This window comes from Oncorhynchus masou, chromosome 12 (assembly GCF_036934945.1).
Source record: "Oncorhynchus masou masou isolate Uvic2021 chromosome 12, UVic_Omas_1.1, whole genome shotgun sequence".
Taxonomy (NCBI): domain Eukaryota; kingdom Metazoa; phylum Chordata; class Actinopteri; order Salmoniformes; family Salmonidae; genus Oncorhynchus; species Oncorhynchus masou.
The window spans coordinates 92,478,182-92,550,270 of NC_088223.1; the positions used below are offsets into that span (position 1 = coordinate 92,478,182).

The following is a 72,089-nucleotide window of genomic DNA, read 5'->3' on the forward strand; positions in this document are numbered from 1 at the left end:
ATAATGACATCATAATACCACATAATGACATCCCAATACCACATAATGACATCCAATACCACATAATGACATCACAATACCACATAATGACATCCCAATACCACATAATGACATCACAATACCACATAATGACATCCCAATACCACATAATGACATCCCAATACCACATAATGACATCCCAATACCACATAATGACATCACAATACCACATAATGACATCCCAATACCACATAATGACATCCCAATACCACATAATGACATGCAATACCACATAATGACATCACAATACCACATAATGACATCCCAATACCACATAATGACATCACAATACCACATAATGACATCCCAATACCACATAATGACATCCCAATACCACATAATGACATCACAATACCACATAATGACATCCCAATACCACATAATGACATCCCTATACCACATAATGACATCCCTATACCACATAATGACATCACAATACCACATAATGACATCCCAATACCACATAATGACATCACAATACCACATAATGACATCCCAATACCACATAATGACATCCCAATACCACATAACGACATCACAATACCACATAATGACATAACAATACCACATAATGACAAAGCAAAAACAGGTATTTAGACATTTTTTCAAATGTATGAAAAAAAAACCTGAAAAATCAAATTTACATAAGTATTCAGACCCTTTACTCAGTCCTTTGTTGAAGCACCTTTGGCTACAAGCTTGGCACACCTGTATTTGTGGAGTTTCTCCCATTCTTCTCTGCAGATCCTCTCATGCTCTGTCAGGTTGGATGGGGAGCATCGCTGCACAGCTATTTTCAAGTCTCTCCAGAGATGTTCTGTCGGGTTCAAGTCCGGCCTCAAACAAAGCATTTGTTTTTAATGAGTCTGCCAGATCAGAGGCAGTAGGGATGACCAGGGAGGTTCTGTGTTTAGTGAGTCCTCCAGATCAGAGGCAGTAGGGATGACCAGGGAGGTTCTCTGTTTAGTGAGTCCTCCAGATCAGAGGCAGTAGGGATGACAAGGGAGGTTCTCTGTTTAGTGAGTCCTCCAGATCAGAGGCAGTAGGGATGACCAGGGAGGTTCTCTGTTTAGTGAGTCCTCCAGATCAGAGGCTAGTAGGGATGACCAGGGATGTTCTCTGTTTAGTGAGTCCACCATATCAGGGGCAGTAGGGATGACCAGGGAGGTTCTCTGTTTAGTGAGTCCTCCAGATCAAAGGCTAGTAGGGATGACCAGGGATGTTCTCTGTTTAGTGAGTCCTCCAGATCAGGGGCAGTAGGGATGACCAGGGATGTGCTCTTGATAAGTGAGTCCTCCAGATCAGAGGCAGTAGGGACAACCAGGGAGGTTCACTGTTTAGTGAGTCCTCCAGATCAGAGGCAGTAGAGATGACCAGGGATGTTCTCTGTTTAGTGAGTCCACCAGATCAGAGGCTAGTAGGGATGACCAGGGGTGTTCTCTGTTTAGTGAGTCCACCAGATCAGAGGCAGTAGGGATGACCAGGGATGTGCTCTTGATAAGTGAGTCCTCCAGATCAGAGGCAGTAGGGACAACCAGGGAGGTTCTCTGTTTAGTGAGTCCTCCAGATCAGAGGCAGTAGGGATGACCAGGGAGGTTCTCTGTTTAGTGAGTCCACCAGATCAGAGGCAGTAGAGATGACCAGGGAGGTTCTCTGTTTAGTGAGTCCACCAGATCAGGGGCAGTAGTATTTTTACTGAAGTAGTACTTTAAAGTCTTTTTACTGAAGTAGTACTTTAAAGTATTTTTACTTAAGTACTTTACACCACTGAACATCGGTAACATCCACAATGACACCCGATCCACTCATTGCAGACACAAACATTTATTTTGCACTGTATGTATATTTCACTGTGACATTATTTTGTACTTTTATTTTTTATTGATTTGAATCAATGATTATTTTATGTCCTGTTCATTTTTACCCGTTTAAACAATCAATCGGGTGCAGGTGGAAAAGGTTCAACAATAATGTCCTGAGAGATATGAGGAAACAAAAGGGTTAATATCAGAGCGGTGAAGATTACCCTGGATGGTTGGTTGGATGGTAACATTCCATGCCCATAATTAGGAATATAGATAATGAAATCTGATCTCAGATCTGTCATTGAAGGCAACATTTGGGGCGGCAGGGTAGCCAAGTGGTTAGAGCGTTGGACTCGTAAGCGAAAAGTTGCAAGTTTGAATCCCCGAGCTGACAAGGTACAAATCTGTTGTTCTGCCCCTGAACAGGCAGTTAAACCACTATTCCTAGGCTATCATTGAAAATAAGAATTTGTTCTTAACTGACTTGCCTAGTTAAATAAAGGTTAAATTAAAAGTGCCTCAAAGGGAGAGATGGAGGACAATGTTCATAGCAGCTCGCTGCCTCCATCTAGTGGATGGACACTGTTATTTAATGATTGTTTATCAAAAGGCAAACACACATAGAGAGAGAGAGAGAGAGAGAGAGAGAGAGAGAAAAAAAAAAAAGTATCTAATGCTTATGCATAATATCAAATCAATGTACAATTCGTGAACAAACACTCGGACGTGACTTTTCCCCGTATTAGCGCCGACTTTGCTGATAGCTACTTTGAGGAAAAATGTTTTTACTGCGACGGATATGTTTGTTCCAACTAGCTATCGTTACATGAATGCACTAACTATACGACGCCATAGATAACAGCATCTACTAAATGACTAAAATGTAACAATGGGTAGGAACAAGGTTCGGGAAATCTGATCCTAGATCTGTGGATAGGTTAGTATCTAATCGCTAGTGACATCGCGACAGATACAATACAGACAGTTCAATCGAGACCACTTGACTAAAGCTGGCATCGAGACCGCTGGACTGAAGCTGGCATCGAGTCCACTGGACTGAAGCTGGCATCGAGACCACTTGACTGAAGTTGGCATCGAGACCGCTGGACTGAAGCAGGCATCGAGACTGCTGAACTGAAGCTGGCATCGAGACAGCTGAACTGAAGCTGGCTGGCATCGAGACCGCTTGACTGAAGCTGGCATCCAGACCACTTAACTGAAGCTTGCATCGAGACCACTTAACTGAAGCTGGCATCGAGACCGCTGATCTGAAGCTGGCATCGAGCCCACTGGACTGAAGCTGGCATCGAGTCCACTGGACTGAAGCTGGCATCGAGACCGCTGAACTGAAGCTGGCATCGAGACCGCTGAACTGAAGCTGGCATCGAGACCGCTTAACTGAAGCTGGAATCGAGTCCACTGGACTGAAGCTGGCATCGAGATCGCTGGACTGAAGCTGGCATCGAGTCCACTGGACTGAAGCTGGCATCGAGTCCACTGGACAGAAGCTGGCATCGAGTCCACTGGACTGAAGCTGGCATCGAGACCGCTGGACTGAAGCTGGCACCGAGACCGCTGGACTGAAGCTGGCATCGAGACCACTGAACTGAAGCTGGCATCGAGAACGCTTAACTGAAGCTGGCATCGAGACAGCTGAAGTGAAGCTGGCTTGCATCGAGAACGCTGGACTGAAGCTGGCATCCAGACCGCTTAACTGAAGCTAGCATCGAGACCTCTTAACTGAAGCTGGCATCGAGACCGCTGGACTGAAGCTGGCATCGAGACCGCTGAACTGAAGCTGGCATCGAGACCACTGAACTGAAGCTGGCATCGAGAACGCTTAACTGAAGCTTGCATCGAGACAGCTGAACTGAAGCTGACATCGAGACAGCTGAACTGAAGCTGGCTGGCATCGAGACCGCTAGACTGAAGCTGGCATCAAGACAGCTGAACTGAAGCTTGCATCGAGACCACTGGACTGAAGCTAGCATCCAGACCGCTGATCTGAAGCTGGAATCGAGTCCACTGGACTGAAGCTGGCATTGAGTCCACTCGACTGAAGCTGGCATCGAGACCGCTGAACTGAAGCTGGCATCGAGTCCACTGGACTGAAACTGGCATCGAGACCGCTGAACTGAAGCTGGCATCGAGTCCACTCGACTGAAGCTGGCATCGAGACCGCTAAACTGAAGCTGGCATCGAGACCGCTGAACTGAAGATGGCTTGCATCGAGAATGCTGGACTGAAGCTGGCATCCAGACCGCTTAACTGAAGCTTGCATCGATACCTCTTAACTGAAGCTGGCATCGAGACCGCTGGACTGAAGCTGGCATCAAGACCGCTGGACTGAAGCTGGCATCGAGACCGCTGAACTGAAGATGGCTTGCATCAAGACCGCTGGACTGAAGCTGGCATTGAGACCGCTGAACTGAAGCTGGCATCGAGACTGCTTAACTGAAGCTGGCATCGAGACAACTTAACTGAAGCTGGCATCGAGACCGCTGGACTGAAGCTGGCATCGAGACTGTTGAACTGAAGATGGCTTGCATAGAGACCGCTGAACTGAAGCTGGCATCCAGACCGCTTAACTGAAGCTTGCATCGAGACCGCTGGACTGAAGCTGGCATCAAGACCGCTGGACTAAAGCTGGCATCGAGACCGCTGGGCTGAAGCTGGCATCGAGACCGCTGAACTGAAGCTGGCATCGAGACCACTTAACTGAAGCTGGCATCGAGACCGCTGGACTGAAGCTGGCATCAAGACTGCTGGACTGAAGCTGGCATCGAGACCGCTGAACTGAAGCTGGCATCGACACCACTTAACTGAAGCTGGCATCGAGACCGCTGAACTGAAGCTGGCTGGCATCGAGACCGCTGGACTGAAGCTGGCATCGAGACTTCTGGACTGAAGCTGGCATCGAGACCACTAAACTGAAGCTGGCATCCAGACTGCTTAAGTGAAGCTGGCATCGAAACCGCTTTGTCCTAAAAATGCTTTCCAGTTTCACTGACGCGCAGCTAACTCGCTTGTGACGGCTGATGCGCCAAAAGCCTCCCTCTCTTGTTTCACTTTGTAAAACAATGGATTGTAGCCCAATAACATGGAACAGCGTTCCCGACCTAAGGCTGTTCCTTGTTAATGGGATACAATTCACAGCTACGCTATTTAAAAAAAAAGGCCTTATCGTGGTGTAGGCTATTCTGAATTATTTCTGAACAGACAGCTGTAATTATATAACGTTGGCAAATGTATTTACATTTATCAGTGGTGATGCAGAACCCTCAGAACCCTTCTCGCGGTTCTATTAGGAAATACGTGACGAAGTGCAACGCTGGAGAGATGAGAGTTGCAAGCTGATGTCTATCAGAGCAGAGAGAGGGAGAGAGATCATAGAAAGTGGAACTCATTTTTGTTATGCAAGATATACTGGCGCACTTCTCACACAGCCAAGCGTTGGCCTCACATATAAGTTACAATGTTGCTCAAACCAAATAGGCTCCGGAACAAAACAGTCCAAAACGGAGAAGATCCGGCTCAAATTAAGCACTGATGACGAGCCTTCAGATGGTGATGGTGGGGAGATTTTTAGTCTTCGGCAACTGTTGCTGTACCACAGCAAGTGAGCGAATGAGGGGTAAGTTGAAATATTTACATTTCAAGATGTATACCCATTGTTATAAAGATAAGAAATAGATTATTGCACAGAGTAATCGCTGCATTGTTTGAACTTGATCGGTAACCGAAAAGTTGCCGGATCGAATCCTCGATCTGACAAAGTAAACATCTGTCGTCCTGTCCCACTGTTCACAATTTCCGTTTTATGGCTTTTATGTCATGTATTCAAGTCTCTGATACCCTGATGAAGACAGCTTGGCTGTCAAAACGTTGGTAATTACTTTTTTTGCATCTGAGCTCCTAGAGTGTGCGGCTCTCTTTTATTTTCAAGTTTTCTACTCCGCTAGCCAGCACCTCGCCTAAATAGGTGTGCGTTTCTTTTTCTTCCAGATGTATTAAAGTCTCACCTTGGTTAAATGACCACATTTGGGCTTTTAAAAGTGAACTTATGAAAGGCTGAACGTAAACGGAAGGCCTGCAAACGTCAATTATTCTATGAGGATATGATGAGAAATCACAACGTTGCGGACTACGCCTCTACCTTGATCCCAGAAAACGGACACAACTTGAACATTCTGTTTTAAAACAATTGATCGTGTTGTTGGTGCCCCTCTAATAGTGATATTATCGATCCGCAGATCCATTTGAACAGTTTTCACGATTCTTTACAGAAAATATAGACATATTGAATCCCAGATTGACAGTAGCCAACCCACAGCAGTATTTCTGGTCAGCGGGCACTTCAAGGCAACTATTCTGAGACCGTCTACTGCTTCCTATTGCTCATTTGAGTCTCTCCTTGATACTGTAGCTCACCATGAAGACCTGCCCCTTAGACGTGGTCCCAACTAGACTACTCAGAGGTCTACTGTTGGCCCCAACATTGTGTCTATTGTTAAAGTCTCCCTGACGTCTGGTCCCTTTCCAGACTATTTTAAAACTGCTCTGCTCCAACATCTTCTTAAAAAGCATAGACCCCCCCCCCCCTCCTTACTCACTGAATAATTGACAAACCAAACTCTAAACTTCTTAGTATCAACAACTTATTTTTCAAATTGTTGGGCTTCCGCTTACTTCACAGCACACAAACTGCGTCATTAACAGGCAGTAATGACTGCTAATGCCATTGAATGCTCTATCCTAGTTCTCTATCTCCTAGTTCTCTATCTCCTAGTTCTCCATCTCCTAGTTCTCTCTATCCTAGTTCTCTCTATCCTAGTTCTCTCTATCCTAGTTCTCTCTATCTCCTAGTTCTCTCTATCTCCTAGTTCTCTCTATCTCCTAGTTCTCTCTATCTCCTAGTTCTCTCTATCCTAGTTCTCTCTATCCTAGTTCTCTATGTATCCCTGTGTATGTTTCCCCTTGGTGACATCATCCTCAGTTATGATTCCGTTTCACTGCTATGTGGATGACAAGCAGCTTTCTTTACCAATCAGACCCAGTGATCAAGCAAATTAAATCACATTTTATTGGTCACAGTCATGTGGTTAGCAGATGTTAATGCGAGTGTAGCGAAATGCTTGTTCTTCTAGTTCTGACAGTGCAGTAATATCTAACAAGTAATCTAACAATTCCACAACAACTACCTAATACACACAAATCTGAAGGGATGGAATAAGAATATGTACATATAAATATAAATGGATGAGCGATGACCGAACTGCATAGGCAAGATGCAGTAGATGGTATAAAATACAGTGTACATATGATATGACTAATGTAAGATATGTAAACATTATTAAAGTGGCATTATTTAGAGTGGCATTGTTTAAAGTGACTAGTGATCCATTTATTAAAATCTAAAGGGGTGAATGAGAATATGGATGAGCGATGGCCGAGCGGCATAGGCAAGATGCAATACATGGTATAAAATACAGTATATACATATGAGATGAGTAATGTAAGATATGTAAACATTATTAAAGTGACTAGTAATCCCTTTATTAAAGTGGTCAATGATTTTGAGGCTGTATGTAGGCAGCAGCCTCTCTGTGTTAGTGGTGGCTGTTTAACAGTCTGATGGCCTTGAGATATGAGCTGTTTTTCAGTCTTTTGGTCCCAGCTTTGTTGCACCTGTGCTGACTTCGCCTTCTGGATGGTAGCGGGGTGAATGATCTTGGCCTTCCTTTTTGGCCTTCCTGTGACATCGGTGCTGTAGGTGTCCTGAAGGGAAGGTAGTTTGCCCCCGTTGATGTGTTGTGCAGATCACACCACCCTCTGGAGAGCCTTACAGTTGTGGGCGGTACAGTTGCCATACCAGGCAGTGATACAGCCCGACAGGATGCTCTCAATTGTGCACCTGTAAAAGTTTGTGAGGGTTTTAGGTGACAGCCAAATTTCTTCAGCCTTCTCTGTGATGTTTACGCCGAGGAGCTTAAAACTTTCCACCTTCTCAACTGCTGTCCCCTTCGATGTGGATAAGGGGATGCTCCTGCTTCCTGGAGTCCACGATAATCTCCTTTGTTTTGTTGACGTTGAGTGGGAGGTTGTTTTCCAAACATCACATTCCGAGTAAAATAAAATGGTGATCCTAACTGACCTAAAACAGGGGATTTTTTACAAGGGTTAAATGTCAGGAATAGTGAAAACTGAGTTTAAATGTATTTGGCTAAGGTGTATGTAAACTTCCGACTTCAACTGTAAGTATTCAGACCCTTTACTTTGAGACTTAAAATTGAGCTCAGGTGCATCCTGTTTCCATTGATAATCCTTGAGATGTTTCTACAACTTGATTGGAGTCCACTTGAGGTAAATGCAAATGCTTGGACATGATTTGGCAAGCACACACCTGTCTATATATGGTCCCACAGTTGACAGTTTATGTCAGAGCAAAAACCAAGCCATGAGGTCAAAGGAATTGTCCGTAGAGGTCCGAGACAGGATTGTGTCAAGGCACAGATATACAGAAGGGTACCAAAACATTTCTGCAGCATTGAAGGTCCCCAAGAACACACTGGCCTCCATCATTCTTAAATGGAAGAAGTTTGGAGCCACCAAGACTCTTCCTAGAGCTGGTTGTCTAAACTGAGCAATCAGGGGGAGAAGGGCCCTGGTCAGGGAGGTGACCAAGAACCCGATGATCACTCTGACAGAGCTCTAGAGTTCCTCTGTGGAGATGGGAGAACCTTCCAGAAGGACAACCATCTCTACAGCACTCCACCAATCAGGCCTTCATGGTAGAGCAGCTCGCGGGAAGCTGAGGGAAAGATTTATCTCTGACATCTGTGGTCGTCGTGTCTGACATAAAGAATGTATCACTGTGTCGTTCTCAGTAAACCTAGTCCTGAACTAAAGAGCCTGGTTCCTCTTTAGGTTTCTTCCTAGATTCCCGGCCTTTCTAGGGAGTTTTTCCTTAGCCACCGTGCTTCCACTTCTGCATTGCTTGCTGTTTGGGGTTTTAGGCTGGGTTTCTGTACAGCACTTTGATATATCAGCTGATGTAAGAAGGGCTATATAAATTCATTTGATTGAGTTCAGTCGAGAATCTCTATGGATAATGATTTTTAACCCTGGACTAGGTTTAATCTGTGTCTGGGAAACCGGCCCTCTAGCGGTATAACTGTATCAGTACACACGTAGCACTTTTCTTTCTATCTAGAACCAAAAAGGGTTCTTCAGCTGTCCCCATATGAGAACCCTTTTGAAGAAACACTTTTGGGTCCATGTAGAACCATTTTCGCAGAGAGTTCTACATGGAACCCAAAAGAGTTTAACCTGGAACCCCCCCCCCCCCAAAAAAAAAGAAAAAAGGGTTCACCTGTTTATACAGCCGCAGAATACTTTTGAAACCCTTTTTTGTTTTAAGTGTGGAGGACAGAGTTCGGGAGTGCAGTTCACACAGACAGACAGCAGGGGGAGACAATGCCCTGCTCTATTGGACGGAACACTGCAGGTTTATGTTCCAGTCCAGCACGAACAAATTTGATGCTAACATAACTAACTAATCTGTGGGGGTTAATAGAAGAACTAGGCTACGTACACTCCCTCGGACTGGTGTGAGGAATATGGGGGAGGGTGTGTTAGAAGTTAGTATGGGACTAGGATGGAACCTCCCTCCAGCCATGCTTGTGCCAATCCGATACTTTATGCCTTCTTGAGTAGAGTGAACGAGTGTATACTTCTGGAGAGAGGGAAGCTCAATGGAAACATTTATTTGTACAGTGACGGGTGTAGGCCACTACTGTAGATTATACTGTACATTCAACTGGGACAAGGTGATTTTCAGGGACATCAGTCAAAATGCCTATAAGTGAGTACAATTTAAAAATCAAGTCAATAAAAAAAAGCACTTAGATGTCATTGGGCCATGTCATGTCAAGTGATATGATTTAGTAGATAAAATGGTTAAGGTTTGTTTAACGAGTTGGCGTTTTTGTGTTAAAATATAATCTATAAATGTAATTTTATTTTGACGAAGCGAACTCACTCCCGTCTCGAACGAGCATTATTTAATTCCCCTTATAAATGGCTTGGCGCGTTCATGTTCCCCCCTATATGCAGTATTTAATTTCTACAAAATGTTTATCTTGTTGTTTTAACTCGTTCGCAAATATCGTCAGTGTTTACTGTGAGCAAGGCTAATCATGTATGGAGGAAATGTTTGGTCCAGTCGCTCTATGGTTCAATTCTTCTTGATTAACGGATACACATGTTGGTTTCAGCACTCTGAGATTACGACAAGCTTTTGAAATCTTTTCATTTTTTTGCAATTACTGTTTGCGTATTGAACCAGCATCTGGAAAAACACAGGTTGCTCTGCTATGCTTAGACCGTCGCATCACTCAGGCGCTGTATAACGTGACTGGTCGGGAGTAACAGAGCAAAATAAAATAATAAAAACCTAACAACAGTTTTAGTAAGTAATACTGAAATTTCTATTTTGGTTTATGTCGCCCATTTATTGTCAGTTAGAGACACAGTAGGACCCAAAAGCAAAAGCAGTGCTCTAACTCCTCCTTGCACTGGTCTGGAGCAAAGAAGTGGTGACACAGGGTACTGTACTAAACCACAAATGACCTCTAAGTACCGCAGCATAATCGCAAAACTTTTTTTGTGGCGCAACCACTGTTGTGTCATCGGCAAACTTAATGACGGTGTTGGAGTCGTGCTTGGACATGCAGCACAGGAGGGGACTGCGCAAGCATTCCTGAGGTGCCCACCGTGTTGAGGATCAGTGTGACAGATGTGTTGTTACCTATCCTTAACATCTGGGGGTGGCCCATCAGGAAGTCCAGGATCCAGTTGCAGAGGGAGGTGTTTAGTCCCAGGGTCCTTAGCTTAGTGACGATCTTTGAGGGCGCTATGGTGTTGAACGCTGAGCTGTAGTCAATGAATAGCATTCTCATGTAGGTGTTCTTTTTGTCCAGGTGGGAAAGGGCAGGGTGGAGTGCAATAGAGATTGCATCATCTGTGGATCTGTTTGGGTAGTTGGACAGGGTCTGTTGGGGTAGTTGGACTGGGTCTGTTGGGGTAGTTGGACTGGGTCTGTTGGGGTAGTTGGACTGGGTCTGTTGGGGTAGTTGGACTGGGTCAGTTGGGGTAGTTGGACTGGGTCTGTTGGGGTAGTTGGACTGGGTCTGTTGGGGTAGTTGGACTGGGTCTGTTGGGGTAGTTGGACTGGGTCTGTTGGGGTAGTTGGACTGGGTCAGTTGGGGTAGTTGGACTGGGTCTGTTGGGGTAGTTGGACAGGGTCAGTTGGGGTAGTTGGACTGGATCTGTTGGGGTAGTTGGACTGGGTCTGTTGGGGTAGTTGGACTGGGTCTGTTGGGGTAGTTGGACTGGGTCAGTTGGGGTAGTTGGACTGGGTCAGTTGGGGTAGTTGGACTGGGTCTGTTGGGGTAGTTGGACTGGGTCTGTTGGGGTAGTTGGACAGGGTCTGTTGGGGTAGTTGGACTGGGTCTGTTGGGGTAGTTGGACTGGGTCTGTTGGGGTAGTTGGACTGGGTCTGTTGGGGTAGTTGGACTGGGTCAGTTGGGGTAGTTGGACTGGGTCAGTTGGGGTAGTTGGACTGGGTCTGTTGGGGTAGTTGGACTGGGTCTGTTGGGGTAGTTGGACTGGGTCTGTTGGGGTAGTTGGACTGGGTCTAGGGCCCAGACTTTAGTTACATTTTATATAAATACTTTTCCACCTTGTTCCTTACGAGGTCTACCCCCCCGCCAATATTTAATGTATCCTCGTTGATTGGATGATTGGCACTGCATGCTGTCCGCTAGCTTAGCGTGGTCTGGCTTGTAGCCACTGATCGCTAGCCTCAAGCAGGCGTCCAGGTGATCATCTGTTAGAGTGGACTGGTATTTTGACTTGATGATCTTCATGTCTGACTCACAAAGGTAGCTGTCAAGTAGATGGCAACTTTTTTGGATATTTGTCCTCCACGACAAGGTTCCAAAAGTGTTCACCTGAACCCCCCCCCCCCCGATTCGATTTGGAGGTCACTTTTGCCAGAGTCAAAATGTAACGATTGACGGCTGATGTCTCCCTGTGAAACAATGACGCAATGTTTTGTTAGAATTTTGTCAACATCAACTTCCACACCAAACAGAAAGAACATAAATGTTCCCACAGGTCTTATAAGCGTCATTCTGCGATAATGTTGTTCAACGTATCGTATTGTTCACCTGTTCAATGCATCGCCCACAGTCACAAAGTGCAGGTGCTTTTCCCTGACCATTGAGCAATTTACATTTTTGTTTAAAAACTATTAATTTCAACAATATATTTGTCTTTTCCTTGCAACTCTAAATTGATTCAGCCAAACAGTTACCCCCCCCCCCCCCCCAAAAAAAAAAAGCTCAATCTAACTGCTCGGATTCAGCATCTTTTGAAACTCCTTGATTTCAAATAACATATTAAATCTCTCCAGGAATGTAACTCTGCTAAGCCACACATCTATATCTATAATGTACCTCTGCTAAGCCACACATCTATATCTATAATGTACTTCTGCTAAGCCACACATCTATATCTATAATGTACCTCTGCTAAGCCACACATCTATATCTATAATGTACTTCTGCTAAGCCACACATCTATATCTATAATGTACCTCTGCTAAGCCACACATCTATATCTATAATGTAACTCTGCTAAGCCACACATCTATATCTATAATGTAACTCTGCTAAGCCACACATCTATATCTATAATGTAACTCTGCTAAGCCACACCTCAAAGGGCAATAAACCCATTGCTGCGGTCAATAATGGCTGATGCTTCAACTGTAGTTATGGGCCACAAGTTTGTAAATGGGTAACCGAGTGCTATTAATGAAGTCATTGAATGCCACAAAAAATGTCCTCCCCTCGAGTTTTTCTTTCAAGGATATGATTGTGAGCAGTTCCTCTTTGGCAGTCATATCATCAAACACCATTCTGATGAAAATTGCACAACTGAGATCACGTCTGTCGCCTCATCAAATTGAAGTGAAAAGAACACGCTCTCATTTGTCCTCATCCATCATGGTTTTAGCGTGTAACAGTATTTCTTGATAGCTGAATTTCTTTAATAGTGGAAATTATTTCTTATTTATTTTTTGAAATCATCAAACAGTTATTCTGCTCCTTTTGTGACCATTTCTCCACTCTGGAACGGTTTCTTGTGCTTTGCTAGCATGTAGTATCTAGTACAACTCATAATGGGGCGGCAAGGTAGCCTAGTGGTTAGAGTGGAGGGGCGGTAGGTAGCCTAGTGGTTAGAGTGGAGGGGCGGTAGGTAGCCTAGTGGTTAGAGTGTAGGGGGGGGGCAGGTAGCCTAGTGGTTAGAGTGTAGGGGGGGGGGGCAGGTAGCCTAGTGGTTATAGTGTAGGGGAGGCAGGTAGCCTAGTGGTTAGAGTGTATGGGCAGCAAGGTAGCCTAGTGGTTAGAGTGTAGGGGTGGCAGGTAGCCTAGTGGTTAGAGTGTAGGGGAGGCAGGTAGCCTAGTGGTTAGAGTGTAGGGGTGGCAGGTAGCCTAGTGGTTAGAGTGTAGGGGAGGCAGGTAGCCTAGTGGTTAGAGTGTAGGGGCGGTAGGTAGTCTAGTGGTTAGAGTGTAGGGGTGGCAGGTAGCCTAGTGGTTAGAGTGTAGGAGTGGCAGGTAGCCTAGTGGTTAGAGTGTAGGGGTGGCAGGTAGCCTAGTGGTTAGAGTGTAGGGGTGGCAGGTAGCCTAGTGGTTAGAGTGTATGGGCGGCAGGTAGCCTAGTGGTTAGAGCGTTGGACTAGTAACCGGGAAGGTTGCAAGTTAAAATCCCCGAGCTGACAAGGTACAAATCTGTCGTTGTGCCCCTGAACAGGCAGTTAACCCACTGTTCCTAGGCTGTCATTGAAAATAAGAATTTGTTCTTAACTGACTTGTCTAGTTAAATAAAGGTAAAATGAAATCCCCCGGAATGATTTTGAGCTGAGCCTTGTAAAGGTACAATTGTTAGGCAGCTAGTTGAGACTTCAACTCTTTTTACTTTTAGCTGGAAAGACACTTCCATAATTCTTGTGAACAGTTCTGAATGTCTCTCGACATTTTCCTATCTTTAGTAAGAGTTTGTTTGAATGGCAGATCGGACACACATTTTTGATAATAATCCTCCTTCAATGTGAAAGTGGTAGATGTTTTGTTGTTTTCTTGCTTCTTGGTCATATTAAAAACCCCAACTTCATAGAAAAAAACCACCACCACTGGAACAACAAAAAATATTATGTTACAGGAAACGGAAACGTACTGCAGATGGTTGCTAAGGTAGTGACCGTTTGGAAAACAAATGTAGCAACTATAGTGCCGCGGGTCGGTCCAATTTCATGTCAATTAAAGCAGTGTGAAAAAAGTATTTTGGCAGTGCAGTAATATTCGAGAAAGGCGCTAACCTGTAAGCATAAGGTGCTTCAGAGCTGTGGACCTCCATTATTATTAATCAGACTCCATGGTAACGCTGTGAAAATTTATTCACTACCGTTCAAAAGTTTTGTGGTCACTTAGAAATGTCCTTGTTTTTTGAAAGAAAAGCATGTTAAAACAACCCTGAAATTGAAGAGGTGACTCTGGGATGTTGGTCTTCTAGGCAGAGTTGGATTGAAAAAGCCATATCTCTGTCCAGTGTCTGTGTTCTTTGGCCCGTCTTAATCTTTTCTTTCTTGGCCAGTCTGAGATATGGCTTTTTCTTTGAAGGCACAGTCAACTTTAGTGTATGTAAACTTCTGACCCACTGGAATTGTGATACAGTGAAATAATCTGTCTGTAAACAGATGGTGACATGTGTCCTGCACAAAGTAGATGTCCTAACCGACTTGCCACAACTATAGTTTGTTAACAAGAAATGTGTGGAGTGGTTGAGAAACAAGTTTTAATGACTCCAACCTCAGTGGATGTAAACTAGTTTTAATGACTCCAACCTCAGTGGATGTAAACTAGTTTTAATGACTCCAACCTCAGTGGATGTAAACTAGTTTTAATGACTCCAACCTCAGTGGATGTAAACTAGTTTTAATGACTCCAACCTCAGTGGATGTAAACTAGTTTTAATGACTCCAACCTCAGTGGATGTAAACTTCAGACTTCAACTCTAAATAATTGTATTTATTTAAGAAATATGACAAAATTGGCCTTTCTGTATCATGAACACAGTCACAGGGTTTATATTATATTGCTTGTTTGGCCGGATGCGATTGTGGAGTTGTGCTTTTAAATTAAATTATTAAACTGTTACCAACATATTAAAAATAACAATGAATTATATATTTTAATTAAAATTGTATTTTGATAATTAAATTCATAAAAGGTCATTCTTCCACCAAAAGATATAGGACTCTAAAATCAAGTTGTTCTTTTTGGTCATGTTGCTACAGTCGTTCATTTAATTTTGCATAGTTTCTGGTCGTCTGTTTTTAAATAAATAGGTTACTATGCAGGTTAACTTCCGTTAACTCACGTCAAACATTGAACCTGGAATGACCTAACTAATTAACTAACTAACTAACTAACTAATGACTAACTGCATATTTGTTTCCTTTTTTGTGTGTTTTTGTGTTGTAGTTTTTTTCCTGGCTCAGAAAACGTTGCCTGGGCAACATTCACTCTATGTATGGTACAGAGATCAAAATTCAAAAAGTGAAACCTTTTTTTCAGAGGTTGGACACAGCGAGGCTTCCACACAGTACACCAAACATTAGGAACTCTACAAGGTGTCGAAAGCGTTCCATGGGCTACTAACAGCTTACTACTCAACATACACTTCGTATTCATTTCTTAGCTCCAGTATACACATCTCCCTGGCATATTACACCATTTATGCAGCAGCATAGAATACATTTTTTGACTCACCTTGTTGTGCTGTTCTCACTTGAACAGGAAGGTGGCGCGGCGGACCTTCTTGGGAATATGTTGTCATCAAAGTCTGGCATTCTCTGGACTTATGGTGCTTTCAAGACAACTGGGATCTCGGGGGGGGGGGACAAGGTCGAATCATGATGACATCAGAGATCTTCAGGTCGTAGCCCTAGAAAGAGGCCTGAGTTCCTGACTTGGAATTCTGAGTTGAATGACCGTTCAAAATGTAGATTCCCAGTCCGAGCTAGTATTTTTTTCTTCTTCTGAATGTCCAGTTTTGATCTCACAGAAGTATAGCTTTTCCAGTTGTTTTGAACTCTGCAGAGGTCACGCTGGACAGCCAATGTGTTCATCCTTTTCTGGCCCATGGTGTTGCGTGTGAATGTTTATCCTTTTAAAATGGGGAAGAGAGACCCTTAAACCCAGACTTGGACCACACACCCTCTCCACTGAATAGAAGGCGATTGCTTTGAATAGAAGGCTTCGAAATGCTTGCAGTTTGTCACTGATTCCTTTACAAACCTTGTTGAATTTGCGATTTTCAACTTGTTGTGTAATGTTTATGCCCAATGGCCGATGAGCACCGATGCGTTTTTATCTATAGTTTCTCTTCATAAGGGTTGAAAAGGATTTGTCAGTAGATTGTTTAATTTATTCATGACGATGACTGCTTGTCTAGCTCTGATATTGACATCGTCCCATCAAATCAGTCCAATCAAAGATACTGTAGATATAACGTGATGCGACGTCATTATTTTTGCCAATGACCTTGAGCCTTCTTGGATGGGCACTTCTAATGTAACTCTATGACATCAATTTGGTTGATTATTGTGCAGTGGAGAACACAAATACCCATATGCCTATGGATGTGTAGCTAGCTATCTAGCTGACCCAAATGTTGGTTTGGTATCAATATTAGTTCAGAACTTAGTTAGTTCTAGTTAGTTAGTTAGTTATTAGTTATGAACCTCAGCTTTCATAGCTGACTGTATCCACTTCAAAACCGTCTGAATGGCATTAATGAAGCCAATGGATGGAGTAGAATATAATGTAACTTTATTGTGCTAAGGATGGAAGTCATATAGTCTTTGAACGATGCTCTGTCTGCATGTATGTATTACAATTATCCACTTCAACAGTGTTGACCAATCCTGGTCCATCTATGGTTACACATTGTAACTGTGCAATAGACTAGACACATGATTTAACTAGTTAAAGACGGATTTGTAATTCACACACATATATATATATATATATATAAACAGAATTTAAAAAGAAAGGTACCCTATACTTTCTATGTATCATGTAAATACTTGAATAAACAGTTCATCTCAATCATCTAATTTCCTTCATCTGCACTGATCTGAGGACACAGGATAGGTGTAAGTATTTCATCAAATCAGAGATTTTATTTCAACCAGTAGAGAATGTGAAATTATTTGAAAAAAGTTCAAGTGTTATAAATACATTATATATTACAATTATAATAAATGCATTATGATTAAAAGTTTTGTACTTCATTGCACATCTGGTGTGCATTATAAAAACAGGAAGAAAGAGGAAGTGGGGAGAGAGGTGTGAGAGTGTGAAAGGGAAAGAGGTAAGAACAGAGGAGCAGGGAAGGCAGCATATGATTAATGAATTACAATGCTACTAAACTTAATATTCTCTCAGTTCATCACAGTTACATAACAGGAAGAAAGAGGAAGTGGGGAGAGAGGTGTGAGATACATGTAAATACTCATCAATATCTAATTTCCTTCATCTGATCTGATAGACAGGACCGGATTAGTACTTCATCAAATGAGAGACTTAATTTCAACCAGTGGAGAATGTGAAACGCTTTATTGAAAGAAGTTCATTATCCAAGTGTTTATAAATAGATAATACATGCATTATACATATTATAATTGTAATATTATCAATACAAGTTAAATATGTACTTCATTGCACATATGGTGTGCATGATAAAAACAGGAAGAAAGAGGTGGGGAGAGGTGGGAGAGTGTAAAAGGGAGAGAGGTGGGGAGAGAAGAGTGAGAGTGTAAAAGACAGATAGAGGTGGGGAGAGAGGAAGAGGAGAGGAGTGAGAGTGTAAAAGACAGATAGAGGAGAGGAGTGAGTGTAAAAGACAGATAGAGGTGAGGAGAGAGGAGTGAGAGTGTAAAAGACAGATAAGAGGTGGGGAGAGAGGAGTGAGAGTGTAAAAGACAGAGGTGGGGAGTGAGAGTGTAAAAGACAGATAAGAGGTGGGGAGAGTGTAAAAGACAGAGGTGGGGAGAGAGGAGTGAGAGTGTAAAAGACAGTGAGAGTGTAATAGACAGATAGAGGTGGAGAGTGTAAAGGGAGAGAGGTGGAGAGAGAGGAGTGAGAGTGTAATAGACAGAAAGTGGTAAGAACAGAGGAGCAGGGAAGGCAGCATATGATTAATGAATTACAATGCTACTAAACTTAATATTCTCTCAGTTCATCACAGTTACATAATAGTGTCTCTAGTGGTGTCTCCTAACCAGCCTTGGGCTCCCTGTCGACCTGAAGGTTATCTTAAGAGCGGGTGATGTGGCGATGACGGGACTGGGGGTGGCATCCTCTCTCACATCAAAACAAAGCTGCAGATGAGAGACAGATGGAGAAGATTCATGCTAGGAGAGACCATGTGAGGTTATGACAGAGCCAAGTGCCGTTGTTGACTTTGTAGGCTAGCTGGCAGTGGCTGCGTTGTTGACACTACACTAATCAAGTCGTTCCGTTGAGTGTAATAATTTCTACAGTGCTGCTATTCGGGGGCTAGCTGGCTAGCTAGCAATGTTGATTACGTTACGTTACGTTAAAAGAACGACAATAGCTGGCTAGCTAGTTTCATACTCTACAACATCCGCAGAGTACGACCCTGCCTCACACAGGAAGCGGCGCAGGTCCTAATCCAGGCACTTGTCATCTCCCGTCTGGATTACTGCAACTCGCTGTTGGCTGGGCTCCCTGCCTGTGCCATTAAACCCCTACAACTCATCCAGAACGCCGCAGCCCGTCTGGTGTTCAACCTTCCCAAGTTCTCTCACGTCACCCCGCTCCTCCGCTCTCTCCACTGGCTTCCAGTTGAAGCTCGCATCCGCTACAAGACCATGGTGCTTGCCTACGGAGCTGTGAGGGGAACGGCACCGCAGTACCTCCAGGCTCTGATCAGGCCCTACACCCAAACAAGGGCACTGCGTTCATCCACCTCTGGCCTGCTCGCCTCCCTACCACTGAGGAAGTACAGTTCCCGCTCAGCCCAGTCAAAACTGTTCGCTGCTCTGGCCCCCCAATGGTGGAACAAACTCCCTCACGACGCCAGGACAGCGGAGTCAATCACCACCTTCCGGAGACACCTGAAACCCCACCTCTTTAAGGAATACCTAGGATAGGATAAAGTAATCCTTCTCACCCCCCCCCTTAAATGATTTAGATGCACTATTGTAAAGTGGCTGTTCCACTGGATGTCATAAGGTGAATTCACCAATTTGTAAGTCGCTCTGGATAAGAGCGTCTGCCAAATGACTTAAATGTAAATGTAGAAGAGAGATATCATGATTAAGCCTTGTATTTATTAATTCTAACACGGTCAGTCATCATAACCATCAGGAGGTGAAATGCAAAAATTACCAAGGATCATTAACTCTGGAACTCCTACATCGCTATCTGTATTTCAAAGCATCTCTTCAATAATAGTTCCTGTTGACCCGATCACGTGACCTCTCACCTCTGATCATGCTGTGACCTCTGTGTATTGCAGTCCCCTCTGGTGGTAGGCTTCTCTGAAAGCGGAGCAGTCCACCACAAGGATGGCAGCTGATGTCCGATTGGTGATCGCCATTGCGGTCCCTTCTGGTGATGTACCTTGGTAGGTTCCCTGGAAGCTGCAAAGTACCCCAGGAAGGACCAGGGGATGTCCTGGTTGGTGATCGCTGGTGCGCCCCCCCCCCTGGTGGTTTACCTTGGTAGGCTCCCTGAAAGCGGGGCATGCCGCCACAAGGATGGGCCACGGGTGTCCGGATAGGGACCCCCCCCCCCGGTGGTTTACCTTGGTAGGCTCCCTGAAAGCGGGGCCACGGGTGTCCGGATTTGGGGTCCCCGTTCCGGACCCATCGTCTGGTCGTCCAGACTGTAAGATCTGGGCAGTAACTTAGGCAGATGTTAACAACAACACACACACGCATGAAATATATATAATTACATTCATTCCCCAATGAGCGGCGTTGTGGCACTAAGTGATGGTTGTATGGGGACTTTGTTTATGGCTCTATCACTTCCTAAGTGTCAAACTGTGTCGAAGATGTCTGATCCTAACTGGGCTCAGGGGCGGTCCAGGATGTCTGACCCTAACTGGGCTCAGGGGCGGTCCAGGATGTCTGATCCTAACTGGGCTCAGGGGCGGTCCAGGATGTCTGACCCTAACTGGGCTCAGGGGCGGTCCAGGATGTCTGACCCTAACTGGGCTCAGGGGCGGTCCAGGATGTCTGACCCTAACTGGGCTCAGGGGCGGTCCAGGATGTCTGACCCTAACTGGGCTCAGGGGCGGTCCAGGATGTCTGACCCTAACTGGGCTCAGGGGCGGTCCAGGATGTCTGACCCTAACTGGGCTCAGGGGGGTCCAGGATGTCTGACCCTAACTGGGCTCAGGGGCGGTCCAGGATGTCTGACCCTAACTGGGCTCAGGGGCGGTCCAGGATGTCTGATCCTAACTGGGCTCAGGGGCGGTCCAGGATGTCTGATCCTAACTGGGCTCAGGGGCGGTCCAGGATGTCTGACCCTAACTGGGCTCAGGGGCGGTCCAGGATGTCTGACCCTAACTGGGCTCAGGGGCGGTCCAGGATGTCTGACCCGAACTGGGCTCAGGGGCGGTCCAGGATGTCTGACCCTAACTGGGCTCAGGGGCGGTCCAGGATGTCTGACCCTAACTGGGCTCAGGGGCGGTCCAGGATGTCTGACCCTAACTGGGCTCAGGGGCGGTCCAGGATGTCTGACCCTAACTGGGCTCAGGGGCGGTCCTCTGATTTAGTTCAAATCCAATTCCCTTTTTAAGTTTTCCTTCATTAAACAGTCCAAAATCACATTGTAAAATTGTGTAAACAGTATCATACTCACTCATTCATCTTATACAACAATTAGATGTAAACCTCATATCTGAGGCTATTATATAAACCGCGTAATGTGGCCACACTGTCTCCCATGAGCTTCCCCAAGTTGTAACAAACGGACCAGTTCGTAGCTGGATTCTTCACCGATCTTCTATACTTTCTCCGGAACATGACATTTGTTCTACCTGTGAGGTGGAAGGAATTGCTTTGTTCTCTATGAAAATGTACTCTGCCTCTCTACTATGTGGCTATGTGGCAGGGTCTTCTCAGGAATTTACGACCTCTGACCACAGCTGAAGTTGAAGGAGGCAGGGAGAGGGGGATGAGGTTGCTATACCCAAAGAGGCCAACGTCACGACACTGGGGACAGCAAGGAGTCATCAGGCCAGGTAGTCCTGAGGCATGGTCTTGGGCTGAGGTCCTCAGAGAGAGAAAGAGAGAATTAGAGAGGGCATACTTAAATTCACACAGGACACCGGATAGGACAGGAGAAGTACTCCAGATATAACAAACTGACCCTAGCCCCCCGACACATAAACTACTGCAGCATAAATACTGGAGGCTGAGACAGAAGGGGTCAGGAGACATTGTGGCCCCGTCCGACGACAGGGCCAACCAGAGGGTGCAACAGGAATCTGTGTGTGACCTCACCTGGTGTCCACACTAAGTGGCTGCAGAGTACTTTATACTGAAAAACATGAACGGACACACGAGGACAAACAATATAGCGTAGTTATAGAAATTATGATGTGTCTTACTATTCTCCATTGTTGGCCCTCTTCCCTGTTCTTTGAAGGTGGAAGGAGCCACAGTTATACACCTGAGCCTGTTTACTGCACAACACAATCCATCAATCAGATTGATATATGAATGTGTAGGTGTCTAATTGTTCTACAAAATGAAAAATCGAAATGGTTGACCGTTAAAATAGCCTGTTTTTGTACAGACATCACACCTTTACCTTAACAGCCCCCTCACCTGAGAAGGGACAGGAACTTGGAATTGAATAACTGATCCCATTTCCGTCCCATGCAGCAGGTGCATATCGTTACGAGGCCGATTTAACTAGCCTGTTTAATATTGATACTCGGGGTGTGAATGTTTGTTACCACTATTATCAATATTAGCAGGTTAGTTAATCAGTTTTGTAACAATATGCAAAAGGTGAAAGTCTCTCTTTCTTTTTTTTTTGTATTTTTTTAAAAAGATATTGATGTTATCTATTATGTGTCTACACATCAAATACACAGATATGATGACATTTTCATAAACTAATCTAAGTTTACAGTATTTGTTATTTTGCAGAAATATGACTTTGACTTTTTGTGTTCTTTGTTTCCCAGGACGTGAATATTTCCACCTTTCTTTAGTACTGGCTGCGGGAATGACTATCTGCTGGTAAGGACATCTGAGAAGCTGCAGACTAAACGTCAGATCTTTTTGTTGTTGCTTTATATTATTGTCATATATTATCATCTTTATTGTTGTTATTGATTTTATATAATTGTATATTCTCCTCTCAACAAAGGCTCGTCTTCTCATACTGTGCATCCGTGTCTCTCACGTAAGAAAACATTGTATTGTCTCATGCTGGTTGAAAGCTGTACTGTACGGTGTGACTGGGTTAAAGGGGAAACTGGCGGGATTCTGGGTTTTGTCTTATTTCTGTAGTGAACAGGATAAACTGGGTTTTTTTCTGGCCTCTTCCCAGAATTCTGTGTTTTGGGTTTCACAATTCCATTGTTTGGCAGGTTCTTTATTATTGGATGACGTGTAAGGTGATCCTGAATTGTCACCCGATTACTTATGTACTGCACTCCTTTACTAAATAGGGACAGGATGGTATTTGGGACACTCATTTACTAAATAGGGACAGGATGGTATTTGGGACACTCATTTACTAAATAGGGACAGGATGGTATTTGGGACACTCCTTTACTAAATAGGGACAGGGTGGTATTTGGGACACTCATTTACTAAATAGGGACAGGATGGTATTTGGGACACTACTTAGTGGTGGACCTGTGTGGCTGAGTTGGTTGAACACGGCACTTGCAAAACCAAGGATTGTGGATTTGATTCTCTCCATGGCCACACATATGAAAACTGTATGCATGATGTGGTGGTTAATTTCTTTACTATCAAATGAGGAGAGACAAACTTGTCACACAAGTCAGTTATACTTAAACTAAATCTTTATTCACGTATTAATAAGGGAGCAGGTTAGTACAACACACACATATAAAGTGAATTGATTGAGTGCTCTAAGATAATGATGGCTGGTTCGATGAATCCCCCTCAGATGATTCGTTGAGAGCCCCTAGACAAAAGTCCAAAGGTATTTTATAGCCAAGATACACCACCGTCAGTCTACATGACAAACAACAGATGTATGGAATGGGTCACAAGATTAAGATTAGTATGAAAGATACTTATATTTCACAGAATACATTATCTGCTTTAAAAACAGTTATCTTTGTGTAGAGACCAAGGTCTGGCCCCGCGTCATCTCTCCCTGGTACCTTACAGTACAGAACCATTAACTTGTGCTCTGGATTTGCTTTATCCTCAAAGACATCGTAATTCTTCCAGAGGCTCATGCTCAGTAGAACACAGATGAGCGTTCTAACAATCCCTTTATTCTGTTGCATAAAACAACAATTTTATTCAATAATAGCATTATAACAATTTTGTAATTTCCACTATAATGCAAATTAACTGGATACCCCACTCAGGTGTTTCTGTTTGGATGGGTGCTTAGACAGGTATCAAATTAACTGGATACCCCACTCAGGTGTTTCTGCTTAGACAGGTATCAAATGAACTGGATACCCCACTCAGGTGTTTCTGCTTAGACAGGTATCAAATGAACTGGATACCCCACTCAGGTATTTCTGCTTAGACGGGTGCTTAGACAGGTATCAAATGTAAGATAATTATCTCTGATCTCTGTTTACATCTCACTCTTTTCCTTCTCATCTGTCAGCCAGGTGAATCGCCAGGTTGTGCTGAATCACAGGTGAGCGAGTATCCGTACTACACTGGTGTGGCAGCTATCTTTTAAGTTTGGTGGAGGAGGAATAATGGTCTGGGGCTGTTTTTCTTGGTTCCGGTCCCTTAGTTCCAGGGAAGGGAAATCTTAACGCTACAGCATACAATGACATTCTAGACGATTCTGTGCTTCCAACTTTGTGGCAACAGTTTGGGGAAGGCCCTTTCCTGTTACTGCATGACAATTCCCCCGTGCACAAAGCGAGGTCCATACAGAAATGGTTTGTCGAGTTCGGTGTGGAAGAACTTGACTGGCCTGCACAGAGCCCTGACCTCAACCCCATTGAACACCTTTGGGATCAATTGGAATGCCGACTGTGAGCCAGGCTTAATCGCCCAACATCAGTGTCCGACCTCAATAATGCTCTTGTGGCTGAATAGAGGGAAGTCCCCGCAGCGATGTTCCAACATCGAGTGGAGGCTGTTATAGCAGCAAAGGGGGAACCAACTCCATATTAATGCCCATGATTTTGGAATGAGATTTTCGACGAGCTTATGCATGTCCGTCCTTTGGAGTGGTTGGGTTGAAAAGTGGAAGTCAAATTTTGGTGGACCTTGTGTGCAATTGACCAATAAAGTGATCTTTTACTATTGATATCTACATGTATGTTTCAAATAATGAATCAACCAAGTGTAGCCTGGTCCCAGATCAGTTTGTGCTACCATGCCACCAACCTTTTTGATTCCGAACATGAAGGAGTGACATGATGTCACAAACAAACTGGTAACCCAAGCATGTCTTATATCCTTGAACAAAATACATGATTATGTCAGGATCAGTCTGTGTCCGCTGAAAGTTAAGCGGCTCCCACTGTTTTTCAGATTACAGCACAAGCAAGCCAAACTGATGGAACCGGTGTAAGTGGCAGCAAAATGCAGATAGCAGAATTTCAATAGAGGTTTATTCTTTTATTCTACTCTATTTTCCATTATACCATTATGGTCAACGCGTTCTATGCAGTACATACCTATAAATGTCTCATAGTGTTACCACTAACGGCTGTTTATCTGGATTATCTTGGCGATTATCTAGCTGATTATGTTCTGAAAATAAAAATGTGCGTTATTATGATTATTATTATTATTAATTATTATTTATTATTATTAGTATTTATTATTATTATTATTATTAATTATTTATTATTATTATTATTATTTATTATTTATTATTATTATTATTCAGGAGGACTGAAGTGCCGATCCTGTGGCTGGTAAAAAACAAAGTTGTTATTTTTCATTTTTCCTTCTTTCTCCTTCTTCCTTTCTCCTCCTCCTCCTTCCTTTCTCCTCCTTCTTCCTTTCTCCTCCTTCTTCCTTTCTCCTCCTTCTTCCTTTCTCTTCTTCCTTTCTCCTCCTTCTTCCTTTCTCCTCCTTCTTCCTTTCTCTTCTTCCTTTCTCCTCCTTCTTCTCCCTTTATCCTTCTGCTTTCTTGTTCTTCCATCTCCTTTCTCCTACTTCCTTCTCTTTCTTCCTTTCTACTTCCTCTTCCATCTCCTTTCTACTACTTTCTACTTCCTCTCCTTTCTCCTACTTTCTACTTCCTCTTCCATCTCCTTTCTCCTACTTTCTACTCCTTACCTTTCTTCTTCTTTGTTCTCCTTCTTCCTTCTCTGTTCTCCTACTTCCTTTCTCCTACTTCCTTTCTCCTACTTCCTTTCTCCTTCCTTTCTCATTCTTCCTTCTTCCTTTGTCCTTCTCCTTCTTCTTTTGTCCTTCTTCAGGAGGACTGACGTGCTGACTGTAACCCCGTGGCTGGCTCCTATAGTCTGGGAAGGGACTTTTGACCCCCAGGTCATAGACGAGGCCTTTATGTCCCAAAACCTCACCATCGCTACCACCGTGTTTGCTGTAGGGAGGTAAGTCACAAGACTCCATGTGTAGTAACCTGTTGCAAAGGCAGTGGTTTACACCACTTCCTGTGTGCATGTGCCGCCGTTTATGCACATTTTGCAGCCCCTTGGGCCCAAAAATGTCTGCGTTATTCAAAACCTTATCATGGCGAGACTATTTTTGTGTCTCATCTGGTGTTAAGGATGTCTTGCTGCTTGCTTAATGAGTATCATTCCCCCCTAATTTGGCTCATAGTGAGGCTCGAACTCAGAACCTCTGCCCCACCCTACGGCAGGTAGCCTACTGGTTAAAGCGTTGGGCCAGTAACTCGAAAGGTTGCTGGATCGAATCCCCGAGCTGACAAGGTAAAATTCTGTCTCTCTTTACAAGGCGGGTAACCTTCTGTTTCCCAGGTGCCGAAGAAGTAGAGCCCCCCCCCCCCCCCGCAACCCTCTGATTCAGAGGGGTTGGGTTAAATGCGGAAGACACATTTCAGTTGAATACATTCTTACTCACTTACTTTATTGTCCCCATGGGGAAATTTTGTTGCAGTGTCATGTACACATTTAAAGTTGCGTTTAAATACAAAACAAAATTGACAATACAACTTTTATAACAGTTACGCACCAATAAAACTAATAATAGTAAGAAATAAGAAATAAAGCCTGAAATAATAAAAAATAAAAGACAGGCCTGACGGAGTCAATGGGAACATTCCCCGAGCTATTCAGGAGGGATATCACACCTGGCACAAATGATTGTCTCGTTCTGTTTTTCCTGCTGAGCGGTGCCCTATACCTGCGCCCAATACCTGCGCCCAGAGGGGAGTAATTCAATGTCCAAGGTACAGGGGGTGGCTTGGGTCTAAAATGATTTAGTGAGCCTTACGGAGGGCCCTGACCTTAAAGATCTCAGCCTGTCTAATGCTGTTGTACAACTGACTAGGAATCCCCCTTTCCTTTTCCTGAGGCGTCTTGCTCCGTCGCGCAGTGAGTTTCACAGATGACAAGATGCTACACTGGTACCTTGTTCCTGTACCCTATTGTCCTCTACCCCATAGGGGCCCTGGTTAAAAGTAGTTGTCAATAATGGGTAATAAGGTGTCATTTTAGAATTCACACTGTAGTGTGACGACCCTCCCACTCTGTCTGCTGTATTCTCTCTTTGTTCTTGTTTCCTTATTAGGATGCCGGTGGGCGGAGTTGGGTAATAAGGTGTCATTTTAGAATTCACACTGTAGCCTTATATCAATCGTTTTGCGTCATATATTCCCAATTGAATGCAATCTCGTGTTAATTCAGATTGTCTTGTCAAACTGTCTACACATAAACATTTTCACTTGCTTGTGCTATACCTGAATGTTTCATGTGGTTATTTTCCTCCAGATCCATGTAATTAATACACATCTGGATCTGTCACATCGATCCACCTCCTCATTTCTCCCCTCTATCCCATCTTTGGAAGATTTTTGGTTTTGTCGTTTCACATACTTGTTTTTCTATCTCTATTTGTCCTCACAGATACACTCGTTTTCTCCGGGACTTCTTAGAGTCAGCTGAGAAGCACTTCATGGTGAGAATCCGGAACCGTCTATCAAATGGATTGACTGGTATAGTCTAAAGAAGGTCCAGGGATTACTCATTAAAGGAATATTCTGGGCCCGTATTTATAAAGGGATTACTCATTAAAGGAACATTCTGGGGCCCTATTTATAAAAACTACTCTAGGACTAGGTCCACCCTGCCCATGTGATCTTATTCATTGGTCCACATATTTAATTCAATTTGTTTTAAATCAGTTTATTTCAATTCAAATTCAATAGAAAGTTCATCCCTTTCAATTAGTTTTAAATCTTTTTAATTCAAATTCGATAGAAAGTCCATCCCGTTCAATTAGTTTTAAATCCTTTTAATTGAAATCGATGTAAAGTTCACCCCGTTGAATGTGATTCCAGGTGGGGCTGGGCGTGCATTACTATGTGTTCACCGACCTGCCCGACGACGTGCCCAACAACGTGACTCTGGGTGTCGGCAGACTGCTCAGCATCGTGAGGGTGCCGAAGTTCGACCGCTGGCAGGAGATATCCCTCCGCCGTATGGAGCTCATCCAGGTTATTATAAATAATATATTACATTGTTATCACATTGAATGAAAGTTTATTTTCAGGATACAACATACTGTATGAGGCAAGGTAGAATGAAATGCTTACTAACAAGCTTCTGTCAGTACAGTAGCTATAGAAATACTATAGATGATCTACACATGCGCCAAACTGTCAACAGGACTATCAGTTGTAACACTCTTGATAATAGGCAACGGTTAGGCATAGGTTTAGGGTTAGGTTTAGTTTAGAGTTACGGAAAGGGTTAGGTTTAGTTTAGAGATAGGGTTAGGTTTGGTTTGGTTTGGTTTAGAGATAGGGTTAGATTTGGTTTAGGGATAGGGTCAGGTTTGGTTTAGAGATAGGGTTAGGTTTGGTTTAGAGATAGGGTTAGGTTAGGTTTGGTTTAGAGATAGGGTCAGGTTTGGTTTAGGGATAGGGTCAGGTTTGGTTTAGGGATAGGGTTAGGTTTGGTTTAGGGATAGGGTTAGGTTTGGTTTAGGGATAGGGTTAGGTTTGGTTTAGAGGTAGGGTCAGGTTTGGTTTAGGGATAGGGTTAGGTTTGGTTTAGGGATAGGGTTAGGTTTGGTTTAGGGATAGGGTCAGGTTTGGTTTGGTTTAGGGATAGGGTCAGGTTTGGTTTGGTTTAGGGATAGGGTCAGGTTTGGTTTAGGGATAGGGTCAGGTTTGGTTTGGTTTAGGGATAGGGTCAGGTTGGGTTTAGGGATAGGGTTAGGTTTGGTTTAGGGATAGGGTCAGGTTTGGTTTAGGAATAGGGTCAGGTTTGGTTTAGGGATAGGGTTAGGTTTGGTTTAGGGATAGGGTTAGGTTTGGTTTAGGGATAGGGTCAGGTTTGGTTTAGGGATAGGGTCTGGTTTGGTTTAGGGATAGGGTTAGGTTTGGTTTAGAGATTTGGTTTGGTTTAGAGATAGGGTTTGGTTTGGTTTAGAGATAGGGTTTGGTTTGGTTTAGGGATTTGGTTTGGTTTAGGGATAGGGTTTGGTTTGGTTTAGAGATAGGGTTTGGTTTAGGGATAGGGTTAGGTTTGGTTTAGAGATTTGGTTTGGTTTAGAGATAGGGTTTGGTTTGGTTTAGGGATAAGGTTTGGTTTGGTTTAGGGATAGGGTTAGGTTTGGTTTAGGGATAGGGTTAGGTTTGGTTTAGAGATAGGGTTAGGTTTGGTTTAGAGATAGGGTTAGGTTTGGTTTAGGAATAGGGTCAGGATTGGTTTAGGGATAGGGTTAGGTTTGGTTTAGGGATAGGGTCAGGTTTGGTTTGGTTTAAGGATAGGGTCAGGTTTGGTTTAGAGATAGGGTTTGGTTTGGTTTAGGGATAGGTTTAGGTTTGGTTTAGAGATAGGGTCAGGTTTGGTTTAGAGATAGGGTTAGGTTTGGTTTAGAGATAGGGTTAGGTTTGGTTTAGAGATAGGGTCAGGTTTGGTTTAGGGATAGGGTTAGGTTTGGTTTAGGGATAGGGTCAGGTTTGGTTTAGGGATAGGGTCAGGTTTGGTTTAGGGATAGGGTTAGGTTTGGTTTAGGGATAGGGTTAGGTTTGGTTTAGAGATAGGGTCAGGTTTGGTTTAGAAATAGGGTTAGGTTTGGTTTAGGGATAGGGTTTGGTTTGGTTTAGGGTTAGGTTTGGTTTAGAGATAGGGTCAGGTTTGGTTTAGAGATAGGGTTTGGTTTGGTTTAGAGATAGGGTCAGGTTTGGTTTAGAGATAGGGTTTGGTTTGGTTTAGGGTTAGGTTTGGTTTAGAGATAGGGTCAGGTTTGGTTTGGTTTAGGGATAGGGTCAGGTTTGGTTTAGAGATAGGGTTTGGTTTGGTTTAGGGTTTGGTTTGGTTTGGTTTAGGGTTTTTGGTTTAGAGGTTATAGGTTTTGGTTTAGAGATAGGGTTTGGTTTGGTTTAGGGAGATAGGGTTTGGTTTGGTTTAGGGATAGGGTTAGGTTTGGTTTAGGGAAAGGGTCAGGTTTGGTTTGGTTTAGGGATAGGGTCAGGTTTGGTTTGGTTTAGGGATAGGGTCAGGTTTGGTTTAGGGATAGGGTCAGGTTTGGTTTAGGGATAGGGTCAGGTTTGGTTTAGGGATAGGGTCAGGTTTGGTTTAGGGATAGGGTTAGGTTTGGTTTAGGGATAGGGTTAGGTTTGGTTTAGGGATAGGGTTAGGTTTGGTTTAGGGATAGGGTCTGGTTTGGTTTAGGGATAGGGTTAGGTTTGGTTTAGAGATAGGGTCAGGTTTGGTTTAGGGATAGGGTCTGGTTTGGTTTAGGGATAGGGTTAGGTTTGGTTTAGGGATAGGGTTTGGTTTAGAGATAGGGTTTGGTTTGGTTTAGAGATAGGGTTTGGTTTGGGTTAGGTTTGGTTTAGAGATAGGGTTAGGTTAGGTTTAGGTTTAGAGATAGGGTCAGGTTTGGTTTAGGGATAGGGTCAGGTTTGGTTTAGGGATAGGGTCAGGTTTGGTTTAGGGATAGGGTCAGGTTTGGTTTAGGGATAGGGTTAGGATTGGTTTAGGGATTTGGTTTAGGGTTAGGTTTGGTTTAGGGATAGGGTCAGGTTTGGTTTGGTTTAGGGATAGGGTTTAGGTTTGGTTTGGTTTAGGGATAGGGTTAGGTTTGGTTTAGGGATAGGGGTCAGGTTTGGTTTAGGGATAGGGTTAGGTTTGGTTTAGGGATAGGGATTTGGTTTAGGGGGTTAGGTTTGGTTTAGGGAAAGGGTCAGGTTTGGTTTGGTTTAGGGATAGGGTCAGGTTTGGTTTGGGATTTTTGGTTTAGGATAGGGTCAGGTTTGGTTTAGGGATTTAGGTTTGGTTTAGGGTCAGGTTTGGTTTAGGGATAGGGTTAGGTTTGGTTTGGTTTAGGGATAGGGTTTTGGTTTGGTTTAGGGATAGGGTTAGGTTTGGTTTAGGGATAGGGTCTGGTTTGGTTTAGGGATAGGGTTAGGTTTGGTTTAGGGATAGGGTCAGGTTTGGTTTAGGGATAGGGTCTGGTTTGGTTTAGGGATAGGGTTAGGTTTGGTTTAGGTTTAGGGATAGGGTTAGGTTTGGTTTAGGGATAGGGTCTGGTTTGGTTTAGGGATAGGGTCTGGTTTGGTTTAGGGATAGGGTTAGGTTTGGTTTAGGGATAGGGTTTGGTTTGGTTTAGAGATAGGGTTTGGTTTGGTTTAGGGATTTGGTTTGGTTTAGGGATAGGGTTTGGTTTGGTTTAGAGATAGGGTTTGGTTTGGTTTAGGGATAGGGTTAGGTTTGGTTTAGGGATAGGGTTAGGTTTGGTTTAGAGATAGGGTTAGGTTTGGTTTAGAGATAGGGTTAGGTTTGGTTTAGGGATAGGGTCAGGATTGGTATAGGGTTAGGTTTGGTTTAGGGATAGGGTCAGGTTTGGTTTGGTTTAGGGATAGGGTCAGGTTTGGTTTAGAGATAGGGTTTGGTTTGGTTTAGGGATAGGTTTAGGTTTGGTTTAGAGATAGGGTCAGGTTTGGTTTAGAGATAGGGTTAGGTTTGGTTTAGAGATAGGGTTAGGTTTGGTTTAGAGATAGGGTTTGGTTTAGGGATAGGGTTAGGTTTGGTTTAGGGATAGGGTCAGGTTTGGTTTAGGGATAGGGTCAGGTTTGGTTTAGGGATAGGGTTAGGTTTGGTTTAGAGATTTGGTTTGGTTTAGAGATAGGGTTGGTTTGGTTTAGAGATAGGGTTTGGTTTGGTTTAGAGATAGGGTTTGGTTTGGTTTAGGGATTTGGTTTGGTTTAGGGATAGGGTTTGGTTTGGTTTAGAGATAGGGTTTGGTTTAGGGATAGGGTTAGGTTTGGTTTAGAGATTTGGTTTGGTTTAGAGATAGGGTTTGGTTTGGTTTAGGGGTTTGGTTTGGTTTGGTTTAGGGATAGGGTTAGGTTTGGTTTAGGGATAGGGTTAGGTTTGGTTTAGAGATAGGGTTAGGTTTGGTTTAGAGATAGGGTTAGGTTTGGTTTAGGAATAGGGTCAGGATTGGTTTAGGGATAGGGTTAGGTTTGGTTTAGGGATAGGGTCAGGTTTGGTTTGGTTTAAGGATAGGGTCAGGTTTGGTTTAGAGATAGGGTTTGGTTTGGTTTAGGGATAGGTTTAGGTTTGGTTTAGAGATAGGGTCAGGTTTGGTTTAGAGATAGGGTTAGGTTTGGTTTAGAGATAGGGTTAGGTTTGGTTTAGAGATAGGGTCAGGTTTGGTTTAGGGATAGGGTTAGGTTTGGTTTAGGGATAGGGTCAGGTTTGGTTTAGGGATAGGGTCAGGTTTGGTTTAGGGATAGGGTTAGGTTTGGTTTAGGGATAGGGTTAGGTTTGGTTTAGAGATAGGGTCAGGTTTGGTTTAGAAATAGGGTTAGGTTTGGTTTAGGGATAGGGTTTGGTTTGGTTTAGGGTTAGGTTTGGTTTAGAGATAGGGTCAGGTTTGGTTTAGAGATAGGGTTTGGTTTGGTTTAGAGATAGGGTCAGGTTTGGTTTAGAGATAGGGTTTGGTTTGGTTTAGGGTTAGGTTTGGTTTAGAGATAGGGTCAGGTTTGGTTTGGTTTAGGGATAGGGTCAGGTTTGGTTTAGAGATAGGGTTTGGTTTGGTTTAGGGTTTGGTTTGGTTTGGTTTAGGGTTAGGTTTGGTTTAGAGATAGGGTCAGGTTTGGTTTGGTTTAGGGATAGGGTCAGGTTTGGTTTAGGGTTAGGGTTAGGGTTAGGTTTGGTTTAGAGATAGGGTTAGGTTAGGTTTGGTTTAGAGATAGGGTCAGGTTTGGTTTAGGGATAGGGTCAGGTTTGGTTTAGGGATAGGGTTAGGTTTGGTTTAGGGATAGGGTCAGGTTTGGTTTGGTTTAGGGATAGGGTCAGGTTTGGTTTAGGGATAGGGTTAGGTTTGGTTTAGGGATAGGGTCAGGTTTGGTTTAGGGATAGGGTTAGGTTTGGTTTAGGGATAGGGTTAGGTTTGGTTTAGGGATAGGGTCAGGTTTGGTTTGGTTTAGGGATAGGGTCAGGTTTGGTTTAGGGATAGGGTCAGGTTTGGTTTAGGGATAGGGTCAGGTTTGGTTTAGGGATAGGGTCAGGTTTGGTTTAGGGATAGGGTCAGGTTTGGTTTAGGGATAGGGTCAGGTTTGGTTTAGGGATAGGGTTAGGTTTGGTTTAGGGATAGGGTTAGGTTTGGTTTAGGGATAGGGTTAGGTTTGGTTTAGGGATAGGGTCTGGTTTGGTTTAGGGATAGGGTTAGGTTTGGTTTAGAGATAGGGTCAGGTTTGGTTTAGGGATAGGGTCTGGTTTGGTTTAGGGATAGGGTTAGGTTTGGTTTAGGGATAGGGTTTGGTTTAGAGATAGGGTTTGGTTTGGTTTAGAGATAGGGTTTGGTTTGGTTTAGGGATTTGGTTTGGTTTAGGGATAGGGTTTGGTTTGGTTTAGAGATAGGGTTTGGTTTGGTTTAGGGATAGGGTTAGGTTTGGTTTAGGGATAGGGTTAGGTTTGGTTTAGAGATAGGGTTAGGTTTGGTTTAGAGATAGGGTTAGGTTTGGTTTAGGAATAGGGTCAGGATTGGTATAGGGTTAGGTTTGGTTTAGGGATAGGGTCAGGTTTGGTTTGGTTTAGGGATAGGGTCAGGTTTGGTTTAGAGATTTGGTTTGGTTTAGGGATAGGTTTAGGTTTGGTTTAGAGATAGGGTCAGGTTTGGTTTAGAGATAGGGTTAGGTTTGGTTTAGAGATAGGGTTAGGTTTGGTTTAGAGATAGGGTCAGGTTTGGTTTAGGGATAGGGTTAGGTTTGGTTTAGGGATAGGGTTAGGTTTGGTTTAGGGATAGGGTCAGGTTTGGTTTAGGGATAGGGTCAGGTTTGGTTTAGGGATAGGGTCAGGTTTGGTTTAGGGATAGGGTCAGGTTTGGTTTAGAGATAGGGTCAGGTTTGGTTTAGGGATAGGGTCAGGTTTGGTTTAGGGATAGGGTCAGGTTTGGTTTAGGGATAGGGTCAGGTTTGGTTTAGGGATAGGGTCAGGTTTGGTTTAGGGATAGGGTTAGGTTTGGTTTAGGGATAGGGTTAGGTTTGGTTTAGAGATAGGGTCAGGTTTGGTTTAGAAATAGGGTTAGGTTTGGTTTAGAGATAGGGTCAGGTTTGGTTTAGAGATAGGGTTTGGTTTGGTTTAGAGATAGGGTTTGGTTTGGTTTAGGGTTAGGTTTGGTTTAGAGATAGGGTCAGGTTTGGTTTGGTTTAGGGATAGGGTCAGGTTTGGTTTAGAGATAGGGTTTGGTTTGGTTTAGGGTTTGGTTTGGTTTAGGGTTAGGTTTGGTTTAGAGATAGGGTCAGGTTTGGTTTAGAGATAGGGTTTGGTTTGGTTTAGGGATAGGGTTAGGTTTGGTTTAGAGATAGGGTCAGGTTTGGTTTGGTTTAGGGATAGGGTCAGGTTTGGTTTAGGGTTAGGGTTAGGTTTGGTTTAGGGATAGGGTCAGGTTTGGTTTAGGGATAGGGTTAGGTTTGGTTTAGGGATAGGGTTAGGTTTGGTTTAGGGATAGGGTTAGGTTTGGTTTAGGGATAGGGTTAGGTTTGGTTTAGAGATAGGGTTAGGTTTGGTTTAGGGTTAGGTTTGGTTTAGGGATAGGGTCAGGTTTGGTTTAGGGATAGGGTTAGGTTTGGTTTAGGGATAGGGTTAGGTTTGGTTTAGGGTTAGGTTTGGTTTAGGGATAGGGTCAGGTTTGGTTTAGGGATAGGGTTAGGTTTGGTTTAGGGATAGGGTTAGGTTTGGTTTAGGGATAGGGTTAGGTTTGGTTTAGGGATAGGGATAGGGTCAGGTTTGGTTTAGGGATAGGGATAGGGTTAGGTTAGGTTTGGTTTAGGGATAGGGTTAGGTTTGGTTTAGGGATAGGGATAGGGTCAGGTTTGGTTTAGGGATAGGGCCAGGTTTGGTTTAGAGATAGGGTTAGGTTTGGTTTAGGGATAGGGATAGGGTCAGGTTTGGTTTAGGGATAGGGATAGGGTTAGGTTTGGTTTAGGGATAGGGTTAGGGTCAGGTTTGGTTTAGGGATAGGGTCAGGTTTGGTTTAGGGATAGGGTCAGGTTTGGTTTAGGGATAGGGTTAGGTTTGGTTTAGGGATAGGGTCAGGTTTGGTTTAGGGATAGGGTCAGGTTTGGTTTAGGGATAGGGTTAGGGTCAGGTTTGGTTTAGGGATAGGGTTAGGTTTGGTTTAGGGATAGGGTCAGGTTTGGTTTAGGGATAGGGTTAGGTTTGGTTTAGAGATAGGGTCAGGTTTGGTTTAGGGATAGGGTCAGGTTTGGTTTAGGGATAGGGTCAGGTTTGGTTTAGGGATAGGGTCAGGTTTGGTTTAGGGATAGGGTCAGGTTTGGTTTAGGGATAGGGTCAGGTTTGGTTTAGGGATAGGGTCAGGTTTGGTTTAGGGATAGGGTCAGGTTTGGTTTAGGGATAGGGTCAGGTTTGGTTTAGGGATAGGGATAGGGTTAGGTTTGGTTTAGGGATAGGGTCAGGTTTGGTTTAGGGATAGGGTTAGGTTTGGTTTAGGGATAGGGTCAGGTTTGGTTTGGTTTAGGGATAGGGTCAGGTTTGGTTTAGGGATAGGTTTAGCGTTAGGGATAGGTTTAGAATTAGTTTAGAGATGGGGATAGGGTTGGGGTTAAGTTATGATGATATGCCTATTGTGGTGGTGCATACTAGATAGTTGAAATGTTGTTGACTATGGACTTTGTGTATTTCTATCTTGTTAGCCCTGCCCTACAAACTAAATTTCCATCTGAGGACAAAGTGTTATTTGGTTGGTTGGTTGATTTAATATCTACTGAACATCCACCATGTATTTGGGAGCAGACTGCCATTAAGGATCACATCCACTGGGGGGCGAACTACATATTCTGCCTGGACGTAGACATGAGGTTCCACGGCCGTGTGGGTTCCGAAGCTCTGGGGAGACTGGTGGGCGCCATCCACCCCTGGTAATACTTCCTTAGAGCCAGCATCCACCCCTGGTAATACTTCCTTAACGGGCCAGCATCCACCCCTGGTAATACTTACTTAGAGCCAGCATCCACCCCTGGTAATACTTCCTTAAAGAGCCAGCATCCACCCCTGGTAATACTTCATTAGAGCCAGCATCCACCTCTGGTAATACTTCATTAGAACCAGCATCCCCCCTGGTAATACTTCATTAGAGCCAGCATCCACCCCTGGTAATACTTATATAATATAATAATAATATATCCCATTTAGCAGACGCTTTTGTCCAAAGCGACTTACAAGTCGGCTGGGGCCACTACTTTTACATATGGGTGGCCCCAGCGGGAATCGAACCCACGACGCTTGGCGTTGCAAGCGCCATGCTCTACCGACTGAGCCACACAGGACCCAGCATCCACAGGACCCAGCATCCACCTCTGGTAATACTTCCTTAATTAAAGGGCCAGCATCCACCCCTGGTAATACTTCCTTAAAGGGCCAGCATCCACCCCTGGTAATACTTACTTAGAGCCAGCATCCACCCCTGGTAATAATTACTTAGAGCCAGCATCCACCCCTGGTAATACTTCCTTAGAGCCAGCATCCACCCCTGGTAATACTTACTTAGAGCCAGCATCCACCCCTGGTAATACTTACTTAGAGCCAGCATCCACCCCTGGTAATAATTACTTAGAGCCAGCATCCACCCCTGGTAATACTTCCTTAGAGCCAGCATCCACCCCTGGTAATACTTACTTAGAGCCAGCATCCACCACTGGTAATACTTACTTAGAGCCAGCATCCACCCCTGGTAATAATTACTTAGAGCCAGCATCCACCTATGGTAATACTTACTTAGAGCCAGCATCCACCCCTGGTAATACTTGCTTAAAGAGCCAGCATCCACCCCTGGTAATACTTACTTAGAGCCAGCATCCACCTCTGGTAATACTTCCTTAGAGCCAGCATCCACCCCTGGTAATACTTCCTTAGAGCCAGCATCCACCCCTGGTAATACTTCCTTAGAGCCAGCATCCACCCCTGGTAATACTTACTTAAAGGGCCAGCATCCACCCCTGGTAATACTTCCTTAAAGGGCCAGCATCCACCCCTGGTAATACTTCCTTAAAGGGCCAGCATCCACCCCTGGTAATACTTCCTTAAAGGGCCAGCATCCACCCCTGGTAATACTTCCTTAAAGGGCCAGCACCCACTCCTGGTAATACTTCATTAAAGGGCCAGCATCCACCCCTGGTAATACTTCCTTAAAGGGCCAGCATCCACCCCTGGTAATACTTCCTTAAAGGGCCAGCATCCACCCCTGGTAATACTTCCTTAAAGGGCCAGCACCCACTCCTGGTAATACTTCCTTAAAGGGCCAGCATCCACCCCTGGTAATACTTACTTAGAGCCAGCATCCCCCCTGGTAATAATTCCTTAGAGCCAGCATCCACCCCTGGTAATACTTACTTAGAGCCAGCATCCACCCCTGGTAATACTTAGAGCCAGCATCCACCGCTGGTAATACTTACTTAAAGGGCCAGCATCCACCCCTGGTAATACTTACTTAAAGAGCCAGCATCCACCACTGGTAATACTTCCTTAGAGCCAGCATCCACCCCTGGTAATACTTCATTAGAGCCAGCATCCCCCCAGGTAATACTTACTTAAAGGGCCAGCATCCACCCCTGGTAATAATTCCTTAACGGGCCAGCATCCACCCCTGGTAATAATTCCTTAACGGGCCAGCATCCACCCCTGGTAATAATTACTTAGAGCCAGCATCCACCCCTGGTAATACTTACTTAGAGCCAGCATCCACCTCTGGTAATACTTCATTAGAGTCAGCATCCCCCCAGGTAATACTTACTTAGAGCCAGCATCCACCCCTGGTAATAATTACTTAGAGCCAGCATCCCCCCAGGTAATACTTACTTAAACGGCCAGCATCCACCCCTGGTAATATTTCATTAGAGCCAGCATCCCCCCAGGTAATACTTACTTAGAGCCAGCATCCACCCCTGGTAATACTTACTTAAAGGGCCAGCATCCACCCCTGGTAATAATTCCTTAACGGGCCAGCATCCACCCCTGGTAATAATTCCTTAACGGGCCAGCATCCACCCCTGGTAATAATTCCTTAACGGGCCAGCATCCACCCCTGGTAATACTTCCTTAGAGCCAGCATCCACCGCTGGTAATACTTCCTTAGAGCCAGCATCCACCTCTGGTAATACTTCATTAGAGTCAGCATCCCCCCAGGTAATACTTACTTAGAGCCAGCATCCACCCCTGGTAATAATTACTTAGAGCCAGCATCCACCCCCAGGTAATACTTACTTAGAGCCAGCATCCCCCCAGGTAATACTTACTTAAACGGCCAGCATCCACCCCTGATAATACTTACTTAAAGGGCCAGCATCCACCCCTGGTAATACTTACTTAAAGGGCCAGCATCCACCCCTGGTAATACTTCCTTAGAGCCAGCATCCACCCCTGGTAATATTTCATTAGAGCCAGCATCCCCCCAGGTAATACTTACTTAGAGCCAGCATCCACCCCTGGTAATACTTCCTTAAAGGGCCAGCATCCACCCCTGATAATACTTACTTAAAGGGCCAGCATCCACCCCTGGTAATACTTACTTAAAGGGCCAGCATCCACCCCTGGTAATACTTCATTAGAGCCAGCATCCACCCCTGGTAATACTTACTTAGAGCCAGCATCCACCCCTGGTAATACTTACTTAAAGGGCCAGCATCCACCCCTGGTAATACTTACTTAGAGCCAGCATCCACCCCTGGTAATAATTCCTTAAAGGGCCAGCATCCACCCCTGGTAATACTTAACTCATTTAAAACTCTGATGGAGGAAAATTTTGTTGACCCCTCTTTTATTGTGTGCACCTACATACTGACTACTTCCTGTTGACCTCTTGTCAGGTCTACCTCACAAAGATGGTTTCTAACCTCAAGGGTTATTTTTTTTAAAATTTTTATTTAAAGGTGAAGTAACAATACAAAACTATCTTGTGTTTTTGCAGGTTCTACATGTACCCCCGGAGCCAGTTCCCCTACGAGCGGAGGGCCGTCTCCACAGCCTACATACCCATGGACCAGGGAGACTTCTACTACCAGGCCAACATATTCGGAGGAGCGTTGGAAGATGTTCACCGGCTGACCAAGACGTGCAGGGAGCACCTGGAGGTAGGTACCAACACACGCAGGAATACGGTTAGTCACTCACGTACAGTACTCACCCCACCCCATCCCTCCTCTACCCTTCCCCCTTCCTCCCTCTAGGTTGATAAGTCAGTGGGCGTGGAGGCTGTGTGGCAGGAAGAGAGTCACCTGAATTGGTACCTGTTGAGGAACAAGCCCACCAAGCTCCTGTCACCGGAGTATGTTTGGGACGACGCTAAAGTACGGAATGCCAAGGAGATAAAACTGGTCCGCTTCTCCTCTGTCATTAAGAACAAGGCAGAGGTCAGGGAGAACCTCTGAGAGAAGAAAATAATATATGTCTTTGACACAAGCTGCAGGGAAGAGAGGAGAAAAGTGGAGAGGATGGAAGGAGGAGAGGAAAGAGGGAAGGAGGAGAGGAGAGGAGGACCTGAACTGTCTTAAGACAACTAGGACTGAGAGAGGAGAGGAGAGGAGAGGAGAGGAGAGGAGAGGAGAGGAGAGGAGAGGAGAGGAGAGGAGAGGAGAGGAGAGGAGAGGAGAGGAGAGGAGAGGAGAGGGAACACTTATCTTTAATACAGATCATTACTTTACCTGGTTATATTTTTGCACACTGCACTTTTGGTTCAGTGAAATGTGGGTTTGTTCTTGTTTTAGTGTCTTTGTGACATAGGCTATGCTCGAAACGACACCCTAGAACTCCTGGTTAAGAAGTGCACTATTTAGGGTGCCAACTCAGACTTAGCTACCTTTACTTTATGTACCATGGGGTCCATCATTTTTGGCATGTTTGATAAAGATGGGGAAAAAATACTGTATAAAATAAATAATACTATATTGTAAGCCTATGCTCAAAGAAATTGGGTAATTATATTATAATACAATTTCTCAGAGAAACGTCTTTTTTTAAACAATTAATAATGAAAGAAAGATCTGGGTTAAAATGATCAGGACCTCTGTTTTCAGTCCTCCAGCACCCTGCGGGGATAGCGGCACTGAGCCTTTGTTCAAGGTCACGCGGTAACAGTCACACCCCTCACCTTAAAAAAAGGCCATATTATTCTTACGATCAGGGACAAGTGTATGTTATTTTTGTACGTATCTGTTAGTGCTTGAATGCAAATACAAACAAGTTATTGTTTTAAATGAACAAAATCTCTAATTAGTGCTTGTAGCAGAGTCACAGCCGGTTAAGATCTTACATAACACGAGGTTCTTTAGTGATAATCCAGTAATGTAACACATTATCTGATAAATTACTTAGTTGACTACACCAACTCTACACCAACTCTTCACCAACCCTATACCAACTCTACACCAACTCTATACCAACCCTATACCAACCCTATACCAACCCTATACCAACCCTATACCAACCCTATACCAACCCTATACCAACCCTATACCAACCCTATACCAACCCTACACCAACCCTACACCAACCCTACACCAACCCTACACCAACTCTTCACCAACCCTATACCAACCCTATACCAACCCTATACCAACCCTACACCAACTCTTCACCAACCCTATACCAACTCTACACCAACTATACACCAACTCTATATAAATTATATACCAACCCTATACCAACCCTATACCAACCCTATACCAACTCTACACCAACTCTTCACCAACCCTATACCAACTCTACACCAACTCTACACCAACCCTATACCAACCTATACCAACTCTACACCAACCTCTACATAAACTCTACACCAACTCTATACCAACTCTACACCAACTCTACACCAACTCTACACCAACTCTACACCAACTCTATACCAACTCTATACCAACTCTATACCAACTCTATACCAACTCTACACCAACCCTATACCAACCCTACACCAACTCTACACCAACCTCTACACAAACTCTACACCAACTCTACACCAACTCTATACCAACTCTACACCAACTCTATATAAATTATATACCAACTCTATATAAATTATATACCAACTCTATATAAACTCTATACCAACTCTATACCAACTCTATATAAATGCTATACCAACTCTATACCAACTCTACACAACTCTACACCAACTCTACACCAACTCTCTACCAACTCTATGCAAACTCTATACCAACTCTACATAAACTCTACACCAACTCTCTACCAACTCTATATAAACTCTATACCAACTCTATACCAACTCTATATAAACTCTACACCAACTCTATATAAACTCTACACCAACTCTACACCAACTCTACACCAACTCTACACCAACTCTACACCAACTCTATACCAACTCTATCTACACTATATCAACACTGTGAAATCAAATTTAGTTGATCATACACACATGGTTAGCAGATGTTATTGTGAGTGAAGTGAAATGCTTATGCTTCTAGTTCTGACAGTGCAGCAATATCTAACATGTAATCTAACAATTCAACAACAACTACCTAATACACACAAATCTAAGTAAGGAATGGAATAAGAATACATAAATAAATGGATGAGCGATGACAAAGCAGCATAGGCAAGATGCAATAGATGGTATAAAATACAGTATATACATATGATATGGGTAATGCAAGATATGTAAACATTATTAAAGTGGCATTATTCAAGTGACGAGTGATCCATTTATTTAAGTGGCCACAGATTTTTTAAGTCTGTATGTAGGCAGCAGCCTCTCTGTGTTAGTGATGTCTGATGGCCTTGAGATACAAGCTGTTTTCAGTCTCTTGGTCCCACCTGTACTGACCTCACCTTCTGGATGATAGCGGGGTGAACAGGCAGTGGCTTGTGTGGTTTTTGTCCTTGATGATCTTATTGGCCTTCTTTATGACATCGGGAGCTGTAGATGTCCTGGAGGGCAGGCAGTGTGCCCCCGGTGATGCGTTGTGCAGACTACACCACCCTCTGGAGAGCGTTGCGATTGTGGGTGGTGCAGTTGCCGTACCAGGTGGTAAAACAGCCCAACAGGATGCTCTCAGTTGTACATCTGTAAAAGTTTGTGAGGGTTTTAGGTGACAAGCCAAATTTCTTCAACCTCCAGCCTGTCTGTGTGGGTGGACCATTTCAGTTTGTCCGTGAGGTGTACCCCAAGGATCTTTAAACTTTCCAACTTCTCCACTGCTGTCCTGTTGTAGTGGATAGGGGGGTGCTCCCTCTGCTGTTTCCTGAAGTCCACGATCATCTCCTTTGTTTTGTTGACCTTGCTGCCACAACACTCTGAGTGCCCTCACCTCCTCCCCTGTAGGCTGTCTCGTCGTTGTTGGTAATCAAGCCCACTATTGTTGTGTCGTCTGCAAACTTAATGATTGAGTTGCATGGCCATGCAGTCATGGTTGAACAGGGAGTACAGGAGGGGACTGAGCACACACCTTTGTGGGGCCACAGTGTTGAGGATCAGCGGAGTGGAGGTGTTGTTTCCTACCTTCACCACCTGGGGGCGGCCCGGCAGGAAGTCCAGGATCCAATTGTACAGGGTAGGGTTGAGACCCAGGGCCTCAAGCTTAGTGATGAGCTTGGAGGGTACTATGGTTTTGAATGCTGAGCTATAGTCAGTGAACAGCATTCTTACATAAGTATTCCTCTTGTCCAGGTGGGTTAGGGCAGTGTGCAGTGTTATGATGATGCATTGTCTGTGGACCTATTGGGGTGTTAAGCAAATTGAAGTGGGTCTAGGTTGACAGGTAAGGTGGAGGTGATATGATCCTTGACTAGCCTCTCAAAGCACTTCACGATGACAGAAGTGAGTGCTATGGGGCGATAGTAATTTTAGTTCAATTACCTTTGCCTTCTTGGGTACAGGAACACTGGTGGCCATCTTGAAGCATGTGGGACATCAGACTGGGATAGGAAGGTGTTGAATATGTCCGTAAACACAATCGCCAGCTCAAGTTCCTTGAGGGCCGTTGTGGAATCGGTTTGAGGGGGACATACACAGCTGTGTCAATGACCGAGGAGAATTCTCTTGGGAGATAATACGGTTGTCATTTGATTGTGAGGAATTCTACGTCAGGTGAACAAATGGACTTGAGTTCATACACCCCCGCCCTTCTTCCTTGAGAGCTGTTTATTCCTGTCGTCACGAAGTACAAAGAATCAAGGTTGCTATACCGACTTCGACAGCATATCCCAAGAGAGCCATGTTTCCGTGAAACAGAGAATGTTACAATCCCTGATGTCTCTCTGGAAAGCAACCCTTTCGTCGACTTTGTTAACTAGGGACTGGATATTAGTGAGTAATATACTCGGAAGCGGTGGGTGGGGTGCCCGCTGACCAGAAGACCGCTCTGTCTACCTCTTCTCTGGCGGCGTTGTTTTGGGTCAGCTTCTGGAATCAGTTCAAATGCCATGGGTAGTTTGGACAAAGGATCCTTCGGGAAAGTCGTATTCCTGGTTGTAGTGCTGGTAAGTTGACGTGTCTCTGATATTTATTTAATAGTTCTTCCCGCCTGTATGTAATAACACTTAAGGTTTTCTGGGCCGAGCAGTGTTAGAAATAATACACAAAAAACGAAATAAAGTTTCCTAAGGACTAGAAGCGAGGCAGCCCTCCATCTTGTTCACATAGCAACACTATCAACACCACATCAATGCAAGAACCTGCCGCCCCTACACTCTAACCATTAGGCTACCTGCCGCCCCTACACTCTAACCACTAGGCTACCTGCCCCCCCTACACTCTAACCACTAGGCTACCTGCCCCCCCTACACTCTAACCACTAGGCAACCTGCCGCCTCTACACTCTAACCACTAGGTTACCTGCCGCCCCTACACTCTAACCACTAGGCTACCTGCGCCCCTATACTCTAACCACTAGGCTACCTGCCGCCCCTACACTCTAACCACTAGGCTACCTGCCCCCACTACATTCTAACCACTAGGCTACCTGCCCCCCCCCCCCCCCTACACTCTAACCACTAGGCTACCTGCCGCCCCTACACTCTAACCACTAGGCTACCTGCCGCCCCTACACTCTAACCACTAGGCTACCTGCTATCCCTACACTCTAACCACTAGGCTACCTGCTATCCCTACACTCTAACCACTAGGCTACCTGCTATCCCTACACTCTAACCACTAGGCTACCTGCTATCCCTACACTCTAACCACTAGGCTACCTGCTATCCCTAATATAATAATAATAATAATAATAATAATAATCCCTACACTCTAACCACTAGGCTACCTGCTATCCCTACACTCTAACCACTAGGCTACCTGCTATCCCTACACTCTAACCACTAGGCTACCTGCCACCCCTACACTCTAACCACTAGGCTACCTGCTATCCCTACACTCTAACCACTAGGCTACCTGCTATCCCTACACTCTAACCACTAGGCTACCTGCCCCCCCCTACACTCTAACCACTAGGCTACCTGCCACCCCTACACTCTAACCACGAGGCTACCTGCTATCCCTACACTCTAACCACTAGGCTACCTGCTATCACTACACTCTAACCACTAGGCTACCTGCTATCCCTACACTCTAACCACTAGGCTACCTGCCCCCCCCCTACACTCTAACCACTAGGCTACCTGCCACCCCTACACTCTAACCACTAGGCTACCTGCTATCCCTACACTCTAACCACTAGGCTACCTGCTATCCCTACACTCTAACCACTAGGCTACCTGCTATCCCTACACTCTAACCACTAGGCTACCTGCCACCCCTACACTCTAACCACTAGGCTACCTGCTATCCCTACACTCTAACCACTAGGCTACCTGCCATCCCTACACTCTAACCACTAGGCTACCTGCCACCCCTACACTCTAACCACTAGGCTACCTGCTATCCCTACACTCTAACCACAAGGCTACCTGCCGGCCCTACACTCTAACCACTAGGCTACCTGCCACCCCTACACTCTAACCACTAGGCTACCTGCTATCCCTACACTCTAACCACTAGGCTGATGGAATCTAGTTAGAAACATTATGAAGTGTACTCAATTAACTCTAAAAAGCCAATTCTCATTGTGTGTGTATAATATATATATATATATATATATATATATATATATATATATTAGCATCAGGCGACTCTGAATCACATGTGTGTTACGTAGTTGCTAACCATGGCGTGACCTTTGGCACTTGGATTGGAACTGATGCTATGGTCAGATGACATGAAAATAGAGCTGCAGCATATCTGCCTAAGGCTGCATTTCATGTAACTAATACATTTCATGTAACTAATACATTTCATGTAACTATTACATTTTATAATGTAACTAATACATTTAATGTAACTAATACATTTCATGTAACTAATACATTTAATGTAACTATTACATTTTATAATGTAACTAATACATTTAATGTAACTAATACATTTAATGTAACTAATACATTTAATGTAACTAATACATTTAATGTAACTATTACATTTTATAATGTAACTAATACATTTCATGTAACTAATACATTTCATGTAACTAATACATTTCATGTAACTAATACATTTAATGTAACTATTACATTTTATAATGTAACTAATACATTTCATGTAACTAATACATTTCATGTAACTAATACATTTAATGTAACTATTACATTTTATAATGTAATTAATACATTTTATAATGTAATTAATACATTTTACAATGTAACTAATACATTTTACAATGTAACTAATACATTTTACAACGTAACTAATACATTATACAACGTAACTAATACATTTTACAACGTAACTAATACATTTTACAACGTAACTAATGCATTTTACAATGTAACTAATGCATTTTACAATGTAACTAATGCATTTTACAATGTAACTAATGCATTTTACAATGTAACTAATGCATTTTACAATGTAACTAATGCATTTTACAATGTAACTAATACATTTTACAATGTAACTAATACTTTTTTTATATCCCTCTTCTATCGGAAGTAATTTCAGAAGGGAAATGTGTGATAACCTGGAGAGAACGTTCATTATTAACACAATAAATCTACTCATCAAGCCCTTTGGATTAGTGGAATTAGGTGTGTAACGACAGGTTGCCCTAGCACCATACAGCTGATTCAAATGATCAAAGCTTGATGAGTTGATTATTTGAATCAGCTGTGTAGCCCTAGGGACAAACAACAAAATGTGCACCCTTTGAGGTACCCAGGACTGAGTTTGGGGAAACGTTGGGGAAGCTGCTTTTAAAAAATTAAGTTGACCAAGCTACTAATTACTTCACACTGGAAGAAGTAAAGCTACATTAATTCTACCCTTTTAATAAAACATATAGTTTACTTCACTAAAGCTACTTGGGTAAAGTAGTTCAGTACATCCAAATTACTTCATGATAATTTATCATATCCAAATCTGCAATGTCATAGACTCTGCAGGAACGGATCACTCTGGAGTCCGATGTTAACAGAATGTGTAATTTAGCCTACTAAATACACAAATAATGGAAATCCTTGCCTACTCCCCCAGCCCACGTGGTTTATTAAATTTTCTCAATAAATAAATATAAAGAAAGTGGTGTGTAATTCAAGTAGTAATTATTAATTACTGAAAACACTACAGAGTTTTGAATTTAGTTCAACGACCACCAAGCTACTGTTAAAATGTATTTCAATTACTCGTTGAACTATACCAAAGTTCACTACTCCCCACCACTGGGTTAAGGAAATCTGATCTCAGATCTGAGGTTGGAGCAACAGGAAGAGATGGAGGGTAATGTTCATAGCAGCTCACTGGCTCCATCTAGTGGATAGACACTGCCATTTATTTTAGGAATACACACACACACACACTGTGGTTAGGTTAGTATCTAATGCTTAGGAATAGGGTTAAGGAAGTCTGATCTCAGGTCTGTGGTTAGGTTAGTATCTAATGCCTATGGTTAGGAATAGGGTTAAGGAAATCTGATCCTAGGTCTGTGGTAATGAACCTCAACTGTTCACAGCATAGAGGCAGTTACAGGATGCAACTGAGTATCTGTCCCATTATGGTGTCATCGCTCATCTACATAATAGACTTGGATAGAAGACTCAACTGAGTATCTGTCCCATTATGGTGTCATCGCTCATCTACATCATAGACTTGGATAGAAGACTCAACTGAGTATCTGTCCCATTATGGTGTCATCGCTCATCTACATAATAGACTTGGATAGAAGACTCAACTGAGTATCTGTCCCATTATGGTGTCTGTGAGAGCATGGGCAGAGACATTTTAAACAGGTCCATTTTCTTCTACTACTTGTATGAGTTGGTAAACAAGGGGGGGGGGGGTGCATACTGCCACCTGGAGGGTGTTGTTTGAACAGGAATAAAAAGCCCAGGTTGAATATATTCTGCCACCTGAAGCTGTGGAATGTTTGCTCACAATTCATTGGCTGATCCCTCCTAATGACCTGGATGGAAGTATGTGTTCCTTCCTGAACCCACAGGAAGTCCCACCCAGTGGCGGATGTTCTCAATGGTGCTACCCATACTTAAAACAGACTTCTGGGCAACGGGGGTCCTCTATTGATCTCTATGGATCACAGGGAGAGGGAGTGGATGGCTCGAGGCTGAACACAGTCGTTTGTATACATGAATGTTTATGTTGTTTACGGTTGCATATCTAATAAGTGTTAGGTTTCACGTGGGAGACCTCACACATATGTTTTAACCATCATGCCGAGAAACAATTCCCTCTTAGACGGAGGGCGAGATCGCAGGCAGGGCTACCTCATCACAAGAGCGTGAGTTGGTCTAACCTCTGCTGCATATAGGCCTAATCAAGTTAAATACAGGAAGATCACAATTCTATTCAAAATGAGTCATGGTCCTGTACACGTGTCCTTTCTGAATGTAAGTCCTGGCAGAGTGTTAGTGATCTTAGGGCAAATTCAGATCTGGACCGCTTTCATTTCCCCCTCTGGAATCAAGGACTGATTTAGACCTGGGACACCCAGGTGGGTGATACCAGGTGACTCTCTCTCTCTCTCTCTCTCTCTGCCTCTCTCTCTCTCTGCCTCTCTCTCTCTCTGCCTCTCTCTCTCTCTCTGCCTCTCTCTCTCTCAATTCAATGCAATTCAATTCAAGGGCTTTATTGGCATGGGAAACATGTGTTAACATTGTCAAAGCAAGTAAGGTAGATAATATATAAAGTGAAATAAACAATAAAAATTAACAGTAGACATCACACATACAGAAGTTTCAAAACAATAAAGACATTACAAATGTCATATATATACAGTGTTTTAACAATGTACAAATGGTAAAGGACACAAGATAAAATAAATAAGCATAGATATGGGTTGTATTTACAATGGTGCGTGTTCCTCACTGGTTGCCCTTTTCTCGTGGCAACAGGTCACAAATCTTGCTGCTCTGATGGCACACTGTGGAATTTCACCCAGTAGATATGGGAGTTTTTCAAAATTGGATTTGTTTTCGAATTCTTTGTGGATCTGTGTAATCTGGGGGAAATATGTGTCTCTAATATGGTCATACATTGGGCAGGAGGTTAGGAAGTGCAGCTCAGTTTCCACCTCATTTTGTGGGCAGTGAGCACTTAGCCTGTCTTCTCTTGAGAGCCATGTCTCCCTACGGCGGCTTTCTCAATAGCAAGGCTATGCTCGCTGAGTCTGTACATAGTCAAAGCTTTCCTTAATTTTGGGTCAGTCACAGTGGTTAGGTATTCTGCCGCTGTGTACTCTCTGTTTAGGGCCAAATAGCATTCTAGTTTGCTCTGTTTTTTTGTTAATTCTTTCCAATGTGTCAAGTAATTATCTTTTTGTTTTCTCATGATTTGGTTGGGTCTAATTGTGCTGCTGTCCTGGGGCTCTGTAGGGTGTGTTTGTAAACAGAGCCCCAGGACCAGCTTGCTTAGGGGACTCTTCTCCAGGTTCATCTCTCTGTAGGTGATGGCTTTGTTGTGGAAGGTTTGGGAATCGCTTCCTTTTAGGTGGTTATAGAATTTAACGGCTCTTTTCTGGATTTTGATAATTAGTGGGTATCGGCCTAATTCTGCTCTGCATGCATTATTTGGTGTTCTACGTTGAACACGGAGGATATTTTTGCAGAATTCTACGTGCAGAGTCTCAATTTGGTGTTTGTCCCATTTTGTGAAGTCTTGGTTGGTGAGCGGACCCCGACCTCACAACCATAAAGGGCAATGGGCTCTATGACTGATTCAAGTATTTTTAGCCAGATCCTAATTCGTATGTTGAAATTTATGTTCCCTTTGATGGCATAGAATGCCCTTCTTGCCTTGTCTCTCAGGTCGTTCACAGCTTTGTGGAAGTTACCTGTGGCGCTGATGTTTAGGCCAAGGTATGTATAGTTTTTTGTGTGCTCTAGGGCAACAGTGTCTAGATGGAATTTGTATTTGTGGTCCTGGTGACTGGAGCTTTTTTGGAACACCATTATTTTGGTGTGACTGAGATTTACTGTCAGGGCCCAGGTCTGACAGAATCTGTGCATAAGATCTAGGTGCTGCTGTAGGCCCTCCTTGGTTGGTGACAGAAGTACCAGATCATCAGCAAACAGCAGACATTTGACTTCGGATTCTAGTAGGGTAATTTGGTAAAAAGCCAATTTGACATTTGCTCAGTACATTGTTTTCATTGAGGAAGTGTACGAGTCTGCTGTTAATGATAATGCAGAGGATTTTCCCAAGGTTGCTGTTGACGCATATTCCACGGTAGTTATTGGGGTCAAATTTGTCTCCATTTTTGTGAATTGGGGTGATCAGTCCTTGGTTCCAAATATTGGGGAAGATGCCAGAGCTAAGGGTGATGTTAAAGAGTTTTAGTATAGCCAATTGGAATTTGTTGTCTGTATATTTGATCATTTCATTGAGGATACCATCAACACCACAGGCCTCTCTCTCTCTCTGGTCTGTCTCTCTGGTCTGTCTCTCTGGTCTGTCTCTCTGTCTCTGTCTCTCTCTCTCACTCTCTCACACTCTCTCTCTCACTCTCTCTCTCTCACACTCTCTCTCTCACACACTCTCTCTCACACGTGAGAGGAACTTTAAGTGACGGAGAAAATGGCAGCCACATCCTGGTCACTCCCAGACAACCTCCAGTCCTCCTGCTGTGTGAACACAGCTTCTGTGTTCTGTTGTCTTCCCAGCTTCTTCCCCTGTCTCCCAGATGACCTCCTTCAGAGGTCCAGTCCTCCTGCTGTGTGAACACAGCTTCTGTGTTCTGTTGTCTTCCCAGCTGCTTCCCCTGTCTTCCAGATGACCTCCTTCAGAGATCCAGTCCTCCTGCTGTGTGAACACAGCTTCTGTGTTCTGTTGCCTTCCCAGCTTCTTCCCCTGTCTAGAGAAAAGCTTGGAATCCAAGGAACCTTCTGGATGTCCACTTTGTTAGTCAAATATCCTTAATGGATCCTCCACTTTAGTTGGCCTTGAGGAACCTGTGTGAGGACAGAGAACTGTCATTTTCAGACTCCTCTTGCCTCAGCAGTGCCTGAGGTGGTCTGCATAGAGAGAAACTCAAGCTCCACATTTTTGTACTTATTTTTCTTTTCTTTTTTTTTCTTTTTTACATCCAAGGTGTTTCTGTACTGTGATATCTACATCTGCATTGCTTGCTGTTTGGGGTGTTAGGCTGGGTTTCTGTACTGTGATATCGACATCTGCATTGCTTGCTGTTTGGGGTGTTAGGCTGGGTTTCTGTACAGCACTTTGTGACATCAGCTGATGTAAGAAGGGCTTTATAAATACATTTGATTTCTACATTTGATTGATTGACCTCTGCACAGAGGGAAGTCGTGGAGCAGGGTTCCTCAAAGGCCTGTGCATTTGGGTGGAAGAGGCTGTGAATCTCTCCTGTCGTCAAGCTGGAAGACCCAGCCACGACCCATCTTCAATGCTCTTACTGAGGGAAGGAGGCTGTGAATCACTCCTGTCGTTGTTGGACTCAAGGACTTTGACAGCTCTCACTTCACACCTCAGTTGCTAATTGAAGTTGCAGCCAGATCTGTTCTGTCCTATCAAACTTGGTAGACTTAATTTAGCATTCAGTCCTTATTGAGTAAAATAGATTATTCTAATCTATTTTTATTCCGGGCTTTTAAAAGTAGCTTCAGACTAAACAGTACTCACTCAGTTCCAGGGTGGAATGGTATTTCCAGGTTTCTGTTGTGCTTCTTTTTGCTGGTCAATGTTTTGTCAGAGCATTTGCTGTACAGTCCTTCGGAAATAAAAAAAATATTTGGAATCTTTCCTGGTAATTTTGTCCAAAATTAGGATGTAGGTTTGAAGTTTTGATTTGAAGTTAAAGTTATGTTGTGTGGTGTACAGTGGGGAGAACAAGTATTTGATACACTGCTGATTTTGCAGGTCTGTAATTTTTATCATTGAGATGCTTCTTACGGAGCCACTCCTTAGTTGCTCTGGTTGTGTGTTTCGGGTCGTTGTCATGCTGGAAGACCCAGCCATCAACCCATCTTCAATGCTCTTACTGAGGGAAGGAGGTTGTTGGCTAAGATCTTGCGATACATGGCCCCATCCATCCTCCCCTCAATACGGTGCAGTCGTCCTGTCCCCTTTGCAGAAAATCATCCCCAAAGAATTATGTTTCCACCTCCATGCTTCACGGTTGGGATGGTGTTCTTGGGGTTGTACTCATCCTTCTTCTTCCTCCAAACACGGCAAGTGGAGTTTAGACCAAAAAGCTCTATTTTTGTCTCATCAGACCACATGACTTTCTCCCATTCCTCCTCTGGATCATCCAGATGGTCATTGGCAAACTTCAGACGGGCCTGGACATGCGCTGGCTTGAGCAGGGGGACCTTGCGTGCGCTGCAGGATTTTAATCCATGACGGCGTAGTGTGTTACTAATGGTTTCTTTGAGACTGTGGTCCCAGCTCTCTTCAGGTCATTGACCAGGTCCTGCCGTGTAGTTCTGGGATGATCCCTCACCTTCCTCATGATCATTGATGCCCCACGAGGTGAGATCTTGCATGGAGCCCCAGACCGAGGGTGATTGACCGTCATCTTGAACTTCTTCCATTTTCTAATAATTGCGCCAACAGTTGTTGCCTTCTCACCAAGCTGCTTGCCTATTGTCCTGTAGCCCATCCCAGCTTTGTGCAGGCCTACAATTTTATTCCCTGATGTCCTTACACAGCTCTCTGGTCTTGGCCATTGTGGAGAGGTTGGAGTCTGTTTGATTGAGTGTGTGGACAGGTGTATCAAATACTTATGTCATGAAATAAAATTCAAATTAATCACTTAAAAATCATACAATGTGATTTTCTGGATTTTTTGTTTTAGATTCTGTCTCTCACAGTTGAAGTGTACCTGTGATAAAAACTACAGACCTCTACATGCTTTGTAAGTTGGAAAACCTGCAAAATCGGCAGTGTATCAAATACTTGTTCTCCCCACTGTATATGGTCTTGTGAAAAAAAATCCAAATGTATCCAAATTTTCATAAACATGCTAAAAAATTCAGGAGCTCATCTGCTCATGACCCGCTCATCTGCTCATGACCCGTCATTCTACTCTATCTCCATCCCCCTCCTATTCCGTCCATCTCTTTTCTACCTCCCCCTCTATTCCATCCTCCTCCGCCCATCTCTACTCTCTATCTCCATCCCCCTCCTATTCCGTCCATCTCTCTTTCTACCTCCCCCTCTATCTCCATCCCCTCCTATTCTGTCCATCCTCTTCTACCTCCCATCTCCATCCCCTCCTATTCTGTCCATCCCTTTCTACCTCCCCTCTATCTCCATCCCCTCCTATTCCGCCCATCTCTCTACCTCCCTCTCTATCTCCATCCCCTCTATTCTGTCCATCTCCATCCCCTCCTCCATCCCCTCCTATTCTGTCCATCTCTCTTTCTACCTCCCCCTCTATCTCCATCCCCTCCTATTCTCTCTCTTTCTACCTCCCTCTCTATCTCCATCCCCTCCTATTCTGTCCATCTCTCTTTCTTCCCCTCTATCTCCACCTCCCCCCCTATCTCCATCCCTCCTATTCTGTCCATCTCTCTTTCTACCTCCCTCCATCCCCCTCCTATTCTGTCCATCTATCCATCAACCCTCCTATTCCGCCCATCCACCTCCCCCTCTATCTCCATCCCCTCCTATTCCGCCCATCTCTCTTTCTACCTCCCCCTCTATCTCCATCCCCTCCTATTCCGCCCATCTCTCTTACTACCTCCCCCTCTATCTCCATCCCCTCCTATTCTGTCCATCTCTCTTTCTACCTCCCCCTCTATCTCCATCAACCCTCCTATTCTGTCCATCTCTCTTTCTACCTCCCCCTCTATCTCCATCAACCCTCCTATTCCGCCCATCTCTCTTTCTACCTCCCTCTCTATCTCCATCCCCTCCTATTCCGCCCATCTCTCTTTCTACCTCCCCCTCTATCTCCATCCCCTCCTATTCTGTCCATCTCTCTTTCTACCTCCCCCTCTATCTCCATCCCCTCCTATTCTGTCCATCTCTCTTTCTACCTCCCCCTCTATCTCCATCCCCTCCTATTCTGTCCATCTCTCTTTCTACCTCCCCCTCTATCTCCATCCCCTCCTATTCCGTCCATCTCTCTTTCTACCTCCCCCTCTCTCCATCCCCTCCTATTCTGTCCATCTCTCTTTCTACCTCCCTCTCTTTCTGTCTCTCTGACCCTCTCACCCAGGTTTTTCCTCTAACTTGCTCTCCCTCTACCTCTATCCCTCCATCCTCTCCATCCCTCCCTCAAATCGCTCTGTGGTGGATAGACTGAGCAGAAGCCTCAGTGCTGTCATGCAGAGTATAACCAGACCTGATCCTTGGGTGGGTTGCTAAACTCTCTCTCTAATTGGCCTTTGTATCATCTCAGAACTCGATCTATAACATTGTTGTTATCTATAAATAAGGACAAACCACCTGGTACCGACAACCTCGATGGTAAAATTGCTGAGGTTGGTAGCGGAATACATTGTAACTCCTGTTTGCCAGATCTTCAATTTTAAGCCTAGAAGATGGTATGTGCCCTCAAACACGGAGGGAGGCAAAGGTCATTCAGCTAACCTAAAGTAGCAGAGCACCCTTTTAATGTTACAAACAGCTGAACAATCAGCCTGTTACAAGTGCTTAGTAAACCTTTTGGAAAAAAATCCATAATTCTTAAATGGAAGAAGGGAAGTGACCAAGAACCCAATGGACACCCTGATAGAGCTCCAGAGTTCCTCTGTGGAGATGGGAGAATCTTCCAGAAGGACAACCATCTCAGCAGCACTCCACCAATCAGGCCTTTATGGTTGAGTGGCCAGAAGGAAGCCACTCCTCAGTGAAAAGCACATGGCAGCCCACTTGGAGTTTGCTAAGGCACCCAAAGGACTCTCAGACCATGAGAAACAAGATTCTCTGGTCTGATGAAACCAAGATTGAACTATTTTGGCCTGAATGCCAAGCGTCACACCTGGAGAAAATCTGGCACCATCCCTACTGTGAAGCATGGTGTTGGCACCATCCCTACGGTGAAGCATGGTGGTGGCACCATCCCTACGGTGAAGCATGGTGGTGGCACCATCCCTACGGTGAAGCATGGTGGTGGCACCATCCCTACGGTGAAGCATGGTGGTGGCACCATCCCTACGGTGAAGCATGGTGGTGGCACCATCCCTACGGTGAAGCATGGTGGTGTCAACATCATGATGTGGGGATGTTTTTCAGCGGCAGGGACTGGGAGTCTAGTCGGGATCGAGGCAAAGATGAACGGGGAAAAGTGTTTTTTGTGGCGGGTGTCACTGTTTGGCTTTTTAAGGTGAGGCTTTATTACTGCCCGTTTTAGTGAGTTTGGTACATACAGGATAGGGAGGTGTTTAGTATGTTCAACATAGAAGTGACAGGCACAGGAAGTAGCTCTTTCAGTATTGCACCCTATAGTAGGAACAGGGTGCGGTAGGCAGCTGGAAGGTTTAGAGTCCATGATGAGAGATACAGGATTAAAAAAAACTGTCTCTCTTTCTCTGAGTTTCTCAGAGAGGCAGTTCTGTGCAGGCTCGGGACAACTGAGTTTTGTAGAAATACACTCAAAGAGGAGACCTTAGATTGCTTAACGATCTTTTCGTCAAAGAAGTTAATGAATTCATCACTGCCATCCTCACTTGTGGAATCCTGTTGCATAGTTAGCTTTGGAACCATTTTGAATTGTTTTTAATTCTCCTCAATCAGGTTGGAAAAATAGATCTAGCAGCAGTGAGGGCTTTTGCACGGTACTCACTTTCCAAGCTAGTTGGCTACTTCCACTTTGGTGGAGGGCCATATCCGTTCCAACTTTTCTTTTAGGGTATTTTCTTTATAGTTTGTTGTGACATTTTATTTAGTTGTTTTTAGCGGTGCGACTGCATTTGGATTTTTACGCAAGGTTAAGTGTCTTCAGTTAGGTGGTTAACTGATTTTTCATCCAACGTCGTTGTGTAAGGTGGAGGGAGTCTGGAAGGGCATCTAGGAATCTTTGCGTTGTTCAAGAATTTATAGTGACATTTGATAATCCTTGTTTGGGGTCTGAGGAAGCGATTGCATACGTACAAAGATGGTGGTCCGATAGTCCAGGATTATGAGGAAGATCCACGATATCTATTCCACGGGACATAACTAGATACAGGGTATGATCGTGGTAATGTGTAGGTCCCAAGACATGTTGGACAACCCAATGAGTCGATGATGGCTCCGAAAGCCTTTTGGAGTGGGTCTGTGTATTTCTCCATGTGAATATTGAAAACATACATTTGAATGTTATCTGCCATGACTACGAGGTCCGATAGGACTTCAGGGAACTCTGTGATGAACGCTGTATACGGCCCAGGAGATCGGTAAACAGTAGCTATTAAAAGTGATTGAGTAATGCATAGGTTTCATGACTAGAAGCTCAAAAGACGAAAACGCATTTTTTTGGAAATTTGAAATTTGCTATCGTATCCAATCCATCAAATATGAATTAATAAACTGGGAAATATTTTAATCCAGCTGTAATAACAGAAAGGTTCCAACAGCAGTTTGAGGAATACAACAAGCAGTAGCATAAGGATTATTTGGAATATCAGCAGTTTTGTTGATGCAAGCACTCAAATTATAATCAAGCAATTTAAATAGCTACCAATAACATATTCCTAAAATGGAGAATTCCTACTGGCAGGAATTCTTTGTCTTTGGCTCTCAGCTTGTCATCTATGGCTTCAATACATTCTAAAATGGATGATATCTCTCTGGTCATCTCCCCGTTCTTCCTCTTCATCATCTGACTTCTGCTCCTCTTCCTCCCTCAGGGCAGCTATCCTGGCTGTCTCTTCATCTCGTAGAAACTGTTGAAGCTTCTCAAACCTTTCCCCAGCACAAGGTGCACCTCTGTAATGATGTTGACAAAGGAGAAATGCTCACCTACGGGGATGCAAAAAAAATTCGGCACAAAATTGGAGAGAAATAAGCAGTGGTGGAAAAAGTTCCCAATTGTTTGAGTGAAAGTAAAGACACCTTAAAATAGAAAATGCCTCAAGTAAAGGTGAAAGTCACCCAGTAAAATACTACTTGAGTAAAAGTCTAAAAGTAATTGGTTTTAAATATACTTAAGTATCAAAAGTAAAAGTATACATCATTTCACATTCTTCAAACTGTTTTTGTATTTAAATTTACAGCTAGCCAGGGGAACACACCAACACTCAGACATTTTACAAATGAAGCATGTGTGTTTAGTGAGTCCGCCAGATTTGAGGCAGCAGGGATGACCAGGGATGTTCTCTCGATAAGTGTGTGAATTGCACCATTTCTCTGTCCTGCCAAGCATTCAAAATGTAACAAGTACTTTTTGGGTGTCAGTGAAAATGGATGGAGTAAAAAGTACATTCATTTTTTTAGGAATGCAGTGAAGTAAAAAAAGTTGTCAAACATATATAATTAGTAAAGTACAGATACCCCCCAAAAACACACTTAAGTAGTACTTTTTAAAGTGTTTTTAATTAAGTACTTTACACCACTGTAACCTAAGCTTTTTTTGTGTGTATGTAAATTTTTTTGGGATCGTTTATTTCAGCTCATGGAAACATGCGAGCAAAACATTTACATGTTGCGTTTATATTTCTAGTTCAGTATAGAATGATTCACCTTCCTGGTTTTATGGTTACAACGTCCGTGGCGTACAATGCCATGCAACTTCTGGAGATGTTTGAATGTGATCTGATCTGATCTGTGGCTCTGATTATGTTTATAAAACAGGCCTATTGGGGAGCAGTATAACTGTGGACATTCTCCCATTCTCTTTATGTTGGATCTTTGTCCTGCTACTGTGGAAAGTACGGACGTCCATAGCCTGTGTTGTTTTAATATTATATGGCCACGGGGAGAAATGATGGTGCCTGTAAGTGTGACATAGCCTATTTTTGAAACAAGATGTTTTCTTTAGAATTGGATTAGAATTAGAATCTTGCTTATTGACAATGTTTGGCGTGTCCATGTGTAATGTACAGTAGGCATTGCCCCTATATCTGTCACACCCTGATCTGTTTCACCTGTCTTTGTGATTGTCTCCACCCCCCTCCAGGTGTCGTCCATCTTCCCCATTATCCCCTGTGTATTTATACCTGTGTTCTCTGTTTGTCTGTTGCCAGTTCGTTTTGTTTTGTCAAGACTACCAGCGGGTTTTCCCTCTGCTCCTGTCTCTCGATTGTTCCTGTTTCCTAGTTTTCCCGGGGGTTGACCATTCTGCCTGCCCTGACCAAGAGACTGCCTGCCGTACTGTACTTTTACTATGTGGATTACTGACCTCTGCCTGCCCTTGACCTGTCTTTTGCCCGACCCTGTTCGATTAATAAACTGTTGTTACTTTGACGTTGTCTGCTTTTGGGTCTTACCTGAAATGTGATAATATCAGTGTGAATTCTATTGAAGCCATGCAATTACTTAGAACAATGTGGACTGCAAATGAGTTCAAGTTAATGTATTAAGCAAAGATAAGCCTACATAGTGTTATTTCATTTCTGTAAGCCATTTATCAAACTACAATTAACATTGGAGTTGATTCCAAGGCAACACATAAAAGACCGTAAATACATAAATTAAAGCATCCACATATTTCGCCATTGAGCACGCTCTGATTGGCCAGTGAGGGGCCAAGCCTCGACACACCCACAACTTGTATATTCATTAAAACCCTTCCGCTCCAACACCAGCAAGTCTGCCGATAATTGTACCGATAACAGCAAAAATATTTCTGACACACCACTGAACCTATAGCGCTACCACCTGCCCTTAGTTAAAATAGAGCCCTTAGGTTTACCTTTAAGCTAGGTTTGTTAAAATAGAGCCCAATGTTTTCAAACACAGAACCGTGTCAAAAGTTTTGATTTAATTCCAGGAGAAACTCAAGTCTGAACAGCAGGGTTTACAGGAGAAGCTGAATGCCTTTTAGTGAAGGCATAGTCACTGGTGATCAAACAGGATAAGCTGAATGCCTTTTAGTGAAGGCATAGTCACTAGTGATCAAACAGGAGAAGCTGAATGTCTTTTAGTGAAGGCATAGTCACTAGTGATCAAACAGGAGAAGCTGAATGCCTTTTAGTGAAGGCATAGTCACTAGTGATCAAACATAGTAAGGTGAGAAAGCCGAGTGAGCCATGAAGGACAACATAAGGTGAGAAAGCTGAGTGAGCCATGGAGGACAACATAAGGTGAGAAAGCTGAGTGAGCCATGGAGGACAACATAAGGTGAGAAAGCTGAGTGAGCCATGGAGGACAACATATTAAGGTAAGAAAGCTGAGTGAGCCATGGAGGACAAGAGTTGCCCGAGTTAGAAGTTAAACACTTTGTTTATTTATCCAGACCCAGCACACAGAAAGGAAGATGAAGGATAAGTTTGAGAAGCTTCGCGATCATACCGCAGTAGGCCTTTTGTCTCTTGGTTGGCCATCATAGCAAATACAAATTAGTTCTTAACTGACTTGCCTAGTTAAATAAAGGTTAAATAAAAACATTCGGACTGAGCCCAGCCACTCGGTCTGAGCCCAGCCACTCGGACTGAGCCCAGCCACTCGGACTGAGCCCAGCCACTCGGTCTGAGCCCAGCCACTCGGTCTGAGCCCAGCCACTCGGACTGAGCCCAGCCACTCGGTCTGAGCCCAGCCACTCGGTCTGAGCCCAGCCACTCGGACTGAGCCCAGCCACTCGGACTGAGCCCAGCCACTCGGACTGAGCCCAGCCACTCGGTCTGATCCCAGCCACTCGGACTGAGCCCAGCCACTCGGACTGAGCCCAGCCACTCGGTCTGATCCCAGCCACTCGGTCTGAGCCCAGCCACTCGGTCTGAGCCCAGCCACTCGGTCTGAGCCCAGCCACTCGGTCTGAGCCCAGCCACTCGGACTGAGCCCAGCCACTCGGTCTGAGCCCAGCCACTCGGTCTGAGCCCAGCCACTCGGTCTGAGCCCAGCCACTCGGTCTGAGCCCAGCCACTCGGTCTGAGCCCAGCCACTCGGTCTGAGCCCAGCCACTCGGTCTGAGCCCAGCCACTCGGTCTGAGCCCAGCCACTCGGTCTGAGCCCAGCCACTCGGTCTGAGCCCAGCCACTCGGACTGAGCCCAGCCACTCGGACTGAGCCCAGCCACTCGGTCTGAGCCCAGCCACTCGGACTGAGCCCAGCCACTCGGTCTGAGCCCAGCCACTCGGTCTGAGCCCAGCCACTCGGACTGAGCCCAGCCACTCGGTCTGAGCCCAGCCACTCGGTCTGAGCCCAGCCACTCGGTCTGAGCCCAGCCACTCGGTCTGAGCCCAGCCACTCGGACTGATCCCAGCCACTCGGTCTGAGCCCAGCCACTGGACTGATCCCAGCCACTGGACTGAGCCCAGCCACTCGGACTGATCCCAGCCACTCGGACTGAGCCCAGCCACTCGGACTGAGCCCAGCCACTCGGACTGAGCCCAGCCACTCGGTCTGAGCCCAGCCACTCGGTCTGAGCCCAGCCACTCGGACTGATCCCAGCCACTCGGTCTGATCCCAGCCACTCGGACTGAGCCCAGCCACTCGGACTGAGCCCAGCCACTCGGACTGAGCCCAGCCACTCGGACTGAGCCCAGCCACTCGGTCTGAGCCCAGCCACTCGGTCTGAGCCCAGCCACTCGGACTGAGCCCAGCCACTCGGTCTGAGCCCAGCCACTTGGTCTGAGCCCAGCCACTCGGTCTGAGCCCAGCCACTCGGACTGAGCCCAGCCACTCGGTCTGAGCCCAGCCACTCGGTCTGAGCCCAGCCACTCGGTCTGAGCCCAGCCACTCGGACTGATCCCAGCCACTCGGTCTGAGCCCAGCCACTCGGACTGATCCCAGCCACTCGGACTGAGCCCAGCCACTCGGACTGATCCCAGCCACTCGGACTGAGCCCAGCCACTCGGACTGAGCCCAGCCACTCGGTCTGAGCCCAGCCACTGGACTGAGCCCAGCCACTCGGTCTGAGCCCAGCCACTCGGACTGAGCCCAGCCACTCGGTCTGAGCCCAGCCACTCGGTCTGAGCCCAGCCACTCGGTCTGAGCCCAGCCACTCGGTCTGAGCCCCGCCACTCGGTCTGAGCCCAGCCACTCGGTCTGAGCCCAGCCACTCGGTCTGAGCCCAGCCACTCGGACTGAGCCCAGCCACTCGGACTGAGCCCAGCCACTCGGACTGAGCCCAGCCACTCGGACTGAGCCCACCACTCGGACTGAGCCCAGCCACTCGGTCTGAGCCCAGCCACTCGGTCTGATCCCAGCCACTCGGACTGAGCCCAGCCACTCGGACTGAGCCCAGCCACTCGGACTGAGCCCAGCCACTCGGTCTGAGCCCAGCCACTCGGACTGAGCCCAGCCACTCGGTCTGAGCCCAGCCACTCGGACTGAGCCCAGCCACTCGGACTGAGCCCAGCCACTCGGTCTGAGCCCAGCCACTCGGTCTGATCCCAGCCACTCGGACTGAGCCCAGCCACTCGGTCTGAGCCCAGCCACTCGGACTGAGCCCAGCCACTCGGTCTGAGCCCAGCCACTCGGTCTGAGCCCAGCCACTCGGTCTGAGCCCAGCCACTCGGACTGAGCCCAGCCACTCGGTCTGAGCCCAGCCACTCGGTCTGAGCCCAGCCACTCGGTCTGAGCCCAGCCACTCGGTCTGAGCCCAGCCACTCGGTCTGAGCCCAGCCACTCGGTCTGAGCCCAGCCACTCGGTCTGAGCCCAGCCACTCGGTCTGAGCCCAGCCACTCGGTCTGAGCCCAGCCACTCGGTCTGAGCCCAGCCACTCGGACTGAGCCCAGCCACTCGGTCTGAGCCCAGCCACTCGGTCTGAGCCCAGCCACTCGGTCTGAGCCCAGCCACTCGGTCTGAGCCCAGCCACTCGGACTGAGCCCAGCCACTCGGTCTGAGCCCAGCCACTCGGACTGAGCCCAGCCACTCGGACTGAGCCCAGCCACTCGGTCTGAGCCCAGCCACTCGGTCTGAGCCCAGCCACTCGGTCTGAGCCCAGCCACTCGGACTGAGCCCAGCCACTCGGACTGAGCCCAGCCACTCGGTCTGAGCCCAGCCACTCGGACTGAGCCCAGCCACTCGGTCTGAGCCCAGCCACTCGGTCTGAGCCCAGCCACTCGGACTGAGCCCAGCCACTCGGACTGAGCCCAGCCACTCGGACAGCTGATGGAACTGAGGAGTGGTTATTTCTGTAATTAAGCCCTTTTGTGGGAAAAAATAAATACATCTGATTGGCTTGGCCTGGCAACCCAATGGACGGGCCTGGCAACCCAATGGACGGGCCTGGCAACCCAATGGACGGGCCTGGCAACCCAATGGACGGGCCTGGCAACCCAGTGGACGGGCCTGGCTCCCCAGTGGACGGGCCTGGCTCCCCAGTGGACGGGCCTGGCTCCCCAGTGGACGGGCCTGGCTCCCCAGTGGACGGGCCTGGCAACTCAGTGGACGGGCCTGGCAACCCAGTGGACGGGCCTGGCTCCCCAGTGGACGGGCCTGGCTCCCCAGTGGACGGGCCTGGCTCCCCAGTGGACGGGCCTGGCTCCCCAGTGGACGGGCCTGGCTCCCAAGTGGACGGGCCTGGCTCCCCAGTGGACGGGCCTGGCTCCCCAATGGACGGGCCTGGCAACCCAATGGACGGGCCTGGCTCCCAAGTGGGTAGAACTGCGCCCAATCGTGAAATCCATAGATCAAGGCCTAATGAATCGATTTCTATTGACAGATTTCCTTCTATGAGCTGTAACTCAGTAAAATAGTTGAAATTGTTCCATATTGCGTTGACATTTTTCTTCAGTATAGTAAGATGACTTGTTTATCGTTTCGTTTTATTACAACCAATCGATTTTTTTAAACAACAATAAATACATGTGAAATGGGTTTCGAACATATGAAACGGAAGAATAAGCTATTGTTACAGATAAAGTCTAAATACAAGGTTCACCTGTAGGGGGCGTACTGGCAACAGAGAAGTCAGGCGCAGGAGAGCAGAATGTGATTTAATAAACAAAAATCAATGGGTATAACAAAACCCCATCATCACCAGCATAACGTGCACAAGCACTACAATAAACAATTCAGGACAAGGACATGGAGGGAAACAGAGGGTTAAATACACAACATGTAATGATGGAATTGAAACCAGGTGTGTGGGAAGACAAGACAAAACAAATGGAAAATTACCAGGTGGATCGGCGATGGCTAGAAGACCGGTGACGTCGACTGCCGTCCGAACAAGGAGAAGGACTTCGGCAGAAGTCGTAAAGTCACCGGTATTCACCAAGGTTCTCATTTCCTTTCATGATGGACACAGCCTACATCATGGAGTTTTTTTTTTACACATGTCCAAAATGGGACATGCATGGCTAAAATAATGTGGGCTTGCCTACAATGCATAGACAAAAAGAGAACGTCAGCTCACTGTTTTACTTCTCTCAAACTTTGTTTATTAATAATAACGTTTTTTGGTAAATAAGATTTATTTTCAAGCGTTCTCGGGAACCCTTTGGTCGACGATCTTCACTAATACTACGCAATTGCATTGGGCAGGACAAATATATAATACTGATTTATTAAGAGAATTGGAGGCTGTGCTTGTTTTTGAACCAAATAAAACAACATTTATAAATACCAAGTATACAGTCACCAGAAGCTCATTCGGCTACTCATTCGGTTCCATGTTCCATGTCTGTCACCACGCCGCTTGGTCCTGTTGTGGTGATTCTGTAACGGTTTTCTTTACTTGAAGGAGAGGCGGACCAAAACACAGCGTGGTGGTTATTCATGTTTAATTTGAAAAGACACTATACATGAATAAACTAACAAAACAAGAAACGTGAAAACTCAAAACAGCCCTATCTGGTGCAAACACAGAGACAGGAACAATCACCCACAAAACCCAACACCAAACAGGCTACTAAAATATGGTTCCCAATCAGAGACATTGACTAACACCTGCCTCTGATTGAGAACCATATCAGGCCAGACATAGAAATAGACAAACAAGACATCCAACATAGAATGCCCACTCAGATCACACCCTAACCAAACAAAACATAGAAACATACAAAGCAAGAATTCTGGAGCATTTAATCGATGGACAACCTGCTTCCTTATGTTCCTTGATTGGAAACTGGAGCATTTCGCTTACTGGTCTCAAATTGTACAGGTTCGCCTTATGTTCCAGTGCAGCCTCATCTACTTGTGCTACTTGGAGTCTGACACACCAAACAGATGGGTTGCAAATCCTCAGATCAGTGGTTCCCAAATACCCTTTCAAAAACATTCAACATTTAACCAATCAGCATTCAACCTATGACAATCCATGCTGAAGCAGGGAACAGAGTGGGGGAACAGACAGATATGGGGAGGTAACGACAGAGGTGATTGAGCTCAGTTGAGTCCAATAATTGCTTTTGCGCGTGACAGGGGAAGGCAGGGGGCGTAATGATGGTGGCAGGAGTGCGTAATGCAGGGGAGCCTGGCACCCTCGAGTGCCAAGGGGGGAGAGCGGGAGCAGGCGTGACAATCAGTGTCTTAACAGCACGCTTTGCAGGAAACTGAGTGCATTCAGAGATCTGGAAGTGGCTCTGATTAAATTCTATTTTCACAGAACCGCTTGTTGCAATTTTGATGAGCCTCTCTTGTTCAGATATCGGTAAGTGGACTGGAGGCAGGGCATGAAAGGGATAACGAATCCAGTTGTTTGTGTCATCCTTTTCAGCAAAGTACCTGTGTAATTGCGCACCCAGCTCACTCAGGTGCTTCGCTATATCACATTTGGCATTGTCCGTAAGCTTTAGTTCATTTGCACACAAAAAAACATGATGATGGAAAGACCTGTGTGTTGTCCTTGTTAATGCAGACAGAGAAGAACTCCAACTTCTTAATCATAGCCTCAATTCTATCCCGCACATTGAATATAGTTGCGGAGAGTCCTTGTAATCCTAGATTCAGATCATTCAGGCGAGAAAAAACAACATCACCCAGATAGGCCAGTCGTGTGAGAATCTCGTCATCATGCAAGCGGTCGGAAAAGCGAAATTATTATTATTTTTTTATTTCACCTTTATTTAACCAGGTAGGCTAGTTGAGAACAAGTTCTCATTTGCAACTGCGACCTGGCCAAGATAAAGCATAGCAGTGTGAACAGACAACACAGAGTTACACATGGAGTAAACAATTAACAAGTCAATAACACAGTAGAAAAAAGGGGGAGTCTATATACAATGTGTGCAAAAGGCATGAGGAGGTAGGCAAATAATTACAATATTGCAGATTAACACTGGAGTGATAAATGATCAGATGATCATGTACAGGTAGAGATATTGGTGTGCAAAAGAGCAGAAAAGTAAATAAATAAAAAACCCAGTAAAACATGACACTGTAGGATTAAACCCCAGTAATAAACCCCAGTAAAACACGACACTGTAGGATTAAACCCCAGACAGCAACAGACAGTAACAGACAGCAACAGACAGCAACAGACAGTAACAGACAGCAACAGACAGCAACAGACAGTAACAGACAGCAACAGACAGCAACAGACAGTAACAGACAGTAACAGACAGTACCAGACAGCAACAGACAGTAGCAGACAGTAGCACTAACAGACAGTAACAGCAGTGGAGTAACACTAACAGACAGTAGCAGACAGTAGTAACAGACAGTAACAGACAGTAGCAACAGCAACAGACAGTAACAGTAACACCAGACAGACAGCAACAGACAGTAACTGCATGAGTTAACAGACAGTACAGTTTAATGGCACAGACAGTAGCAGACAGCAACAGACAGTAACAGTAATCAGACAGTACAGACAGTTAGCAGACAGCAACAGACAGTAACAGTAGCAGACAGTACCAGATGTTAACAGAAGACAGTACAGACAGTAACAGACAGTAGCAGACAGTAACAGACAGTAGTTGACAGTAACACAGCCAGACTAGCAGACAGCAACAGGGAGTAGGAGTACAAGACAGCAACAGGCAGAACAGTAGCAGACAGTACCAGTAGGAAGTAACAGACAGTAGCAGACAGTAGCAGACAGCAACAGGCAGTAACAGTAGCAGACAGTAGCAGATTAGCACTGGACAGTAACAGACAGTGGCAGACAGTAGAGACAGTGCAACAGTAGCAGACAGTAAATAAGAAAAACAGTAGCAGACAGCAACAGGGTGGTAACAGTAGACAGTACAGCTGCAGCAGACAGTAGCAGACAGATAGCAGTTTGACAGTTGCAGACAGTAGAGACAGATAAAAGTAACAGACAGTAGCAGACAGTAACAGACAGTAACAGACAGGCAGCAGAGTACTGGCAACAGACAGCAGACAGACAGTAACAGTATGACAGTAGCAGACAGTAGAGACAGTAACAGACAGTAGCAGACAGTAACAGACAGTAGCAGACAGTAACAGACAGTAGCAGACAGTATGGACAGACAGTAACAGACAGTAGGTCAGACAGCAACAGACAGTAGCAGAGGTAGCAGCAGACAGAGCAGTACGCAGACAGTAACAGACAGTAGCAGACAGTAACAGACAGTACCAGACAGTATAGACAGTAGCAGACAGTAGTGTTGACAGCAACAGACAGTAGCAGACAGGATCAGACAGTATAGTCAGTTTTACAGGTAAGTTTGACAGCAACAGACAGTAAGGAGACAGTAACAGACAGTACAGACAGTAACAGACAGTAGCAGACAGTTTGATTTTCAGACAGATGTTTGAGACAGTAAGGAGACAGTCTCAGACAGTAACAGACAGTAACAGACAGTAACAGACAGTAACAGACAGTACCAGACAGTAACAGACAGTAACAGACAGTAACAGACAGTAGCAGACAGTAGCAGACAGTAGCAGACAGCAACAGACAGTAAAAGCATGACAGTAACAGACAGTAGCAGAGCAGTTGGAGACAGTAGCAGACAGTAGCAGACAGTAACAGACAGTTAGAACAGACAGTAACAGACAGTAACAGACAGTAGCAGAAGGTGTCAGTAACAGACAGTAACAGACAGTAGCAAGAGCAGACATCACAGACATAACAGAGAAACAGTAACAGACAGAAGTAACAGTGGCACCAGACAGAGACAGTGCCAGTAACAGACAGTACAGCAGTAACAGACAGTAACAGACACACAGACAGTAACAGACAGCAACAGACAGTAACAGACAGTAACAGACAGTACCAGACAGTAACAGACAGTAGCAGACAAGCAACAGGTGACAGACAGACAGTAACAGACAGCAACAGACAGTACAGACAGCACAGACAGTAACGATAGCAGACAGTAGCAGATAGTACAGACAGTACCAGACAGTAACAGTGCAGACAGTAGCAGACAGTAAACAGACAGACAGTAACAGACAGTATCACAGTATTCAGACAGACAGTACCAGACAGTAGCAGACAGTAGCAGACAGTACCAGACAGTAACAGACAGTAACAGACAGTAACAGACAGTAGCAGTAGTAACCCCCTTTGACAGTAACAGACAGTAACAGACAGTAGCAGACATATGAGACAGTAACAGACAATAGACAGTACAGACAGTTTCAGAAATAGACAGTAGAGACAGTAAGCAGACAGTAACAGACAGTAACAGACAGTAGCAGACAGTACAGACAGTAACAGACAGTAACAGACAGTAGCAGACAGTAACAGACAGTAGCAGACTGTAACAGCAGACAGTAGTAGACAGTAACAGGCAGACAGTAGCAGACAGTAAGTTTTCGTAATTATGGATTTAGTACCGTGACAGTCAATGCAGACAGTAATGAGACAGTAACTCAGGACAGACAGTAACAGACAGCAACCCAGACAGTAACAGACAGTATGCAGAATTTCTGCAGAAGAAGCAGACAGTAGCAGACAGACAGTACAGTGTAGACAGACAGTAACAGACAGTAACAGCAGACAGTAGCAGACAGTACCAGACAGTAACAGACAGTAACAGACAGTAACAGAGTACAGACAGTAACAGACAGTAGCAGACAGTACAGTACGACAGTAACAGACAGTACCAGACAGTAGCAGACAGTAAGTCAGACAGTAGGAGACAGTAGCAGACAGTAGGAGATTGACAGCAGCAGACAGTAGCAGACAGTACTTAGACAGTAACAGACAGACAGTACCAGACAGTACAGAAAACAGACAGTACAGACAAAATGTAGCAGACAGATAGCAGACAGCAACAGTGAGTAACAGACAGTAACAGACAGTAAAAGACAGTAACAGACAGTAGCAGACAGTAACAACAGTAGACAGCCAGACAGTAACAGACAGTAAGAGTAACAGACAGCAACAGACAGTAGCAGACTCCACAGACAGTAGTCAGACAGTAACAGACAGTAGCAGACAGTATAGACAGTAGCAGCCTGTAGCCTAACAGACAGTAGCAGACAGTAGCAGAGCAGACAGTAGCAGACAGTAGCAGACAGTAGCAGACAGTAGCAGACAGTAGTACAGCAGTAGCCTGTAGCAGTAGCCTGACAGTAGCAGTAGCAGTAACAGACAGTAAGAGTAGCAGACAGTAGCAGACAGTAATCAGACAGTAGAACAAAACACTGAATGACAGACAACAGACAAAATAGTTCAGACAGTAGCAGACAAAGACAGTAAGCAGACAGTAACAGAACAGTAGCAGACAGTAGCAGTAACAGATCAGAGACAATAACAGACAGTAATCAGAATCAGTAGCAGACAGTAACAGACAGTACAAACAGTAGAGACAAACAGACAGTAACAGACAGTAGCAGACAGTACCAGACAGTAGCAGACAGTAACAGACAGTAGGAGACAGTAGCAGACAGTAACAGACAGTACCAGACAGTAGCAGACAGTAGCAGACAGTACCAGACAGTACAGACAGTACAGACAGTAGCAGACAGTAGCAGACAGTAGCAGACAGTAACAGACAGTAGCAGACAGTAACAGACAGTAGCAGACAGTAACAGACAGTAGCAGACAGCAACAGACAGTAGCAGACAGTAGCAGACAGTAGCAGACAGCAACAGACAGTAACAGACAGTAAAGACAGTAACAGACAGTAAAGACAGACAGTAGGAGTAAGACAGTAATAAACAGTACAGACAGTAACAGACAGTAGCAGACAGTAGCAACAGACAGTAACAGACAGTAAAACAGACAGACAGTAACAGACAGTAGACAGACAGTAACAGACAGTAACAGACAGTAACAGACAGTAATAGACAGTAAAGACAGACAGACAGTAGCAGACAGTAACAGACAGTAACAGACAGTAGCAGACAAACAGACAGTAATAGACAGTAACAGACAGTAGAATTAAGACAGTAATAGACAGTAAAACAGACAGTAACAGTAAACAGTAACAGACAGTAGCAGCAACAGACAGTAATAACAGACAGTAACAGACAGTAACAGACAGTAAGACAGTAAAACAGCAGACAGACAGTAGACAGTAGCAGACAGTAATAGACAGTAACAGTAAGACAGCAACAGACAGTAGAGACAGTAGCAACAGTAATAGCAGACAGTAAAGACAGCACAGACAGTAGCAACACACAGTTAAACAGACAGCAACAGACAGTAACAGACAGTAGCAGACAGTAAACAGACAGTAACAGACAGTAAAGACAGTAGCAGACAGTAGCAGACAGTAAAACACAGACAGTAGCAGACAGCAACAGACAGTAACAGTAATAGCAGACAGTAAAACACGACAGTAGGATTAAACAGTAGTAAAACATGAGACAGTAAGACAGTTAAACAGACACTGTAGATTAAACCCCAGTTAAACAGACACTGTAGACATTAACAGACAGTAAAACACGACAGTAGAATTAAACCCCAGTAATAAACCCCAGTAAAACAGACGACACAGTAGAATAAACCCCAGACAGTAATAAACCCCAGTAAAACACGACACTGTAGACAACCCCAGTAATAAACCCCAGTAAAACACGACACAGTAGGATTAAACTCCGAGTAAAACACAAACGCTAGAATTAAACAGTAATAAACCCCCGAGTAAAACAGACACTGTAGGATTAGGAACCCCAGTAAAACACGACACTGTAATTAAACCCCAGTAATAGAACCCCAGTAAAACACGACACTGTAGAATTAAACAGACCAGTAATAAACCCCAGTAAAACACGACACTGTAGAGTTAAACACACAGTAGAATTATACCCCAGTAATAAACCCCAGTAAAACACGACACTGTAGGATTAAAACCCCAGTAATAAACCCCAGTAAAACACGACACTGTAGGATTAAACCCCAGTAATAAACCCCAGTAAAACACGACACTGTAGAATTAAACCCCAGTAATAAAACCGCAGTAAAACACGACACTGTAGAATTAAACCCCAGTAAAACACGACACTGTAGGATTAAACCCCAGTAATAAACCCCAGTAAAACACGACACTGTAGGATTAAACCCCAGTAATAAACCCCAGTAAAACACAACAATGTAGGATTAAACCCCCGTTAAACACGACACTGTAGGATTAAACCCCAGTAATAAACCCCAGTAAAACACGACACTGTAGAATTAAACCCCAGTAATAAACCCCAGTAAAACACGACACTGTAGGATTAAACCCCAGTAAAACACGACACTGTAGAATTAAACCCCAGTAATAAACCCCAGTAAAACACGACACTGGAATTAAACCCCAGTAAAACACAACACTGTAGAATTAAACCCCAGTAATAAACCCCAGTAAAACATGACACTGTAGAGTTAAACCCCAGTAATAAACCCCAGTAAAACACAACACTGTAGGATTAAACCCCAGTAAAACACAACACTGTAGGATTAAACCCCAGTAATAAACCCAGTAAAACACAACACTGTACGATTAAACCCCAGTAAAACACGACACTGTAGGATTAAACCCCAGTAATAAACCCCAGTAAAACACACACTGTAGGATTAAACCCCAGTAATAAACACCAGTAAAACACAACACTGTAGGATTAAACCCCAGTCAAACACGACACTGTATGATTAAACCCCAGTAATAAACCCCAGTAAAACACGACACTGTAGTTAAACCCCAGTAATAAACCCCAGTAAAACACGACACTGTAGGATTAAACCCCAGTAATAAACCCCAGTAAAACACGACACTGTAGGATTAAGTACCCCAGTAAAACACAACACTGTAGGATTAAACCCCAGTAATAAACCCCAGTAAAACAAGACACTGTAGATTAAACCCCAGTAAAACACACACTGTAGGATTAAACCCCAGTAATAAACCCCAGTAAAACACAACACTGTAGGATTAAACCCCAGTAAAACACGACACTGTAGGATTAAACCCCAGTAATAAACCCCAGTAAAACACGACACTGTAGGATTAAACCCCAGTAAAACACGACACTGTAGGATTAAACCCCAGTAATAAACCCAGTAAAACAGACACTGTAGGATTAAACCCCAGTAAAACACTACACTGTAGGATTAAACCCCAGTAATAAACCCCAGTAAAACACAACACTGTAGGATTAAACCCCAGTAAAACACGACACTGTAGGATTAAACCCCAGTAAAAACGACACTGTAGGATTAAACAAACAGTAATAAACCCCAGTAAAACACAACACTGTAGGATTAAACCCCAGTAATAAACCCGACAGTAAAAAACAGACAGTAATAAACCCCAGTAAAAAAAACGACCCTGTAGGATTAAACCCCAGTAAAACACGACACTGTAGGTTTAAACCCCAGTAATAAACCCCAAAATTATTCAGCCCCTTTACTTTCAGTGCAGCAAACTCTCTCCAGAAGTTCAGTGAGGATCTCTGAATGATCCAATGTTGACCTAAATGACTAATGATGATAAATACAATCCACTTGTGTGTAATCAAGTCTCAGTATAAATGCACCTGCACTGTGATAGTCTCAGAGGTCCGTTGAAAGCGCAGAGAGCATCATGAAGAACAAGGAACACACCAGGCAAGTCCGAGATACTGTTGTGAAGAAGTTTAAAGCCGGATTTGGATACAAAAATATTTCCCAAGCTTTAAACATCCCAATGAGCACTGTGCAAGCGATAATATTGAAATGGAAGGAGTATCAGACCACTGCAAATCTACCAAGACCTGTCCGTCCCTCTAAACTTTCAGCTCATACAAGGAGAAGACTGATCAGAGATGCAGCCAAGAGGCCCATGATCACTCTGGATGAACTGCAGAGATCTACAGGTAAGGTGGGAGACTGTCCATAGGACAACAATCAGTCGTATATTGCACAAATCTGGCCTTTATGGAAGAGTGGCAAGAAGAAAGCCATTTCTTAAAGATATCCATAAAAAGTGTAATTTAAAGTTTGCCACAAGCCACCTGGGAGACACACCAAACATGTGGAAGAAGGTGCTCTGGTCAGATGAAACCAAAATTGAACTTTTTGGCAACAATGCAAAACGTTATGTTTGGCGTAAAAGCAACACAGCTCATCACCCTGAACACACCCTATACCCACTGTCAAACATGGTGGTGACAGCATCATGGTTTGGGCCTGCTTTTCTTCAGCAGGGCCAGGGAAGATGGTTAAAAGATTGATGGGAAGATGGATGGAGCCAAATACAGGACCATTCTGGAAGAAAACCTGATGGAGTCTGCAAAAGACCTGAGACTGGGACAGATATTTGTCTTCCAACAAGACAATGATCCAAAACATAAAGCAAAATCTACAATGGAATGGTTAAAAAATAAACATATCCAGGTGTTAGAATGGCCAAGTCAAAGTCCAG

The 72,089-nt window shown here is 44.6% G+C and overlaps 1 protein-coding gene across 2 annotated transcripts; it reads left to right on the forward strand.

Annotated features, from left to right (window-relative positions):
• The first annotated feature begins 5,161 nt into the window (after window positions 1-5,161).
• Window positions 5,162-44,250, forward strand: LOC135551074 (globoside alpha-1,3-N-acetylgalactosaminyltransferase 1-like). 2 transcript variants are annotated; one of them, XM_064982466.1, is made up of 11 exons: window positions 5,162-5,478; window positions 22,209-22,263; window positions 22,394-22,429; window positions 23,852-23,884; window positions 24,739-24,774; window positions 25,638-25,772; window positions 27,267-27,318; window positions 27,701-27,856; window positions 35,637-35,761; window positions 38,806-38,968; window positions 39,065-44,250. In XM_064982466.1, exons 1-11 carry the CDS (start codon window positions 5,394-5,396, stop codon window positions 39,263-39,265), a joined length of 1,077 nt encoding a protein of 358 aa, XP_064838538.1. In that variant the 5' UTR covers window positions 5,162-5,393; the 3' UTR covers window positions 39,266-44,250. The 2 variants fall into 2 exon arrangements, with proteins under 2 accessions (XP_064838538.1, XP_064838539.1); XM_064982467.1 differs by lacking the exon at window positions 5,162-5,478 and adding an exon at window positions 9,401-9,708.
• The last annotated feature ends 27,839 nt before the right edge of the window (window positions 44,251-72,089 follow it).

Coding starts and splice junctions, on each gene's coding strand:
- LOC135551074 (XM_064982466.1), top strand. CDS start 5,394: ATGACGAGCCTTCAGATGGTGATGGTGGGGAGATTTTTAGTCTTCGGC. Junction 23,885..24,738: donor CAGGTTGTGCTGAATCACAG/GTGAGCGAGTAT, acceptor ACTGTTTTTCAG/ATTACAGCACAAGCAAGCCA. Junction 27,857..35,636: donor GCCGTATGGAGCTCATCCAG/GTTATTATAAAT, acceptor ATTTGGGAGCAG/ACTGCCATTAAGGATCACAT.